We start from the raw sequence: 72,089 nt of genomic DNA on the forward strand, positions 1-72,089 counted from the left end.
TCTCCTTTTCTTTATTTCTTTAAATTCTAATTGTTGTTGTGTACACAATAGAATTAAATCTTTTAAATACAGTAAAGATTGTCCTACAGGATACGCAAGGGATACCCAAAATAAGTATCCAAATTATTTTTTTTTCCAATTTTTTATTTTTTATATTTTAACACGCCAAATAAGTATCTAATTTTTTTTTCAACTTTTTTCTTATTCTATGTTTATGTTTTTTCAAAGGTCCATGCTCTCTCTCTCTCTCTCTCTCTCTATGTCTCTTCATATTCTATGGGGGCGTGTATTGTCATTATTCCCTTGTGATAGACAAATTTCTACTTTGTTAGCTTTGCTATAAGGGTTGCTCACTCATGTATTAAAAAAATCATATTGTTTCGATTTTTTAAAAATCAAAATTAACTCTCAAGATTTCTTGCTCTGCAAATTGTCCTCTGAGCAATGGATATGGCCATTTTTTATTTATTAAATTTTATTAAGATCTGTATAATATCAAGGCCTGCATTTTACATTGCTGATGGTGTGAAATTATTTTCATACGGTTTATGGCTTTCTTGGGAAGTGATTCTTTTTCTTCACCTTATTTTCATTATTGTCATTATTATCATGTAAAATTGCTTTCATGTTAGTACTTTTTTTTTTTTTTTTTTTTTTTCCTTTTTTGAACGCATGTTAGTTGATATTGAACAGACAGAATTGTTCTTTGGGTAGTGGTCTTGTTTGGACAACCACAAGGACAAAGCAGCAGTAGTGGAATTGTCAAGGGTGATTGCAGTCAAAGCTAACCACACTTCTTTCCAAAATTTTACCAAACATGTTTTCACTTTTAGTTTTCAAAATTGTTAAAAACAATAATAGAAAACAAATACACTACCAATCATACCCTCACCAAACATGTTTTCATTTCTAATTTTTACAACTTCTGCAATAAAAAAATGTTACGCCACAACCCTGAATTCAAAACACTCATTACCGACAAAGGTGTATGCAACAAAAATAACTTGGTTCTAAAAAAAAATAAAAAATCATACATGTAATAAAAATTTCAAGAAAAACAAAAAATGTTTTACAAGTAACATATCATATTACTACAATTCAATTGACATTTTGTACGTGTCTAGAACAATATTGCAAAAATAAATAATAAATAATATAATTAAATAAGGGTATATGCTAATGCAAATCCTGAACTCAATGCCATCAGTTGTGGCAAAATTAAAACAAATTCCATTGTATAAAGCTATTAGCTCGGGAAATGGTAATCGAAAAATGAATTATGTCGTCTGCTTAAAGCAACTACGCCATTTTTCAACTAAGCACACCACTGTGGCGCTAGATCACATCAGAGTCCATCCAGTGAGACCCTTGGCACCTGAAAAATGAGCAAGGATCCTCTAGAGTGATTTTTTCCTAAAGTTTCCTAAAGTGTTCCATTGTGTGGTTGAGATTTATTGGCAAGTCACATCAATTTTTCTGATGTGACTTGCCAGTGAATCTCAACCACACAATGGAGCACTCTAGGAAACTTTAGGGAAATTTCACTCTAGAGGATCCTTGGTGCCGAAAAATTAGGACAACCCTATGGTTCAATGCATTTAGCATTCCAATTCATCAAACATATTCTATGAAACTTTATAATTATGGTGTGTTAACATATTTCCAAATATGATGTAGGACGAGTAGGGATTACTTTCCTACAAGTAGTGAGCCCGGTCTAAATATATTGGCAGCAGCAACAATAGACTTGTAGAGCTAGATTTGGTGGGATTTTGTGGCTGCAAAAGTATTTAAAAAATAGGAATTTAAGGATTTGTAAAAATGTAGGGTTTCGGGATGAAAACACAAGGGCTTGGGGACAGTTGAGTGGTTGTTCTAAGTACTGTGAACAGTGACGTGAACAGTAACTTTGCTGGACAAAAGAAGAAGAAGAGAGAAAGAAAGAGAAGTGCTTCACCCTCACAAGGGATAGGCCAATCACACAAACACAATCTCAAATTATATTTATAGGTTAAAGACTTTCCTAATTCTATAAGGACTATTTCTCAAATTTAGAAACTAAAAAATATTTAGAAACTACTAATATTCTAGACCAACTATGACCTCCAATTCTACTTCAATCATAATAGAAAATTTTAATGACTTCTAATTCTACCTCATATAAAAATAGGAAACTTAGACTTTTGACCACTAAGATTATTTTAGACATAATAAAACCCATATATAATAACCCATTTAATAACTTGACCCAAAATAAAACCCATGGGTGACCCCTACAATCCATGTCCAACAATTATTGGAATTACCATTATACCCTTAATTACTAAAGCCTACTACAATGACATGAAGACTCAAAATTATTCTAAATCTTTAATTCTTGATGCCCTGAATATGCTTCATGTGAAATTCCAGATTTGCTCTTTTTCTTCGTTCCATGATCTTCATCAAAATAACTACATACTCAAAATTTCAAAGATGTGAGGTGAAGAACCTACATCAAAATAAAAATAAAAAACATGGTTTATCAAAATAGTAGTCCTCCACATTTAGTTTGTATACAACTAAATAAAGCACCTTTCACACACATACAACTCAAAATGTACAAAAAGGGCCCATAAAATTGATATTTCCATGAGTTCATCCTTGGGGTTGGACATGAGGATGCTCCAAAGCCTTATCAACACTCGATCAATCATCTTACAATTCTAATGCCAATCAGATCAAATTAATTACCAAAGTGGCTGAATGTAGCTAATCTTATGTCCATTCTTCAGGAAATCCAACAGTTCATCGTACCAAGGAAATTCAAAAGTATAAAGCAGATACTTGCAATGTATTACTATAACCATTATTCATTTGAATTTCGGCAACTATAAGAAGTTGCTTTTTTTGTCCTCCTTATTTTCTTAGTTCATTTAAGTTTCCGTTAGGCATATGAACAAGCAGAGCAACATGAGATGGGAACAATTTTATTTGAAAAAATATCTTACAAACAGATATCATTCTAAAACTTACACAAAAGCAACAGAGCAAGTTATACTTTTGTCATTCTTACTGTCAACCATAGTAGAGTTTTGACGTTATCATAGACCCTAGTTAATGGCTTACAAATTACTAATCTCAAAAGTAAAGCTAGCTATATCACATAACCTGGATGCAGTAGGGATTCCCTTGATTTTCCTCTAAAGAAATAAAATATTAGTAATCCATTGTTTAATACTCATCAATCAATGGTAGTCGATCATAAAAAAATTGTTGGAAAATATGATTTTTTGGTAATTTTAATTCAAAATTAAAGTGGAACCCAACCACTAGTTGAAGTGAGTCCGAGTGGGTCGTATTCTCTTAAGGGAGAAGATTACAGTATAAAAATGATAAGCCGACACCATTGAGTTTTGAATGAGAATTGTCTCATAAAGTGAGCATCAATAAAAGTTAGGGTTTTTTACTGGCCGGTCCTACCTTTTACACTTATTCCCCTCTTAGTTTTGAGTTTTGCTCTTGTGCTCCAACAGGTCCTGAGCCTCTTTTTTTTGGTACCGTTTTGCCCCTCCCTTATTTTGGCGCATTTCTGTTTGGATTTTCCATCAAAATATTGTGTTTGTGAGTATGGGTTTGTGATTTAGATTTCTATGGAACTTCACGATTTGCTAATGTATTATTGTAGAGCTTCGTGATTTGTGATTTCGCACTTGGTGTATCTTCGCGATTTGTGATTTGCGATTGCGTGCTTGGTGAATCTTCCTATTTGCGATTTCGCGTTTGGTGTATAGTTGCATTTTTTGATTTGCAATGTTGTGGAGTTAGCTCGATTGGTATGTTTGATTTTGATTTCAATTTCGATGTTTTGGTTTTTTTTAGTTTGAGTTGGTGATTTTGATTTTGTTGTGATATTGTTGTTACTCTGTTGTTTCTGCTGCGATTGAATTTGTATTTTGATCATGATATTGAAAGCTTTGAAATATGTATATGTAAAGAATTTTAGATTTTTCTTTTTTTTGGTTACGAAATTGTTTTGATTGAACACAGTTGCTAGTTTGTTATTTTATACGGTGATAATTTTATCACTGCATATTTTGGGGGTGTTGTTGGATTAACTTTTTCAACAGTGATAAATTTATCAGTGAGTATGGGAATAGGAGATAAAAAGGTTGCATAATGTAATGGTAAGATTCAAATCGAGTTACCATGTTTATTAAGTGTAAGCCTTATTCACTATTCTTGGTCTTTGGTGGTGTTAACTGTTAAAGTTATCAGTGTTGGTTTTTGGATGTGTTTGAATTGGTTGATAATTTTATCACTGTATTTGATTTTGTTTTAGGGTGTTTGAGTTGTTTGCTGAAATATAATTGTTGTTTGTTGCAGGAGTTATAGTGATGGAGAATTGTTTGTTTCTTATGTGCAAGTTTAGAGGTGTGACATTGGTTATCAAGTATAATGATGAATTTAATTTCAAGGATTTAGTATATAAATTGTGTGCAAAGTGGAGTGAGTTAATTGGTAGTTCTTTGAATATATCGTATTCAATGCCTGGACATTCTTGTTGTGGTCTACAAAGTGAAGAGGATTTGGAGGTTATGGTTGGACTTGCACTTTCTTGTGACATTCATCGTATCGATGTTTTTGTAAAGTGTTGTTCTTTGGGTGAAGGTTATATGATTTGTGATGGTGAAGCTAGTAGTAGTAGTAGTAGTGGTGTTGTTTGTGAAACTGATTTTTTGCCTTCATTTTATTCAAATCAACGGAAACCTTTGCTCTCCTATGGGTGGGTTAATTGTATGAAAGGAGTGGGACAAAGGTTTGCTAAAGGAGTTGTTGAATTTCGAGATGCGTTGTCAAAGTATTCTATTCATTTCGGTTTTGATTTTGATTTTGTTAAGAATGATAAGGATCGTGTCACTGTTCATTGTAAGAGAAGGGCTAATTTGGGATGTTTATGGAGCGTGCATGCTAGAGTGGAAATTATAATAAAGCTTTTGTTATTAAACAATTTGATGATGTTCATACTTGTGGATCTTCTTTTCGTACAGTTAGACATGCTAGGATGACTTCAAGTATGATTGGTGGGCTAATTTCAAGTGATATTCGTAATAAGGCGTTGACATCGGTTAGTCAGGTGAGTTGTGATTTTAAGAACTATTATGGAACAGAAGTTTCTTATCGGTGTGCTAGGATGGGTGTTGAAAAAGCAAGGGATCTTGTTTTTGGTGACTATTCATCATCATTTGACGATCTTCGTTGGTATGTTGATGCCGCTAATGATTGTAATCTGGGAAGTGTTTTTTATATAGAATTTGATGTTGATAGTAAAGGAAGACTTTTCAAATGCTTATTTTTCGCTTTTGAGGCATGTATTCATGGTTTCAAGTATTGTCGGCCTGTGTTGATTATTGATGAAACTTTCTTGAAAGGAAGACACAAATGTTGTTTATTGTTATTCACCCAAAAAAAGGTTGTTTATTGGCTGCTGCGGCAAAAGACGGTAACCAAGTTATATTCTATGTCTGTTTGTTATTATTATTAAAACAATGATAATTCTCTTATTTTTGTTACCAGAGAGTGTTGATTATTGAGTATGGTCAATCTATTAGTGATAAATTTATGCTGTATACTTTTGTTAAATTTTTATATTTGTACAGTGATAAATTTATTATTCATTGATTCTATATGTTGTATGCTGCTATTGAATTTTTGTAGTTATATAGTGATAAATTTATCTATGGCTGGTGCTATATGTTATATATTTTGTGTTTTGATTTTCTTTTTGTAATTTTTTTATTTGTTATTGATAACGTGTATATATATTTAGTTTGTAGGTTTATATCCATTATGTTTTGCCATTGTTGATAGTGAAAGTTATGACAGTTGGCATTGGTTTTTATCAAAGTTATTTGTTATTTTGACTCCAGGAAGGGATATTGCGTTTGTTACTGATCGGCATGGAGGTTTGCTGAAAGCTTTAGCTGAGGTTTTTCTGTTTTCTTCTCATTCTTTTTGTCTAATGCATTTGAAAACAAACTTGAAGACTTATTTGTCAGTGAAGAGTCGTGAATCTAAAGAGTATTTGCTTACTCTTTTTAGTAGATGTGCATATGCTCCTATTATTGAGTTGTTTAATGAGCTATTTGAAGAATTTAAGGGTTGTTGTGGTCGTAGTGTTGAGAAGTTTCTTGAGGATTTGCCTAATGAGTGTTGGTGTAACGCTTATTTTCAAGGCAAGAGGTATGGTGAAATGTGCACAAATGCTGCGGAATCTTTTAACTCATGGATTAGAGATTAACGCCATTTGTTTTCAACTAGTCTTGTTGATGCTATACGGGTGAAACTAATGGAGCAATTTTCAAAAAGGAGAGAAGTTGGGAATAAGTGGAATCGTATTGTTTGTCCTTTTGAAGAGAAAAAGTTAGAAGAAGCTTTTAATGATACAAAAGCATGGATAGTTATGAAATGTAGCGATGACATTTATGAAATCCAATTGGATCATTCAGTTATGGTTGATATTGGGAAACGTTGTTGTTCTTGTCGATTGTGAGAAATTGATTCTTTTCCTTGCAAATATGGTTTTTGTGCTATAAAGAGGAGTGGGAAGGTTCTGAATTGTTTTCTTGATGATTACTACCGTGTTAGTAGTTATTGTGATTCTTATTCACATTCTATCTATCCAGTTCCTAGTATGTGAAAGCCAAATGTAGTTGTTGATGATGACATTATTTTACCTCCTCTTTGTAAGAGACCAGCTGGACGTCCAAGAACGGAGAGAATACCTTCTAAGGGCGAAATCAAGAGAATTAGGTGCAGTAGGTGTGGAAAGATGGGAATTCATAATCAGAAGACATGTAAAGAAGCTTTGCTTTAGTTGTATTAATTTTAATTGAATTACTTTGTTGAGAGTTGAGAGGTGTTACTTGCATTGAATGATTGAGTATTTTTTAAAAGATGTATCATTTTGGTACTTGCATTGAATGATTGAGGAATTTGTTGAACAGAAATTATATTTTTCGCTGATATTTTTACAAGATTAAGTTTCACAGATTTGTATTATTTGATTTGGGTTAAATGTAGTTGTTGTTTTTGGTGTTTTATAAAGTGATAAATTTATCACTGGTTGTTTTGGACAAGTTGGGGAATTATTTTTTTGTAAGAATGATAAATTTACCATGAATGTGGTTCTTGAATTTTGTTATTTTCAAGAATGATAAATTATCACTGATTGTGTGGGAAGAGTTGATGGTTTATTACATTTATGTCAGTGGTTGATAAATTTATCACTGTCATATCCAAGCAAATGTTCTTTTCTACAGTGATAAATTTATCACTGGCTTAAACTCAACAAAAATCAATTGATGTCACTAGTTATACATGTGTTTTAGTTTTTCTGTGCCTTAATTAATTCAAACAAGAATACAACCTTGCTTGTTAGATAATGCATCCCTCAGAAACACAAATAATTTGTGCACTAAATTTACAATGACATATGCTAGACCTCTTTCCAGTTTCTTTCTCTTCACATTGTACCTTATTTACTGTTGGGTTGATTGCTTATAAAAGAAGAAGAAAGAAAATGAATATATATATATATATATATGAACGCATATATCCTTTTTTGGTCTTTTGTTGTTTCAGAGTGATTTTATCTAGTAAATGTCATTTATGAGATTCCAAATGACAGTAGATTTGAGATTCAAAGTTTGAATACGATTTTTCCCATAGGTCTTCAGCATTCAAAGGAGTAGATCTTTGTATATTTACTTACTTATAGGAAACAATTTTTGTCTGGAGTTATTTAGTTTTCTCAAGAAAAATTTCCACAATATAAAGCTGTAGATCAAATCTCTAGAATACATAATTGCATATCTGCTGTGTTAACTGCTTTAAAAGGCAAAAAAAATTAGATCAACTACCATGTTTATTTGGTTTAGCAACAAGTTCTCAATCTGCATACTATTTTGTGGTCACTCAGAAGCAAGCTTTGGATGTTTGAGTTGTTTAACTGAAGTATCAAATGGTTTTGATTATTCAGAAATCACCAAGGATGACATGTTCTTACATTCATTCTCAAACTTGGGAATATCTACAAATTGTAACAGTATTTTAATTTCCAATTTGAACAATGTAATAGTGTTTGTGTTTTAATTTTCAATTAGATAAACTTTTTATTATTTTTTATAGTGTTTTGTTTACTTGAATTGGGGAAAAAGAATGAGAAAAGAGAGAGAAAGAGAGTTGCTGGTTTTTTTGTTTGAACAGTGGTAAATTTATCATTGTTCACAGTGATAAATTTGTTGAAATAGTGATAAATTTATCAGTGTAAACAAAACACTATAAAAAATAAATTTATTAGTATAGTGACTCCAAACCTGTTATTAACCTTTAAATTCAACACAAATAATCAGATTAGAATCAATATTTTAAATGAAATTTGGATAACAAGACTGATATCAGAAGCCAGATCTGGTAATAATATGGCTAAAAAAGACTGAATGTTTCATTGAAGCAAATTTGACATTGTAACAACCAAGCACTGTCCATAACTTTGACATTGTAACAACCAAACATTGTGATATTCAATGGAGCAAAGTAGAAACCAAAATCAGCAAAATACAGGTAACACTGTAACAACCAAACAAGCAAAATGTATGAAGTATTGACATTCTAACAACCAAATGAATTAGTATTTTTTTTTTTGTTTTTTTCCCTTTCGAATCTGTTGATTATTGTGGAGGCAAGTCATCAATGTTTTCATCAACTATTTGTTGTTGAGCAGCTTGTTGGTCAATTAAGAAGATAGTTAACATATCGACTCTCAATTGATTGCATTCTTCCTTGAAAAAAGTAGATATTATGTTGTTTTTGGAAACATATTGCCGATACAGTAAACAATGATTCCACAATCAAGCTTGCAAAAAAATTTTGAAAACAAAATATTATAATTTGGTTTGCTTTTTTTTTTTTTTTTTTTATAACAGTGCTTTGTTATTAATAAACTTATGACGTGTCTTCTTGTTGTGGGCTGTTGATGACGCTCTCTGTCTCCTGTTGAAATTTATCAGGGTTAATGAGAGTTGGCTTCTCATCCTTTATGTACTTGTCAATAATCTCTCTCTGCAACATATACATTTGTATAATTGTTCTATTATCAGTTGAAACAATTAATGAGAAACCATGGATTTAAAGAATGATAAATATATTACTATATAAATTTTTGATGTATAATTGAGCATGGATGAGGATTGATGTATTGGATTAATGGTAAGTTTTCCTGCAAAAACATTTTGAAAACAAAATATTATAATTTAATTTGCTTTTTTTTTTTATAACAGTGTTTTGTTATTGATAAACTTATGACGTGTCTTCTTGTTGTGGGCTATTGATGACGCTCTCTGTCTCCTGTTGAAATTTATCAGGGTTGATGAGAGTTGGCTTCTCATCCTTTATGTACTTGTCAATAATATCTCTCTGCAACATATGCATTTGTATAATTGTTCTATTAGAAAGTCAGTTGAAACAATTAATGAGAAACCATGAATTTAAATAATGATAAATATATTACTGTATAAATTTTTGATGTATAATTGAGCATGGATGAGGATTGATGTATTGGATTAATGGTAATTTTGATAGTAAAAACATTTTTACCACGTCATTTACAGCATTGAAGTGTGGATCTTTAGGCATTGCTCCCCTTGGTCTCATGAAATTATAGAATTTCCATGAAACTTCTTCAATGTCAATGACAAGTATTGTCCAATGAAAATTTTTGTAGATTGGGAAGAGAATGTATCTTGCTTTCATGGCTTCAGGCATCAATTTGTTTAGCATTCTCTTTCTTGCTTCCTCATCTTTTATTGTCAACAAGTGCTAACAAATATAAATAAAAAAAATAATGTTAATTTAACTTTAAACTTTTTCAAATTAAATAGGTGGCGAGTATGAAACTTTTTGTCACTGCAATCAAAATTTTATCAATCCATATCAAAATTATCACTGCATTGCAAAATTCATCTATACTACATATAAAGGGAACACATCTATTGGTGTTGTGAGGCCTTTTTTTCTCCTCCATGCAAAATGGATCTTTATATCCCCTAATATATCTATACTATTCTTCTTTTTCATTCTGTAAATATTCATAGATGATCTGTAATAGGCTATATATCCATACTTATTATTTCAAGTACACTCATGTAAGTGTGCACATCTACTAATATATATATATATATATATATATATCACGATTCTCTCCATTCCATAGTTGTAATGAAAGATGTCCATTACTTAATAAATTACATCAAACAAGAGCTCTATGAGGCTGCACCACTAACAAAATGAAAGTGAACTATATCCTGCAACATAATAGCATATAATCCAGCTATTTCAATTTCAACACATCTCAATATTTGTTGAAGTTCTCAATATCATATGCAGTAGATTCGAAAACCCAAAAAAGTGCCCAGAATTTGTAATCAAAGACTAGGATTTACTCATACTGTGGCGCCATAATAACAAGGTCAAAATATACAACAGTGATTACAAAATCTAAGTCAGAAATTCTGGTTTGGTTTGCTTGACTTTTTGTTTCACATGTCAAGATTTGAATTAGGAAACAGGGCCAATTGAAGAGGGAATGTAGTGTCATATGTTTGAAACTAGTTACTTAGTTAAGCAAACAAAGGTTATACACTGACAAAAATACAAAATAAGTGTTGTTCCTCAGTTAAGCAAACTGGTTACTTACATGGCAACTTGAAATGAATATGAATGATGTTGTTTCTTATTTTATCACTCAATTAGAAAAATTAAGCAAATCTGTCATTCTTATAGCAAATTTTATCACTGATTTGGGCAAAGTAAGCAAATCTGGCATTGTATAGCAAATTTTATCACTGGATTAGCAAAAGTAAGCAAATCTATCATTATATAGCAAATGAACATGAAGACGTGATTATTATGAAGTGAAATATCACTCATAAATTAATATTGTATGGTACGGATTGAAAATAGCTTCAAATCAAATTTTATCACTCAATTATAATTATGAGAGAAGGGAAACAAATCCATCATTATAACAAATTTTATCACTCAATTAGAAAAACTAAGCAAATCTGTTATTCTTATAGCAAATTTTATCACTGAATTGGGCAAAGTAAGCAAATCTGTCATTATATATCAAAATTTATCACTGAATTAGCAAAAGTAAGCAAATCCATCATTGTATAGCAAATGAACATGAAGAGGTGATTATTATGAAGTTGAATATCACTCATAAATTAATATTGTATGATACACATTGAAAATAGCTTCAAGTCGAATTTTATTATTCAATTATAGTTATGAAAGAAGAAGGGAAGCAAATCCATAGTTATGAAATAAGAAGGGAAGCAAATCCATCATCATAACAAATTTTATCATTCAATTAGAAAAATTAAGCAAATTTATCATTCTTATAGCAATTTTTCTCACTGAATTGGGCAAAGTAAGCAAATCTGTCATTGTATATCAAATTTTATCACTGAATTAGCAAAAGTAAGCAAATCCATCATCGTATAGCAAATGAACATGAATATGTGATTATTATGAAGTTGAATATCAATCATAAATTAATACTGTATGATACACATTGAAAATAGCTTTAAGTCGAATTTTATAAATCAATTATAGTAATGAAAGAAGAAGGGAAGCAAATCCATCATTATAACAAATTTTATCACTCAATTAAGCAAATTAAGGAAATCTGTCATTCTTATAGCAAATTTTCTCACTCAATTGGGCAAAATAAGCAAATCTATCATTGTATATCAAATTTTATCACTAACTTAGCAAAAGTAAGCAAATCCATCATTGTATAGCAAATAAACATGAAGATGTGATTATTATGAAGTTGAATATCACTCATAAATTAATATTGTATGATACACATTGAAAATAGCTTCGAGTCGAATTTTATCACTTAATTATAGTTATAAAAGAAGAACGGAAGATGAATACGACTCACGTTTAATTGGCATATTTGTGGAAGATGAACTAAACAGGGAGAGTAGATGTGTGAATTAGAATATAGATCGAAATAGTGGAAGATTTGCTAAGGATCTGTTCGAAATCAGTATGAAAACAGAGGAGATTTCTTTGGAAACGATGGGAGATACACGAAAAATCTCTTCGTTTGTTTCGATTTCCAAATCGCAAATCACCTTAGAATGGTTTTCAAATTGCCTCAGAATAGTTTCCAAATCATAACAATTGAGAAGAAGCTTGTGTGTCATACACGCAGGGGAGAGCTCGTGATATCTTCTTTGCTTCATGCGTGTGGTGTGACATTGAGGGGTAAAATTGAAAACTGAAATAGGACAGGACTTGATGGGTATTAATCTATTTCCATGGGACTGGCTGGTAAGTCCCCCTAAAAGTTAGGTTTAGATTTGGACTTAATCTTTGTTTGGATTGGGCCTAGGCTTGTGCATGTGCTGAGTTTGGTCTTGGACTTCGACTTAGTTTTGAGCTTGAGCTAAGCTATGCTATGTTGGGCTTAACTTGTGTGACTGTTTGAGATTGGACTTGGATTAGGTTTTGACCCATACCCGTATCCATTTTGCAACACATCTTATTTAATTCTCAAACTTGTATATTATATACACATTATGATTTATATAATGCTCTTGGAGTTTTGAACATTTGTAACTCTATCCCTAATGGCTAGAGTTGATGGTGTTAGTTAATGGCATTTGGGCACAAGCTCGCAAAATCGCCACTTTGGGCCCTAAAAAATTGAATAAAAAAAAGACTTCAAAATTTTGTTAATTATTATATTAGTTTACAAAAAAATCTCATTAGGATTTAAAAGTCTTCAACAAAATTCAATTATGTTTTAAAACTAGTAAAAATTGGTGATAAATTCAACTAAGAAAGGTACAAGACATTAGGTCCAATAAATATTTTTTATTTATAAGAAGTCCACATTTTATAAAATAGTTTAGTGAGAAGTCCTGACGAATATTTTGTTTTCAATTTACCCTTTGACTTTTTTTTATCTGTTTGACTTTTCCTTGACTATCTGCCATAGTTATATCTATCTGCTTAAATTATTTTTTATCTGTTCAGATTTTTTATCTATCTGTTCAAATTTATATATATCTGCTCAATTTTTTTTTCCTAAATTCTATTTATCTGTTCATATTTATATCTATTTGTTCTATTTTTTTCCTATCTATCTATCTTTTTAGTTTTTTTTCTATCGGCCCAATTTTTTCCCTAAATTCTATCTATATGTATCTACTGCAATTCCTATCTGCTGAAGTTACTTATCTGTTCAATTTTTTTTCCAGATCTATCTAAACTTTATCAATTTTTTTCCAAATCTATCTCACACACACAATCATAGATATACATACATATACTTTCTTCCCACTATCTGTACAAATAAAATTCGAATTCAACATAAACAACAACAAAAAATCTCAACATAAACAACAACAACAAATCTCTATGTTTTGAAAATATATCTATTTTAAATTCAACATCAACATCTCTCTCCTCAAGATCAAAAACAACAAAAAAATGTAAGTAATAAATAAAAACTTCTACAATAAGCACATAAACTAGCCAACACCTTAATATGATAGCAATAAAATAGAATGATATATAAAATAGAAAAATACTATGTTCTAAGGACAACAGCCACTTTGAATCACACTAGTGTCATGTATTGATAGCCCTGCGTGTTTGGTTACTGAGAAAAACACAAACATAACAAGAAAACCAAATATAATCTTATCATCACTATTGCTTTGATGTTCAAATGATCAATTTCTCAACTTTTCTCTCATTCTCTTGGGAGCCAAACAAAAAATAACATCAATGTAACTGTAACGCCCCAAAAATTGGACAAAATATATCTATTTATGCTACAAAACCCACCTGCTAAACAAATACATATAGATAGCTAACTATTTCATACATCCATTTACATTAAATCCCAAATGTCAAATAAATAGCTAACTATTTCATACATCCATTCACATCTCAATGCCCCAGTTCCAATCTCAAGCATACATTTTACAAGTATGAAATGGAAGCCAAACAGATGATAAGTGCCCTACAAGCTTACAAATTTATCCAAGAACATTCTTGGTTACACAAAATGGAGTTTTAACTCAACGCAAATATAGGCTTACATTCAACAATTAACTCAACGCAAATATAGGCTTACATTCAACAAATAACAATAAAACAAAAATAAAGCATCAACTCTGAGTCCTCCCAAGTCAATGCCTTGGTAGGCGTAGCACCTGTACCTGAAATGGTTTCCCTTATAACCATAGCCCAGTAGAGATATACTACACAATATATGAACCATGACAAATACATTTTCAAATATTTCTCACCCTACTCAGATTTACCAAGTATTCATCTTTTCACAAACAAATACATTTCCAAATATTTCTCAAAACACAAATACATTACCAATGAAATGAATATAATACAATGTCCAATGCAACAAATGAGGAAATGTGGTTCAATTTGCCTAAGTCTCACGTATTTCTACAACAATCATGGCTATCCTCCGCCGATAGCCCAAAATAAATATTTTTAAATAGATATTTAAACAATTAAATTCTAAAAATTTCAATAAATACAATCTATTCCACATCCAATCAGATATGAACAACTACACTAGTTTTCATATCACAATCACATCTTGTAACCTCTCAAGGTCCATTTCTAACCGTGTCGGTTTTATTCCAACAGATACATTAAGCAAAATAATATCGTTAATGCCTAAGAAACCATCATTTTCTTTCCAAACTTATTCTCCAAGCATTATTCAACTATGACATCCTACTTTGATCAAAAGCCCCAAAAGTTAAACATAATTTCTTTGTTTTCTTTAAAAATGGTCTTTTGGTCTCAAACTGGTAAAAATTTCAAAACCGATTGAATCAAAGTCCGTTTTTGTTCAAATTTAAAACATAGCTCTTTCATAACCTTACAAACATATTCCAAGTTTACACTTTCGCAATTCGGGCATCAATTCTTTATTTTTCTCAAAATTTCTCTTTTACGCAAATAAATCACAAATTTTTCAAAAATTCTAATTAAATTTTATACAACTCTAAGCTCCATATAATCAAGTAAAAGTACATAAAGAAATGTAGGAAAAATCCCTACCTCGATCCAAGAAGTTTTCAAATTTTTCGACAATAGAAATTAAATTTTTTTGGAGCCAAACGACGTCTTTTCCTCCCTTTACGTTTTGATCCAAAACACTAGGGGTCAAAAATGACTTACACTAGATCAAACCCAAGAAAAACCAACTTGGAACCTCTTTTATGTAGTTTCCTCAGGCAAGAACTCCAAAAATTCCCAGAAGTTGGACAAAATATCTATTTGGTTACTATTTAAAGATAATTCTTTTTTTTTTTTTAACTAAACAAATATCTAACCATATATATATACACCTATATATATATATATATATATCAATTAAAAATACATTTCAACATCTTTAATAACAAAAGTAAATATAATATTTTATCGCCATAATATATTTTGTTTAATGGTACACACCATAAATGTTCACAACTCTTTTATTATAATCAAATAATAATAATAAAACTACAACACTATTACAAGGTTACTAACGGGTCACAATTCAATCAATTGGGTCCAAAATAAATGGATTTTAATAATTTAAAATAAATCCCCAACTGATTATTATTAAAATAAATCCCCAACTGATTTATCTCAAATCATAATCTGAACACTCAAAACTCAATTTTAAATTCTGCTATAAATTAAAATACAATTTATAATGACATGGACTTCACTTTTTGAAATTGCATTTTCAACATACAATTTCAAGGTGAAATTGCATGTGTGAAAATGCTATTTCAATTTGAGAATCGCATTTTCAAAATGCAATTTCAAAAAGCATGTTAGTTTCCCAAATAGTTTGAAAAGTTGGTCAATTCTCCAAGTAACTATTTTTTTTTAGAATATTTAAAAAAAAAAAAAAACTGACAATTGTTTGGTTTCAATTTTCTAGATTCACTTTTCAGAAAATTGAAATTTTTTGTTTTTCGTGTTCTTTTTTTTTCGCTGAATTTTTAAAATTTTAGATACACCTAACATAAACATACTTAAAAAGTATAATATTTGAGAAAAAAATCTTTAAAATATTCACTAAATATCAAATATATATATATGTATGAAATACAAAAAAAAAATATGAAAATTAGTACATTTTCAAATTCTTGTGTATTTATTGATTTTTTAAAATATTTTTTACAAATATTTTATTTTTTATACATATCTAAGTAAAGTCCATCTGAAAACGTTTTTTAAAAAAAAATCTTAAAATTTAAAAAATATTCATTAAAAATAAAAAAATATGAAAAAAAAAAAAAAAAAAAAAAATCAATTTCTAGAAATTGAAACCAAACAAGGTGTTTTCCCTGTGACAACATAACTAAGAGGGAGAGCTACTAGATTGGAAAAGGCATTTTTACATCATTGAAAGGGTTGCTCATGGCTCTCACTTTACCTTCACAGATACTAAAGAAAGATAATAATACATAGAGATTTAAAAACTAGTAATATATTATTCGATCAAAACATGAATCCTCGAGTATCCTTCTTTGGTATGGCATGGATTTTCAAAGAAAATGACACATAAGTAAATTACAAACAAGATTGGTGGAACATAATAAGTAAATATTTACTTAATCCTAGATGTGGATGATATGAAGTTGCAATGCTTTACAAAGCATTTATGATCTTGTTATACTCAAAATATCTCACAATCATGCATATGGGGTTTCATGTCTGCTGTGCATGACATAGAGGATACATTCTCGGTAAAATCCGATATCTATCAATTCTGGAGTCTTAATTCTAGAAATTATAGGTGGTAGAAGAAATTCTAGCTACTATCATCTTGATCCTCCACTCAACCCTATAGGATATGTAAGTTTGTCTCCTAAATCCCTTTGTGTCGTCATTTTTTAACCAAACCATTTGGATGAAAAAAATGCAAAAATTACAAATGTCATGTAACTTAAAATAGAAATGGTATTGTTTAAAGCATGGGAGCTGTGTAAAAATGAGACTACTTTTGAATCGAAAGATCGAACACTAGGCGATTCATCTCTTGTACAATCATTGCAAAATGCATCAACTAGGCCTCTACCATGTCATGCGTTATTTGGTTTAGCAAATGCTTTATACTAACTTTATGCATTTTTTCTTCTGGTTCCTGCTAACAAGTGCCTTTATAACTGAAGACATTTTCACTAATTTCAAAACACCTTTTAGATCCCAAAAAAAGAAAAAAAAACAGTTTCATTAATTTCAAAACTATTTTTATTTAACTTTAAAAAATTTAAAAACTTCCTCACCATTTTCAAATCACTTTTTACACGAATCACAATCTTAAACAATACAACAAGGGCACTTATTAGCTTTTGCTCTCACTTTTTTAGGACAATGTTTTTGCTAAAAAAATTAGTATCCTTAGCAATATTGGGATTTTCTAATCTTTGTTAATATTGGACATATGCCTATAGGTATATTCAAATCTTCATGACAAACAAAATCAACAAAAATTAGGAAAAAAACAACCACTTTTGACATCTCCCTAAAAAAAAAAACATATCGTTCCAGTCATAGATAGTGTGGAATGCCTAATAAGAGTAATCATAGCACATTTTAAAGACTAAATGAAAGCAAAATGATTAATAAAAGGACTACAAAAATATGAATGGGAAATGATATTCATACATAGTTTTCATACAAAATTTTAAACAAAAGTGATATGACAATGACATTCTTGCAATCAGTAACAATAGTGATACCAGCATTTTGACTTCCAATGAACAGATATAAACGGCACACATCATTTTGTATTAAGTTTTTATATACTAAACATGTTTCTATAACAATATCCAAAATGGATTAGGAAATGAGGGGAACACTTATACAGCTTCATGTCTCATTCATAAGACTTTTGAAATAAACAACCCCTCAACTCATGTAGTCTGATGGAATTTCCAACAGCATGAACTTAGAATACGACTTGGCTCAAAGCCGAAATTATGCAAAGAGAAGCTTATAGGATTGATTTTTGCACTTTCCAACAAGGGCCGAAGTCCACTAGAGCTATAGGGCTCAAAACCAAGCTCAAGTAGAGAAATATGATGCCCGGGGGGGGGGGGGGGGGAACCACCAAATTCGAAATTTTGTTCCCTAAAAACACCTTCCAAAAGAGAGATTACAACCTCATAATGATAAGGAAGTGCAACTTGAACAATATACCACAATATGAAGATGTGTATTACATGCAACCACCACATTCATAAGTTGCTTACAAACCACCACTAGCCACCTCCATAACAAGTAGCATCCATGCAACCACCTCCAAATGAGGCTGCCTTACAACTAAGAAAATTAACAAAAATATACCCCAAATGAGAAAGCTATTACAATACACAAGAAGTTGAAACCCAAAACTAAACTTATATGTACCACTTAACTACCATAAAAGAAAAAAATTCTAATTTTCTAAACTCAATTTTTTGTCATTCAAGTTTCCAAGAGTCAAAATACATGATAGCAATATAGAATGTAAAAGTTGGCAGTGTGACTTACCCAAACAATTTAATCTAGGCTTGCTGACGATTAATTACCAAATCAGTCATGAGCCTATTCATATATTCAGGCCTGCAAAACAAAGCACTGATGACTTAAATTCATAACATTAACCAATAATATATTTTAAATAATAATAAACTGAAAAAAAAAAAAAAAAAAAAAAAGCTTTTTTATTACCTTTCAGTTTTCAATGACGATGGTTGAGCCATCCAAGCCTCAAAAATACTATTCCGTAGCATCGAGCATGCGCCATGAAAGATTTTATCCGCAATTAAGCTTATTTCTTCCTTTGGTTTCCTCTCCTATGAGATATGATTTTATTACTATAACAATTAAATCAACAAGTACATGAACAGGGGTAAGATATGTAATATTATATCCGTACATGACACAGGAGTTTCTCATTGTAATGTTCAATCAAATGCCTACAAAACAGCGTAATCTCTGAAAAAATATCACCCTCAATAAATTTATTTCCCCCACTCCCACTACTTTTCTCTTTTTCTTTCCCCTTAATCTTTGACAGTTGACTTCCTCCACATCCCATCTCCTGATTTTTTTCTTTCACTTTCGCTTTCCCTTTCCCCATAAACTTTGACTGTTGACTTCCTCCAATTCCCCTATCCTCTTTGCTGTGATGCTTTTGGTCATGTCTCATCTTATTGAGTACTCGTCTTTCTCGCCCCTCTTGGGGAATAAGACACTCCCAATTAGCAATGTTCAGTTCTCCAAGTTTTGCAGATAAAAAAATACTTGCATAACCAGTATCAAAAAGCTTCAGGACGAGCGCAATCTCATGGAGATCTCTGAAGAACCTTAATTTTAGGTCCGGACTCCAAAACGCAGGATCATCTAACAGCCAATCCAAATTCATTGTCCTACAAATGTAATAGAAATACTATGAGTTACGTATAAACCAAAATTTATCAATCATAGAATAATGTTATTAAAATTTATATATATATACAACACATCTTACACAGAATTCTCATCATAAAGTCTCTCAATAAAGTGACACAGATCATTAGGTAAGCCTTGCTCTAAAAAAATACATTGCCGCTTGTTCTTGGGACAATCCCAAGCATTGCATACTTTGTAAGGCTTCGACACAGCCTCAACGATCAACTGCCTCAAATCAATTATGTCCCTTCTTGATCCATTATTAAATTCTACAAAAGTAATAATAATAATGATAATAATTCCAATAATTTGGAGAAGAATTCAACAACAAATAAATAAATAAATAAATAATTGAATTTCAAAGACAAGATATACCTTCTACTGTTGCTGCTTTAACAAACCAAATTAATTTTGTCTGTGTGTTATTGATAACTGAGATACCATCAATCAATTTGCCACTATAAATTCTCTTCCTATATATATGGCGGAGACAAACCATAACATTCCTATAAATAAATAAATAAATAAATCAAAAACTATAACCATTGATCAACTTAAAACATTATCAAAAGTAGATGTAAGTAGCTACCTAAATATTTGTATAAACTCATCCCGAATATGATCCCACCAACGAGATTTGCCTTTACCATTTTTCGACCAATATTCATACTTATTGTCAATCCACGAATGCACATCTGCTTGAACCCTTTCAATTACGATGTTAACACGATATAAAGAATAAAATTTTACACTGTGGTCAGTCTCACATTCATTTTGTGCAAGGCAATAAGCATCGGCTTCATCTGTGCTTCCACAGGGATAGATACTTATCAAAGGTTTCCCTTCATTAGATAAAGATGTTTCTGAGGACATCCACCCAAACCAAGAGTTCTTCCATTTTCCCTCAACTACATACCGAATGCCAGAATCAAGCACCAATTGAGGGGGACTTGGTCCTAGTCGGCAAACAGTTTTCACTGATGGTTGGTGCAGCACATGCGGCACTTGATCCAAGCTTGGCGACTCCAATATTGATCTATCTGTTCGCTTCTCCAGAGAGGATTCTACATGCAATGATTGGGAGACACTTGGTGCTTGTAAGCGACAATTTCCTTGAACCAAGCTTGGTGAGGAGCACAATACTGTTAAGTATGATGGCCTCTCTTGAGAGGACCCTGCACGCAACGATTGGGAGGCACTTGGTGCTTGTGGGAGACAATTTCCTTCCTGAGAGGACCCTGCACACAACGGTTGGGAGGCTCTAGGTCCTTGATCCAAGCTTGGTGACGAGAGAGATACTGTGATGGCCTCTTTGGCGAGGACCCTACATGCAACGGTTGGGAAGCACTTGGTGCTTGTGGGAGACAATTTCCTTGCTGAGAAGACCCTGGACACAATGATTGGGAGGCTCTTGGTGCCTGTGGGATACAATGTCCATAATCCAAGCTTGGTGAAGACAGTAATACTCTTTTGCATGATGATCTCTCTTGAGAGGACACTACACACAACGATTGGGAAGCACTTGGTGCTTGTGGGAGACCATTTCCTCCTGAGACGACCCTGCACGCAACGATTGGGAGGCTCTTGGTGCTGGAAATTTTTCCCTTCGAGGCATCGCTAACAAGACAAGAAAAAAAAATATTAGGAGCAAACAAGGATAACCAATCCCCAAACTTGTTCCAGGGAAAAAGCAGGGAAGGACCCAGGATTGTCACATAGGGGGGCGAACATATATATGCTAACAAAAAATTTAAATAAAAAGTACGGATTACAGTATCAATTTTCTACTGACATATAAAAAGCGAAAATAAGATGACAGCATATACATATAAGCATAATTTTTTTTATCCACATTTGATTTACAAAAGATAGCAATTATAAAAACAATTGATTTACTAAAGTGAGGTACCTTTGAGGTGATACTCTTTCATGTTATTAAAAGTATCTATGATAGAATCAACTTCGAAATCTTACATAATGTCTTCCTCAATAAACATGATAAAATCATTAGTTGATACCTTGTTTTATTATCTGGTAATAGGACTTATAATCAAATGTAGTTATAAGAAACTAATTTCTTTTATTATATTTTGTCTTACGTATTTTTTTTAAAAAATTTATACGTTGATCCAATGTTTTATAGATAAAGAAGAGCAACGACTTAAATTTAAAAAAAAATAAAAAAATCTAAAGAGGATATGACCAAAAAAAAAGTATAACAAAATATAACTAGAAGGAGCAACCCACTATAATTTAGAAATTAGAGATATTATAATTAATACTACTACAAATAAAGGGGTTTTCTGAAATAGTAAGGGTGGCCACCCCTCTAAGTCCATCCTTGGGGAAAAGGGTTTCGCAGAGAGAGCAAAGTTGTTAAAATCGGGATCCTATGTGGGATTGTTAGAAGGGACTAGTTGATCAGATCGTAGAATCGGATCAAGGATCATAAGATTTTACTTTCAATGTAAAATAAAATGAAAAATTACCGATAATGATAATATATGTTACGTAATTTTAAAAATGTTAAAAGAAAAATGATAAATTTAATATAATGCATCTCTTATGTTAACATCAATTAGAAGAGACATTTGAAAAAAGTGTTTATAGTCAAATTTTTTATATAGATATACACATACATATATATATAATAAATAAATAACAACAAAAAATTTGTTAGGATCGGGATCGTAGCAGAATCAAGATCGTATGCAATTCTACACGATTTTATGAATAGAATCGTAGTAACTTTAAGATCATACAAAATTTAAAATCTAGTATCAATCCGCCACCCGCCATACGGTTTCTAAATCATAAAAATCCGGATCAACATAAACAAAATGAAATGTTAAACATTTAATATTTTTTTGGAGATTAGGAATTATGACTAATTTTTCTTCTATCATTGATTTGGGCTTGAATGCCCAATGTATTGACATCTGTAATAAGAGTAGAGATCTTCTATAGCTGCACCATATTAAATCAATGGTAAGAATTTAAACAAAACCAATTAAAGCAACAATAAAAAGCCCTCAAAACACAAGCCTTGAGCCAATCAGACGCCTTATCACAGTCGTCAGGCCTGGAACACTACAAGTAGGGGTGTGCACGGGTCAATGCTGTTTAAGAGAAAATTAGAAACTGTATGGCGGGTGGCGGATTGATAAAAATGTCGTTAGAATTTGCCATTTTTCTTATCAAAAACTATCGGTTCGGTTGGCAAATAATGGCGGATTTGCCTTGACAGTTTGGACGGATTGGTGGTTTATAAAAAATATAATTAAAATTACAAAAGTCGAATCAAAGAGTAAAAAGATCTAATTTATAAAAATTATCATGCTGCTTTTTGAACCAATGGGAAAATATTGAGCATTGTAATTCAAAGGGTAAAAAACAAAAAATGATTTGTGAGGTCATCTGGAATACAAACTTTTAAGCACAAAATTTCACAAATGAAATAAGTGGTAAACAAGGAATTCAAAGAAATCATAGATAATGAATTAGCCATGGTCTATGACTACTAAAGATTTACAGCCTTGCATTATTATAACCTATTTATGAAATAGTATCACTGATGTCATATATATATATATATATATATATGTATACAGGAGTTATAGAACAGAGAGAGCATCAGTGATGTCATATATAAATACATATATATATATATATATATATGTATATAGAACATAGAGAGCAAGAGAGAGCAGCGACAGTACCGACGAGTCAACGACGACGAGAAGAGGCTAACAGCAGTGGGCCGATCGGCAAGGGAAGGAGAAATCAGTGGCGGCGGTGAGGATAGGCAACCAGCGGTGAGCCGATCAGCAGCACAACAATGGCGATGTGTGTGTGTGTATGAATCGATGCAATTTTCTTCACAGCAACAGCGATGTGTATGTGAATGAGATGAAATCGAAATGTGTGGGTATTAGGTTTAATGGAGGAATTATTGTGTGTGTGAGAATGTATAACAAGTGATTTTTTTTTTTTTTTTTTTTTTTGAAACATAGGCGGGTCTGGTCGGTTAGACCTGCGGGTTGGGTAATTTCACCCGCCACCCCCGCCGACCCGCCAGCACTGGGCCTCCCACCCGCCCGAGTTGAAATTTTGCGCGTCTCGGTGCGGTTCGGAGCAATTCGGGAAAACTACGAGGCACAAACCTTGGGCCTGGATGGGACTTGGGCCTAGTGCCTTTAGTAACACTGCTTACATCATTTGCACAATAAATAATTATATTTGGTGTTGGCAATAAAAATGCAGATAATAATAAGTATAGATTTTATTAACAAAGTAGAGCAAAAGGATCACAATTAAAGGATTAACCCTAAAACCAGCCCGTTTAACCCATCTAGCTTGTCCAAATAAGAAATCGATGTGAACAGGATTTGAGCCGATTAAAATAGGCCAACAAAATGCCATAATGATTTTGGCATACACACAACAGAGAGAAAAGAAACTGCACAGTGAGTGAGGCAAAGCTCTACAAGAACTTACTTGTTCGCCAAGGTCAGGTCGGGCAGGATCCATATATAAACCAGTGGTACACACTGTTAGCACATTCATCTTGTCCAACTGGTGATCCTGCTCGTATTACAGTATATTGCACAATATAAGTCAGACAAATAATTAAAAAATAAAATAAAATAAAATAAGAAATTGAAGCGAATTTGTCAAAGTTTATCTCCAATTTTTACCTAAAAACGATATCAAATTTAAAAATACCTTCTACTTGAACCAAATTGAGTTCTAGTTAAATCTTCAACCAAATCAACAATTCCTCGAGTATTTATTCAAAATTTTCAAGGCCTCTCAAATTTACCACCCCGTCTTTAGTGAAAAATTACCTCAAATTTAATATAATTCGGTAAGGGCTAGAGATAGCCAAAGCGTAGAACAAAATAAAAAATAAACCTTACACAATTTCCTTCCTGAGAGGACCCTGCACACAACGATTGGGAGGCTCTTGGTGCTTGTGGGAGACAATTTCCTTGATCAGATGATCAAACTACGATAAACCTTACACGATTTAGATCGGATGATCAGATGATCTAACTACGATAAACCTTACACGATTTAGATCGGATGATCAGATGATCTAAAAAATAAACCTTACGCGATTTAGGTCAGATGATCTAACTACGATAAAAGCTTTCCCTTTAACCAAATTAATCCATCTGGCCGTCAGATCCAAGGATCCACCGTCGGCAAAAGCTTTCCTCGGCAAAACCGTCAGATCTCAGGATCCACCGTCAAATACTTGCTTTGACAAAGCAGCTCCTTCTATCCTGTAAATGTAAGGGACAAGCGACAACAAACGAAACGTTGAATACCAAAATCAATATCAAAAGTGAATTAAGCAACAACAACAATAATCAAATGGGTTAAAATCTAACCTTTACATACTGAGAGGGTCGATCTCTATCACCAAAAAACTGAATCACAAAGCCTCCACCCAATAAAACTAAAACGCGAACATACCCACCCATGTCAAGCCTCTTCCTCCCAAGTATTGAAATCAACGCCCTCCTCTATGTCTGAATCTGAAAACACATACAAACACTTCAGGCACAGCAATTTTTCACAACATATCTTGCGAACAGCTACCGTATATATTGCGTATACAGTTACAACAATCAGTCACAACACAAGCACTTGTTGTGCAGCTGGGTTACTCTTAAGTTTTCTTTGTTTCTCATCTTTCATCTTTCCTTCGACGGTGAGTGTTTTTTTTTTGGGATGGATTCTCTCCTTGCAATTGCAGTTTAGATGGAGTCTCTTGGAGTCTCTTAAAAAAAATAAGTCCCAATACAACACCTTACAAAAGAAGTCACAATACAACACCTTATATATAATAATAATATTGGTAGTCACAACACAACACCTTATATATAATATAATAAAACAATACAACACCTTATAAAATAAGTCACAGTACAACGCATTATATATTATATATAATAATATTGGTAGTCACAACACAACACCTTATATATTGGCAGTCACAACACAGCACCTTTTATATATTCACAACACAACACCTTTTATATAATATTCGTAGCCTTGGGTAGCCTCATTGACCTCCTTGATCTCCTTGAACTCCTTAGCCTTTGGTATCCTCCTTAACCTTTCTACCGATAACCTTTCACCTGACATATTGGTTCACCCTCTCTCACCTTAGACCATCTCTAACGCTTCATCAAATTTGGCATCAGATTTAAATTTTGGTGAACAAGTGACTTTTTGATACTCCAACAGTTTCACCAAATTAATATCAAATTAAAAATTCACCAAAAGTTTTACCAAAATGAGAACAGGCTCTAGATTTTACCATTTCACTGTGCGTTACCATTGGGGGAGACCAACCAGGCGACCAGCCGGTTGACCAACCGGTGGACCGGTTCCCTTACAAATATTTTGGTTCAAACAGGTCAAAAAGTTCGAAGAGATAAAAAAAAAATACACTAACCGGTCGACCAACCGGTCAACCCACCAACTGCTTCAATCTGCTTTACCCAATCGATCACAGGAGTCAGCCTCGTCGCCGACATCTTCAACGAATCGAAGCTTGATCAGCTGGGTCTTCAATGCTAAAAAATGTTCAATTTTCAAAACTAGTTCTGATACAAAGGTGGTACTCCACTGCTAGTTCTTCACTCATGCATGCCTATTGTGCAGAAAATCAACCAGACCAAACAACTCCAAATTCACTATTACCATGGCTGGTTCTTCACTCATGCATACCTGTTGTGCAAAAAATCAACCAGACCAAACAACTCCAATTTCAGAAAATGAAGGAAAAAATTCCAGGTCAACCCACCGGACATTCCTAGCATTTTGATGCAAACTAAGTGCAACCGTTGGAGTACCTCATATCAGATTGAGAAAATCGTCCCTTTTTACCTTAGATTTGATGAAAAAATAAGTTCACCGTTGGAGATGCTTTTACCTTTCACATATTGGTTTACATATTTTGATTTCAATTTTCTAAATTTAATTTTAAAAAAATTATATTTTTTATTTTTAGTAAATATTTTTCCAATTTTAATAATTTTTTGCTTTTTTAAATATACCTTACTTAAATGTATCTAAAAAATAAAAAATTTGTAAAAAAAATATTTTAAAAAATTAATAAATATACAAAAATATGAAAAATATACTGAATTTTTATATTTTTTGTACTTTTTATATTTAGTGAATTTTTTAAGATTTTTTCACCAAAATTATATTTTTTAAGTGTATTTATGTTAGATGTGTTTAAAAATTAAAAAAAGTTACTTAAAATATCAAAAAAAATAAAAAATAAAAACGAAAAATAAGAAAGTAGATTAGCGTTTGGTAGAGTTTTAGAAATATAATTTGATAATAGAGTTGTATTTTAAATTTGTGAGTTTTGAAATTATGATTTAAGTGAAAAAAATTTGTTTGATTATAAATTTTTTTAAAAAAATTTAATTTAATTTAAAAAGAATGATGTAACATATGATATGTGATTCAAATCACTCATGTCAAGCCTCTTCCTCCCAAGTATTGAAATAAACGCCTTCAACTATGTGGGTGTTTGGGAAGTGAATTTTTATGTAAGTTATTTTAGTTGTAGGATATTGTTGGAGAAAAAAATTTTAGTGGTTGGGAAGATAGTTAGATTTTTTGTGGTTTAATGTGATATTTGTGAGAAAAAAAAGTGAAATGATTATGGAGTTTGATGTGATATTTTGTTTGAATTTTTTTTTTTTTTTTTTGGTTTTGTAAAATATTTATCTTATAGTAAAAAAAAATATTAAAAAAAAAAAAACTTAAAAACCATGTTCCCAAACACCCACCTTGGGTAACCTGCTTGACCTCCTTGAACTCCTCTGAACTCCTTGGCCTTTGATATCCTCTTAACCTTTATATATTTCTCACCTTACCGTTCACATATTGGGGTCCGAATAATATATATTGGTAGTGGATATAACCTTTGTTTTTTGAGCGGAGGATACAACCTTCCCTTAAAGAAAACAAAGCGGAGGATATAGCCTTCCCTTAAAAAAAAAAAACCAAACAAAATCAATTACTATATTTGGTTTCATTTTTTTAAAAACAGTTTTTTTAAAAAAATTATTTTCTTATTTTTCGTATTTTTTATTTTTATTGAATTTTTTTAATATTTTATACAAATTTTTTATTTTTTAGATATACCCAACATAAATATACTTAAAAAGTAAAAAAATTATAAAAAAAAATCTTTTAAAAATTCACTAAATACCAAAAATACAAAAAAAATACAAGAATTTAATATATTTTTTGTATTTTATGTATTTCTTAATTTTTTAAAATATTTTTTCACATTTTTTTATATTTTTTAGATATATCTAAGTAACGTACATCTAAAAAAGTAAAAAAAATTGTTTAAAATTTTAAAAATATTCACTAAAAATAAAAAACCATGAAAACCAAAAACTAAATTTTAAAAAAACTTAATTCAGAAAACTCAAACCAAACACACTGAATGTATTTGGTTTTAATTTTTTGAATTTTATTTTATTTTTTTATTTTTAGTAAATATTTTTAAAATTTTAATAATTTTTTACTTTTTTAAGATGCACCTTATTTAGATGTATCTAAAAAATAAAATATTTGTTAAAAAAATATTTTAAAAAATTAATAAATATACAAAAATATAAAAAATATATTTAATTTTTATATTTTTTGTATTTTTATATTTAGTGAATTTTTAAAAAAAATTATAAAAATTATAATTTTTTAAATATATTTATGTTAGATGTGTTTAAATTATTTAAAAAATTTTAAAAATTCAAAAAAAATAAAAAAATACGAAAAATAACAAAAAAGTAATCCTCCGTTCAAGAAAATTTACTGTGAAGGTGTGGAACAACTACCAATACAAGATGCTATACGCGTGGGACGACTACCAATATATATATATATTTTTTTTAAGAGAAGGGTATATGCTCCGTTCAAAAAAGGTTTTCTGTGAAGGGTGAGATGCTATCAGTGTGGGACCACTGCCAACATATTTTTTTTAGAAAAATGTTTGGGAGCATTAATTAGTGCTTCTACTAATTAAATGGCAGTGAGTCCTGTCATTAATAATGTGATGTTTTGATTTTGGAATTGTATTTTTTTTTTTTTTTTTACTTTTTTAATGTATTAGTGCTATTAGTGGTGATATTTTTAGTGGGATGAATCATTGTTGTTTTTTTTAAGAGAAGGTTATATCCTCCATTCAAAAAAATTTACTATGAACGACTACCAATACCCCCAATATGTGAAGAGTTCGCATCGTCAGTTGTACTTTTTTTACAACGCCGCCTTGTTGTCTTTCAAAATAACATCGTTTTGAATTTTTTTTTTTTTTTTTCTCTCTTCTTCTTCTTCTTTTTTATTTTACTTTCCTCTTCTCATTTTTGAACCCTAACCTCTGAGACAGAGAGGCAGATCTAAACAAGAGAGAAAGGCAAGACGGAGGCGACAAACGGAGAGGCAACAACGGCAAATCGAGGCAAGATGAGAAGAAGTGGCGGTAGAGTCTAATTCGCAGGAGGAGATGGAGCTAATTAACAGCTTTGCCAAAAGCACATCAGAGCCATGGTTCACACTTCGAACATGTATTTTACATTAACGTTTCATTGAGGTGTTTCAACAAACATCTAACATTCACAAACTACTCAATCAAAAATCACCACAAACCCACAAATTGATAAATCAATTTTATTTATTTTTTTAAAAAAAGAAAAAGAAAACGAAGAGAATAAACATCTAAAATATAAATTTTTATTTTGCCAGTCATCTTCAACTTTTAGATTGATTTCTTCGATTTTTTTATGAAAGCTCCCCAACGACATTTGAATCAATGAACGCTGTGAGAGAGGGCTAGAATCTAAACAATGTTTCGCTGTGAGAGAGCTCCGTTTGCTGTCATGGAGATAACGTCCGAAAACGAGTTGGATGAGATAATCAAGCTTCAACATTCAGTTTTATCTTCTTCCTTTTTTTTTCTTTTTTTTTTTTTTGTTTTCTTTCTATGGGTATAATGATTTGAGAAATATAGAGAAAAAAAGAGGAAGACATACAAGGAAGAGAGAGAGAGAGAGTTAATCATCGGTGAGAGACAGTAACATACCAGTGTTGATGTATCAGCAACACAGTGCCCATCATTAATGATAAGAAAGAAAGAAAGAAAGAAAGAAAGAGAAAAAGAGTGAAAAAAAAAGAAAAATCCAAAACGACGTCATTTTGGATGGCAGCAGGGAAGTGCCACCGAGGATCTAGACTCATATGTGAAAGGTGAGATGCTATAGATGTGGGACCACTACCAATATATATTGGAGCAAAGATCTTTCTTTGAATTCTCTTCTTGGCTTCTTATTCGGTGGGCTCTTAGACTCACCTTTGGGCTCAATTTTGATAATTCGAATCGTTTATATTTTAGAATTTGTCAATGTACGAGGAGCAAATATTCCGGCGTGCCCGTATTCCTTTCTTCCGAGTTCCGTCGATATCCGATCACCTGCAAGCAAATAACGGTGAGCTACCCGGCGGTGTGTGGCCGGAAACACCCTCCGACGGTCAAATTAGCACACACCTTAGAGGGAATAGAGAGAAGGGAGAGAGTGTTTGAGTGTAAGGATTTTCTTACAGAGATGTTCGTGTGTCGCGTATGGGGGGCGCAGACATGCTTATATACCTTCTGAGCCCCATATCCACTCCCTGTCATCTTCTGACACGTGGCTCTGCTATCCCATCTGTCAGCATAAACCATGTCGTTCATCACCTGCTCTCAACTGCCTGTCAGCATAGCTGGAGCTCGGCAGCCGAGCTGCCCTACCTCGATCATACCATGCTTCATACCTTAAGCGCCTAACCGGATAACCAAATGAAGGACCGGGCTAGGCGGCATCTCGGCAAAGCTTAGCCCGGGCTCCTCCTTTGGTCGGCCTTCTCGCCGGTCAGTCAACTTCCTCGGCTGACCGCGCCTTTCCGAGCGCCGGCCTCTCGGTCTGTCTGGTCTCGACAATCCTCGGACCGAGCATCCTGGTCTGACCGGTCACTTCCTGGCCGAGCAGCTTCTGCAAGGTCCGGGGCAGCACACAGTCCAAACTCTGCCCGGCCCAAGTTCTGGTAGCCCATATCCGGGTGAACAGTCGATCATCTCGGCCCAATGCTCTGCTGGGCCCTCAACTTGTTCGGTCTATACCTCGGCCCAACACCGGAGCATAAATCACCCTCTCAATTGCCCCTTAATTCCGTCCGCGGAAGCGTGACTGGGATTACTCACCTCGACCGAGATAACGTTTCTCCGGTCGTCAAGATGCCAAGCCTCGACCGAGCTAGTTGACGTAATTGTCCGCAGATTTGACCGGTTATATTCCTCGGCTGACCTATTCTCGTTGAAAGTAGCTCGGTTGGCTCTTCGTCTTTTCAACCCGTCGCTTCAGTCCTGCCAAAGCCATAAATGGGGACACGTGGCGGTCTGCCATTGGTCATCGGGCAGCCAACCCGCCGTTTTTGCCAGAATTTGAATTTGGGCGGTTTTCTTTGCTTATACATACATGCCCTGCTCGAACTCCAAATCCTCCTACTGCCATTTCGACATTCGATCCCAGAGCTCTTGCATCCTCATCCAGACTCGCTGCCATTCTTCGTGCTCGAAGGATTAGGTCCTACTCTTCACTGGTAAGTCAATCCATCCTCATTTTGTTGTTATGTTCCTTCATATTACACACATTAGGGTACAAAAACATAGATATTAGGGCATAGGTCGTAGAATCTGTATTAAAACCTTTCTTTGTTCTTGGTGTTCTTCATATTTCTAAAGAACACTGATGAACTGGGGTGAACCGGGCTCTGGGCCTTCTTTTGATCCAAAAAACCAACCAAACCGGGCAAACAACATGTTTGTTTCAACCCCAGCGAAAACCGAGTTAACAAAAGGACTTGGTCGTTCAACCGGGCTAACATCTGGTCCGCTTGGGCGACCGGGCTCCTTAGATAGAGTAGACAATCGAGGTGGTTTGGCGCCCTTAATGACCGAGCTAAAATTCAGCACCTTTCGCGCGACCGCGCTAACACTTAACACTTGCCATCCTTTTCCTGCAGAGTCCAAGGGGACCACTGTCATTCCTGAGGCTCTCAGGACCGGGCAACATCCAATACCCAGAGCCAAACCCCTCAGCCGGGATATACTAAGCCGGCCAAAAATGGGGAAGTTCCGCTTCCTAGTGGATACTCCGGCTGCGCTGGCTACGTTCAGGGAGGACTACGGCATCCCGGCCGATGTCCACCTGCAGCTCGCAGAAGAGGAGACCACACATTGGGGTAGGGAGGAGTGCCCCTTCACCGTGCTATCCATCGTGGAAGGGGGTCTTCGTTTCCCGCTCAACCCTCTTATAGCCGAGTTCCTCCGCCGCACCGGGCTGGCACCCACACAGGTGTCCACCAACACTTATAGAATAATCAACGGCGTGCACGAATTGAACCAACGGCTAGACACCAACTTAGGCCTAGCCGAGATATTGAGGCAATACACAATGGGCCACACCGGTGACGGCCTAGCTTACTATTTGAAAATAAGACCGGGCAAGGAAAAAATAGTAACCGGTACCCCGGATAAAGATATGCACGACGATGATTTCTTCTGGGTGTCCGGTAATTACGAAACAGCCGAGGTGCCGGGCTGGTTCATAAGCAAAGACTTCGGTTCTTCATGTAAGCCACTCAAACTTGCTCGGTGAACTTTATTCTTTATTTTAACTAACCGGTTTCCCTGTTTCTTTTGCAGCTATCCAAGCCTTGCAAGTCAACTACCAATTCCCCAACGTCGAGGCAATTCGGGCCGTGCTTAGGTACCGTCACCGAGACTACAACGAATTGCTCGGCTACACACCGACTTACAGATATTCTGCTCCGCGCCGGAGTAGAGTAACTGACTTCCTCAGAGCTCCTTCGCCACCTCCAGACCCATCCCTACCAGACGTCCCATTAATCTGGTTAACCGACGAGCAAGAGATGGCCAAAAGATCTCGGATCAAAAACCTTCTAACCGCGACCTCAGCCGAGATACCGAGCGTTATAACCCGGTCGCCAGCCGCCGGCCAATCCAGCAGCGCTGTGGTCGCCCTTGCGTCCCCGGCTCCAGCTGCCGGGCAATCTGCCAGAGAAGCGCGCCGAGCTGGAAAGAGACCAAGGGCAGATCCCTCCGTCGAGCTCGTCGCCGAGCTGACAACCGAACATCCAGCTGAAACTCCTGCTCCCGTGCCCGCTTGGCGTCCTCAGCTGAAGCACCGAGGACAGGACATCCCGGCGACGGCTTCAATCAAGGCTGACAAAGAATATTTGCTCGCCTTCGATATCTCCAAAGCATTTCTCCTACCGGGCGACGTGGTCGGCAGCGACCACGTCCCTGACACCCGGCTGGTAAAATCTTCCGTGAAGTCCATGGCTAGGGTAAGTCGACGTTCTTTTTAACATTTCACTAGTGTTTGCTCGGTCCTTCTTGCTCGGTCCCCATTCTGATATACTTTGCTTCTTTGTGCAGGCCATTCAGAAACAACATTTGGTCTTGGAGCGCATCCACCGGCTTAGGCAGAAAGCCAATGACACTGCCAGCCAGGTTGAAAGCCTTCAAGCCGAGCTCGGCCGGGCTAAAGCTTCTCTCGAGATAGCCAACAATGATAATAACAGGCTGCTCGGTCAACTGAATGCAGCCGAGAAAAAACATAGCGAGCTCCAGGCCGAGGTTGACACTCTGAAGAAGGAGAAGAGGAAGGCTTGCCGGGCTGCCAACAACGCGGGTTTCAACGAGGCCGAGAAGAATTACCAGAAGCAAGTCTTTGCAACACAAGACATCTACTTCAAGGCCGGTTGGAAGTCCGCCTACGAACACCTCGGCCAAGGCTCCGACACCGACGTATTTGCCAACCCTCCCCCAGCTTCTCTACCGGTCTGCCTTGTGCCTTACGCAAATGACGTATTCAGCGCTCTGCAAGCGGAGGCCGAGGAGGGACTTGAAGATGGAGAGGACGACACAGATTCGGAGGCAGAGGAGGCCGAGGTGCCAGAACAGCCCGGCAGTGCTGAGCCCGGTGTCCAAGAAGTCAGCCCTACCGTCAACCTTGATGCCGGCGAAGACGAGTTCGCCAATCTCTTCCCCCTAGTTTAGTGTTCTTTTTCCTTGTTTATGTATTTTTGCTTCCAACTTTTTTAATGTAACCGGGCTCTGTCCCCTCCGTTTGTAATGAATTTCTTATCAATGAAAAATTCGAATTTTTGCAAGTGTCTGTGCGGTTGTAATTAGTTCTGTCTTCAGCAAAACATCTCAGTGTAACTCATCGAACCGGAATGCATAACACGGTCTAAGCACTTCAGCAGAACAAGACAACTTCATGAACCGAAGTAGCCACTTCGGCTGTAACTAAGTCGAACAAATCAACACTTCCAACCGGAGTACATCATCTCGGTTGGGAATCCAAAGTTGGACAAAACGCCAACTCGTCCAACCGGAGCACATCATCTCGGTTGGGAATACAAAGTTGGACAAAACGCCAACTCTTCCAACCGGAGTACATCATCTCGGTTGGGAATCCAAAGTTGGGCAAGACACCAACTCTTCCAACCGGAGTACATCATCTCGGTTGGGAATCCTAAGTTGGGCAAGACACCAACTCTTCCAACCGGAGTACACCATCTCGGTTGGGAGTCCTAAGTTGGACAAAACACCAACTCTTCCAACCGGAGTACACCATCTCGGTTGGGAGTCCTAAGTTGGACAAAACACCAACTCTTCCAACCGGAGTATATCATCTCGATTGGGAATCCTAAGTTGGACAAAACACCAACTCTTCCAACTGGAGTACATCATCTCGGTTGGGAATCCTAAGTTGGGCAAAACACCAACTCTTCCAACCGGAATACATAACACGGTTTTAAACATTGAAAGAACAATCAAAGTGCTAGTGCTAGGCGAAATTACTTCTATAAATTGACAAAAAGAATTACATTCTGCTTTGCAAGCCAAAAAATTTCTTTACAAAAAGAGGAAAGTAAAAGCTTAAAAATAATACAGTTTCAAGTTGGCCGCATTCCATGGCCGGGGTATGGCTCTTCCCTCTAGATCCTCCAAGTGGTACGCCCCCTTGCCAGCCAGACCAATGATCTTGTAGGGTCCTTCCCAATTTGCCCCTAGTTTGCCTTCTCCTGGCACCAGGGTGTTGCCCATAATCTTCCTCAAAACCCAATCCCCAACTTTGAATGGTCTGGGGTGCACTGTCTTGTTATACTTCTTGGAGAGCTCTTGTTGGTAGGTGGCCACATGGATGAGGGCTTTCTCCCGGCGCTCTTCCGCTAGGTCCAACTCCAAGGCAATAGCCTCGGCATTTAGCTCGGGCGCAAAACTCTCAGTTCTGAGGGTAGGCATTTCAACTTCCAAGGGTATGACCGCCTCCATGCCGTAAGCCAAAGCAAATGGAGTTTCCCCGTTCGAACGTCGCGGGGTTGTTCGGTATGCCCAAAGGACGCTAGGTAATTCCTCAGCCCACTTTCCCTTGGCCTTTTCCAGCCGTTTCTTCAACCCATCCAGTATAGTCTTGTTCGACGCTTCGGCTTGACCATTGGACTGCGGGTAGGCCGGGGTGGAGTTGTAGAATTCTATTTTCAGATCTTCACAAAATCCTCTGAATAGGCGACCGTCAAACTGGGTGCCGTTGTCAGAGATCAAAATCTTGGGGACGCCAAACCGCGTGACAACGTTCTGCCAGACAAATCGCTTCACGTCTTTCTCTTTGATGGTTGCCAAGGGCTCAGCTTCAACCCACTTTGTGAAGTAATCAGTGGCCGCGATGAAGAATTTCCGGTTGCCCGGTGCTGTTGGCAGTGGTCCCACTATATCTAGCCCCCACATGGCGAAAGGCCAAGGACTGGTGAGGGAAAGAAGTTCCCTGGCAGGCTGGTGGATCTGATGGGCGAATTTTTGGCATTTTTCGCATTTGCGGACATATTTTTGCGCGTCGGCCTGCATGCACGGCCACCAGTATCCCTGCGAAATAGCTCAGTGGGCCAAGGACCTGCCCCCGATGTGGCTGCCACAAATGCCTTCATGAATTTCAAACAAGAAGGCCTCCACACTATTCGGGTGCACGCACTTGAGATAAGGACCGGTGAAGGACTTCTTATACAACGCGCCAGATGGAGAGAGCCAAAACCGCTCTGACTTCACCCGGATTTTGTGTGCTTCTTTCTTGTCTGTTGGAAGAGTCCGGTCTCTGAGGAACAAGATCAAGGGGTCCATCCATGAAGGACCTAGCTCGGCGCAGAGTACATCCGTCTGCCCGGCGTTTTCAATGCTCGGCCGCGGAAGAAAGTCAATCAACAGGGGGTTTGGAGACGTACTATCGACCATGGAAGCGAGGCCGGCGAGTTCATCAGCCCGGCTGTTTTCTTCCCGGCCAATCCGTTGCACTCTGATTGCCTCAAACTGCTTGATATGGTCCCTGACCAGAGCTTGGTACTTCGTCATCCTATCGTCCTTCGCTTCATAAATCCCTGAAACTTGGTTAACCACAAGCTGGGAATCACTGTATACCAGGAGCTCGGCAGCCTTCATTTGAATCGCGCTCTTGAGCCCGGCGAGAAGCGCCTCGTACTCAGCCTCGTTGTTAGACGCCGGGAAGCCAAGGGTAATAGAATGCTCAATGGTTAGGCCGTCCGGGGATATAAGAACAATACCTAGGCCGGCACTATGGCGGTTAGACGCTCCATCAACAAAAAGCTTCCACATGTCCCCCACAAAAAGCTTCCAGCAGTCAGATGGGTCTTGAGAGTTGCGAAGGGCAATGGGATCACAACTGCTCGGCTGTGCGGTGTCAAGTTTGGTGTTGACCGGTTCAAATTCAGTGCCCCTAGGTGATTCGACACCGGACTCAGCAAGTTTGTCTGAAATACTCAAGTCCGTAGGCGAATCACCAGGTTGCGGTGTGAAGCCGGCCGCAAGGTCTGAGCTGCCTGGAACCATTCTTCCCCCCCTTGAGGATTCGGCACCGGACTCAGCAAGTTGGTTCAGAATGCCCAAGTCCGTAGGCGAATCATCAAGTTCTGAGCTGTGTGGAACCATTCCTTCCCCCCTTGATGATGCGGTACCGGACAGAGTGGATGGGTTGGTGATACACAACTCCGTCATCGCAGCACCGGGAGGTATTACCGTGCAAACTGAGGGAATTTCGATGGTGCGCGCTAACTCCGCGGCGCGACCTTCTGCAGCTGGTAGTTCCTCGGTTGGCATTGTGGGCGTCTCATCATCTGCCCCGGCAATGTCGACCGGGCATACCGGATGAGTGCCAGGTGAGAACTCGGCAACAAAATCGGCCAAGGTTTGGGCTTTGATTGCGGTGCGCGGCTGGAACTTCACATCGAATTGTCCCAACTCGACCGCCCATTTTAATATTCGGCTTGAAAAGTCTGTGCGCTCAAACAAGGCCTTGAGGGGGAACTCGGTCAGTACGACGATGGTATGGGCGTGAAAATAATGTGCCAATCTCCTCGAAGCCATCATCAGTGCCAACGCAAGCTTTTCCAGCGGCAAGTACCTCGCCTCAGCCGGCAGAAGGGTCTTACTTACGTAAAAAATTGGGAGGTGCTTGATTCCTTCAGCCCGGACTAACACCGCACTTACTGCGTGCTGGGAGACGGCAAGGTAAAGGTAGAGTTCCTCACCGGGCTCTGGTGTAACCAACAGCGGCGGAGAAGACAAATAATCTTTGAGCTCGGCCAAAGCTCGGTCACACTCGTCATCCCATGAGAACTTTGACTTCAATGCTTGAAAGAAAGGGCGGCAGCGATCTGATGACCGGCTTATAAATCGATTAAGCGCGGCGGCCATCCCGGCCAGATGCTGCACGTCCTTAGCCGAGCTGGGTTGTTTCAATTCTTGCACGGCTCTGACCTGAGTAGGGTCTGCTTCGATGCCTCGGTTCGTGACTAAGAATCCCAAAAATTTCCCGGATCCCACGCCAAAGGCACACTTCGAGGCGTTCAAGCGCAGCTTGTGCTTCTTCAGAATGGCGAACATCTCGGCTAAGTCGGACAAATGGTGTGCCTCATGTCGGCTCTTTACCACCATATCATCGATGTAAGCCTTCATTGTCCGGCCGAGCAAAGGAGCGAACATCTTGGTCACCATCCTCTGAAAGGTTGCCCCGGCGTTTTTCAAACCAAAGGGCATAACTCGATAGCAGAAGAGTCCCCTTGGAGTCGTGAAAGAGGTGATCTCTTGGTCAGGCCCATGCATGGCAATCTGGTGATAGCCGCGGTACGCATCCAAGAAACTGAGCCGATTGTGTCCAGCCGTCAAATCCACTAGCTGGTCAATGCGCGGCAAAGGGAAGCTGTCTTTCGGACAAGCTCGGTTGACTGTCTTGTAATCGACACAAACTCGCCACTTTCCGTTTTTCTTGGGCACCACCACCGTGTTGGAAATCCACCGAGGGTAGTGCACTTCCTGTATTGCTCGTGCCTCAAGCAAGTTCTTTACCTCCTCTGCTACTACCTCGGCGTGATGCAGCGCCGATCTCCTTGTTCGCTGGATGACTGGCTTTGCTCCAGGGAAGACATTGAGGTGATGACAGATAAAGCTTGGGTCAAGACCAGGCATGTCGTAGGGCGACCATGCAAAGACTTCGATGTTCGCCATCAAAAACTCAATCATCTCGGTTCTCTCCATGGCCGAGAGACTTGAACCGAGCAAGAAGAATCTGTCCGGCTGCTCGGCATCAATCCGCACCTCAACCAATTCTTCAACAGCCTTGTCTTCTGCTTTGGTGCCAACATCATCCAAGACACTCCGGTCCTCCGGTCCCTCGATCATTTGAACGAATCCTTTGGCTGCCCGGCTCCCGTTGACCGCCACGAAGCACTGCTTGGACATGACCTGATCACCCCAAATCTCCTCGATTGCCCCCATAGCCGAGGGGAATCTCATCACCTGGTGGTAGGTCGATGCTACGGCTTGCATGGCGTGAAGCCATCCTCTTCCAAGGATAAGGTTGTACGTTGAAGGCACTTGTAGCACCCAAAACTCCACTTGCTTGACCACGGATCCCGCTTTGACCGGCAGGATAATCTTTCCCAATGGCCACTCCGGCTGCGAGTTAAATCCAACCAGTGGCGAAGTGGCCGGAGCCAAGTCTGTCTCACGGAGTTTGAGCTGTTTGAACGCATCATAATACATGATTTCGACCGAGCTTCCCTGATCGATCAAGATCCGTCTAACATCAAATTCTTTGACGCGTAATGTTACTACAAGAGCATCGTTGTGAGGCGTCTAGATACGCTCTAAATCCGTCGAGGTGAAACTAATCACATCTTTCTCCTCTGTCTTCCCCCTTTTGATGGCAGGCTGTACTGACAAAACTTCCCTCATATGCTCTGCCTTCTTGATCATGCCCCGGAGTTCGCAAACGCGCTCCGGTTCCACGATGCCGTGGATGACATTAATAACTCCTTGTGGTGGTGCATCTCGGTCATCCTGTCCCCTGGGATCGACCGGAGCCTGATTTGGTTTCACGCCGCCATCAATGTAAAGGTCCAGATGACCGGCCGCAACCAATTCTTCCAAATGTTGTCGCAAAGGCAAACAATCCTCAGTCCGGTGGCCCCTCTCCCGGTGAAACGTACAACGATACCGCGGATTGTACCCCTTTTGTCCATCGCCCAACTTAGCAGGAAACCGGACATACTCCTCGTCTCGGATTTCGCTAAGTATGCGATAGATTGGAATCTTGAAGACCGTGGTTATGCCAGTCCTTGCCTTCATTCTCCTGTTTGCGTCCTCAACGTCATCACGGGGGTAGTCATCCCGGTCATTCCGACGTCCTCTACCCCGGTTTTTACGATTTGAACCTCGGTCTGATTCCTCTGCTCGGTCATTTGAGCGGCTGGACTCTTGCCCAACTGCGTGCACTTTGCCTGCTGTCTTCTTGTCTGTTCCGACCGGAGTGGCCTTCACGGTGGAAGCTGACGCATCATCCTCTACTCGGATGTGCTCATTGATGCGCTGCATGAGCTGGCCCATGGAGGTCGGTTGGTGCATGGTAAGCGAGTCCCGCAGTCTATGTCCGACCGAGAGACCACGCTTATATTGCGTGATGGCAAGGTTGACCGGGCAATCCAGGATCTCGTTGAAGGTCTCCCAATACCTTGAATTGTATGCCTTCAGTGTGTCGCACGGTTCCATCTTGACACTCAGCAAGTGATCGACTTCCTTTGGCGTTTTTGTGTTAGTTTTGAAGCGCGTAACAAACGCTTCGGCCAACTGATGCCACCGTTGTATGCTCCCTTCCGGCAACCTCTCAAACCACTTTAAGCCCAGCTCACCTAAACTGGACGGGAAGATTAGGCACATAAGTCCGTCATTGCGCCGATGTCCGGCCATAACCTGTCGGAAGTGGCTCACATGCATGTACGGATCGGTTTTTCCGTCGTAAAGTGTGAACTTAGGCTGATGGAAGCCTGCTGGAAGCGGCGTTGTTTCTATTTCCAGGGAAAAAGGAGTGGCACTCAGTCTGGCCAGGTCTGTATCTTCGAATATTGGCATTGCCTGGCGGGGTGGAGGCATTCCGACCTCCTCGCTGGCATGAACCCCGTAGGAGAGCCGCTGGAAAGCTGGGATTCTCTGAGCTTCGCGCCGGCGAGCCCGCTCCCTTAACACTGCCCGTAGGTCCTCTAACTGAGCAGAATAAGAGTACCTCGACGTCGTCGCCGGACGCGAGGGTTTGTAGGTACTGTCTTGTGCGCTAGACTTTTCTGCATGCACGTCGGAATCACCAACCTGGTAACTCCTGGTGATGGAAATGGACTGAGTACGTCGCTGACTCTGATCGCCTGACCGGCGGGACGGAGTGCGCTCACTGTGGTCTCCCACTCCAGCTACACCTTTCCCTTTGACATGCCGCTTAAGATCCTCCATCTCCGCCGCCATCCGCCTGATAACAGCGTCTTGGTCCTTTAACTTGCTCTCCAGTCGCCTGGCGTGTGAGTCTCTCCGCCGGTGACCGTCTGGACTCCGTGAACGCCCATGACTCCTTCCGCGCTTATCCCGCGCGTCTCCTGACTGTCCTCCAGTGGGCGTCCCCGAGTCAGCCATTGGATGGACGGCAGGAGGTCCCTCTCTCCTTCGGGTATACTCCGGGTGGCTCCATCGATGGCGGACAACGGGAACTCGTCGTTGTTCGCCATGGACGGCGATCAGATGAACCTGGAAGACAAGGTTTTGTCTGAAAAATTCCCACAGACGGCGCCAATTGTACGGGGAGCAAATATTCCGGCGTGCCCGTATTCCTTTCTTCCGAGTTCCGTCGATATCCGATCACCTGCGAGCAAATAACGGTGAGCTACCCGGCGGTGTGTGGCCGGAAACACCCTCCGACGGTCAAATTAGCACACACCTTAGAGGGAATAGAGAGAAGGGAGAGAGTGTTTGAGTGTAAGGATTTTCTTACAGAGATGTTCGTGTGTCGCGTATGGGGGGCGCAGACATGCTTATATACCTTCTGAGCCCCATATCCACTCCCTGTCATCTCCTGACACGTGGTTCTGCTATCCCATCTGTCAGCATAAACCATGCCGTTCATCACCAGCTCTCAACTGCCTGTCAGCATAGCTGGAGCTCGGCAGCCGAGCTGCCCTACCTCGGTCATACCATGCTTCATACCTTAAGCGCCTAACCGGATAACCAAATGAAGGACCGGGCTAGGCGGCATCTCGGCAAAGCTTAGCCCGGGCTCCTCCTTTGGTCGGCCTTCTCGCCGGTCAGTCAACTTCCTCGGCTGACCGCGCCTTTCCAAGCGCCGGCCTCTCGGTCTGTCTGGTCTCGACAATCCTCGGACCGAGCATCCTGGTCTGACCGGTCACTTCCTGGCCGAGCAGCTTCTGCAAGGTCCGGGGCAGCACACAGTCCAAACTCTGCCCGGCCCAAGTTCTGGTAGCCCATCTCCGGGTGAACAGTCGATCATCTCGGCCCAATGCTCTGCTGGGCCCTCAACTTGTTCGGTCTATACCTCGGCCCAACACCGGAGCATAAATCACCCTCTCAGTCAACTATATCATATCTGTAAAAAATCAAATCAATTAGATATCAAAAACTATGTATTCGAATAACTGTTTATTAAATATTTTTAATAAATGATTTTTAGTTCGATGGTCAAAACATGTGGTTTCTGATATCCGATTAACTTAATTTTTTGTAGGTATAATATATTCGACAAATTTTAAAATGTGAACGATTTAGATTATCGAAATTAGACCCAAAAGTAAACTCAATAACCCACCAAATAAGGAGCTAAGGAGAGGATCATTTCTCTATTAGTCATGTGGAGAGATGGTATAAGATTGGTATAAGATCAAGATCTTACGCGGAGAGAAGGTATAAGATCCTTATGGAGAGATGGTGAGGAACAGGTGAGATGGTGTACGGTTATTCTAGGAGTCTTGGTATGGTAAAATTGGTAATGAAAAATTGTTGTGCCTGAACGGTTTGTATGTGTTTTCAGAATCAGACATTGAGGAAGGTGTTGATTTCAATACTTGGGAGGAAGAGGCTTGACATGGGTGGTTTGAATCAAATATTATGTTGCATCATTTTTTTTAAATTTAATTAATTTTTTTTTAAATTTATAATCAAACGAATTTTTCTCACTTAAATTATAAATTTAAAACTCATAAACTTAAAATTCAATTCTATTCTTAAATCATATTTCTAAAACTCTACCAAACGCTACCTTACTATTTACTATGAGAGAACTTACTATTATATATAAACTCATCTATCTATTTATTTATATATTATATGTTATATATTTGTTGGCTATATAATTTGTATAAGCCAATCACAATTTGACACGTGGCATGAAATGGGCAATTTGGAGAGGTAATGTATAGTGCCAACCATAATCAGACATGTGTTAACCCATGCTGGTAATAATGGGTCCGCATAGCACTGAAATGATCGAGGGATATAAGGTGATGTGGCCTAAACGATTATTCACAAGGTTCAAATTCAAAATCAGGAGAGAAGCCTAATTGCAAACATAGCATAGTGGGACTGACTGTGAGGAGCATGTTCAGCAATCATGGAGGGACATTTCGACGGTTATGAGCCCACTTCGACGGTTGTCATTGAAAAATATAGATAGCAGAGAAGGCCACAGAAAAGGAGGATCCAGACTCGGATAAAAAAAACTAGTTTTATCTATTTTATTTTCCTTTCCAGTTTTTGCAATTCTTTACATTTTTGTACTTCAAATTCCTGTATTGCACTTCATTTATAGAAGTAGTTTCAAATAGCTTATTGTTGTAAACCTCTACGAGACGGGGTCAGATCATTGTAAGCTTTTCATTTTACTTAATGAAATTCTACGATTTTCTTCACTTAATTGTTGTTTACTAATTCTTCTAAACAAGCCATAGTAAAAGTTCTCTTCATTGAGGCTGAAAGAACTAAAACACAATCGTCTGATAATTGGTTGTCAATTAATCTTCTGTAAGGATTGATTGATCTTTACTGGCACGCTTAAAATTACAATACTAACCTTCGAAAGTCAAAAAAGCCAACATCATATTATATAAGGAAAAGAGGATTTATAATTTACAAGTTTTGTAAAAACTCCAATACCTCAATCTTAATTTCTTAATTTTTTGATTTAAAAAAAAAAAAAACTCAACACTTATTGACTTCTCCCCAGTTTTTTTGACTTCTCTCATTCACACTCTTTTCAACTTCTCTCATACCTATTTAATTATTTTGGAAATAATAATTATACCCTCTTTTCAACTTCTCCCATACCTATTTAATTATTTTGAAAATAATAATTATCCCTTAATTTATGAATTTCAAATAGAAATATAACAAAAATATTTTATAATCTCTCCATTTTAATTTTTCTCATCGATTTCCAAAATAAATTATTAAAACTTGCCTTCCTTTTCTCTCTCTCAAAAAACCAGAAAGTATTTTTTCATGAGAATTGTGGATATCTATCTATATCTTATATATTATATTATAACATAACTCAAAAAAAAGAAAATCAGATATACAAATAAATAAAATTAATAAATACGAATTTTATTTATTCAGTTAAAATTATTCTTTTGCCTCTCAATATCCAATTTTAAATTTAAAAAATCTTTAAAGTCTATCTAAACAAATCTAATTTGAAAATATCTCACACCATTATATTTTAAATCAATAAAACTCACATGTCTATCACATATCTAACCCACGTCGTGACTTACTTAAATAATAATAATTAAAATAAATAGAAACTATAGATAAATTAAATTAAAAAAAAATAGAAATTCACAACTCCATATTAAGTAAATTGAAAAAAATAAATAAATAGAAACCACACAAAAATAAATAAGATAAGAATTTAGATATAGATTTCAAAAAGACATGATAATATCTAAATTTGAATTATGATTTAATAATTTAATTATCCAAATTTTTGGTGTATATCTATCAAAATTTTAAATCACTTAACGGGACAAATTAATAAATTTTTAAGTCTTATTTAAAGAATAATCTAGTTAGTCATCTCAACTCCTAGATTTCACGGGCACTGGGGGAGGAACTAATGAATTAGGCGGGGCGATGTCTAAGTTGTTGGGGGTAATATCCTACCAATCTATAAATTTATTTATTTATTAATTTTATTTTTTTCCCTGTGTGATTCTCTTTCTCAATTGTTGGTTTGGTTTTAGTTTCGGTTTTAGTGAGATTTATGTATTTGTTTACAGGTTTACATAGTGGAGAAGAATTATTAATAATAATGGTTGCAATCGAAGTATCTATACCCATTCTGTGTCAATGATTTTGATCGGATTTTGTTTTTTTTCAATGAAAACCGTAAAATTGAAGTAAAAAAATGGGTATCGAGTTTTTTATTTTTTATTGTCATTTTATTTTATAGAAAGGTGAAAATTTATTGAAAATTCAAGATTGTACTATAACATTAGATTTTTTGTATGACTAGGTAAATTTAAACTTTTAAATATCATTATATTTTTTATTTTTATTCTCTTTCTATCCTATTATGTCATTACTGCTATTTGTTAGTTTGTTAATCATAATTCAATTAATTGAAAATGAAAAATTAGTATAATTTTTCATATATATTAATTAATTTGTTACCACTATATTTGTATATAATAACATAATATATAGGAATAATTTTCAAATATAATTTCTATTTTTTTATGTGATTAAAATAGTATATAAAGGAGTTAGATGGTTTCTTTTATCCCCAAAAAACCCAATCTATTTTTTTTATATAATTTTTAATTTTTTAAATTAAACATCAGTTGTTTATATTCACAAAATAAAATTGATAAACACATATCCAAAACTACACATTTTTTCTTTTTCTTTTATTTTTTTATTTTTTTAATAGGTATGATATTTACAAATGAAAAATGTTTGACACATTAAAAAACTTTCCATAATCCGATTTATAATGATATGATCATAATGTCAATTTTTATAGAAATATGAGTAGAGAATTAATCAAATTATACATTTCAAGCAACCACATACTCAAACTTTAACTATTTCAATATGTTATTTCACTATAATTTCAATTAAGAGAATTTTCAACCCTTAATATTTTTTTTATTGAATTATAATTTGATAAAAATTTAAAAAGATAAAGCGTCGGAAATTATTATTATTTTTTATCAAAATTGATGAAAAGAAAAAAAAATGGGATAAGAATGAAAGTTCTTTTAAAAATTGATAAAAATTTAATGAAAAAGTTAAAATAATTTATATCAAATCAAATTTTTTATTCAAATTTAAAATCAAATTAGATAAAAAAAAATTAAAAGAAAATTATGAAAGATTTTAAATATTCTAAAACTTTTTTATTCTTAAATACTAGAAATTCGTGTGCGTGTTATATTTATATTGTATTTTTAGTTATGAAATTAAAATAAAAAGAAATGTAATTTAAATCATTGGATTAATAACATAAACATTATATCAATTATTATTAAATATCACTTCACTTCGCATTTAATAATAAAATTGTATATTTGTCTTAATTATAATTTTTAAATTTGTCTATTTTCATAGTAAAAAGAGGTATAACATAACTCATGTAACCTCATTTAATTAGGTTTAACTTTTTTTATTTATTTTTTATTTATTATTACAAATCATCAAAATTGCAGTAAATAGATATATATATATATATATTTAATTTTTTTAAACTAATCATTTAAAAAGTTATAAAACATAAAAATTAATTTATAAATTTCATATATATCACAAGACAAAATATTAAATTACTTTAACATATTTATAATATTTAAAAAAAATTATAAAGTCCATATATAACACAGATTACCACTAATACTTACTATCGAAAATGACACCTCCAAGAGATTACTCGTTTTAGTTAAAAAAAAAAAGAGATTACTCGTTTAAATGATAACAGGTAATGTTTTGTAATTTGTGCTAAACTAATGACACATTATATTGGCTACTTCCACTCTACATTTTTGTATATTATTTTTAATTATTTTTTGACATGGCTACTTTTACTTCTCATTTTGTTTATTTTTTTAAAATATTGGGTTTTTTTTTTTTTTTTTTTTTTTTGATTTTGTAAGACACACTATTTATCGTACTTTTTTAATTCTATTTGCCACTCGATTTGAACTTATTACTTATTATGAAGTAACTTACTACTCATTTTAAACTTACTATTCAAGTTTGATGGATTAGTAAGTCGGGTTTTATTAAATAATAAGTAAAGTCTAATAAAATAGTAAGCTGTCTCATTAAATAATAAGTGAAATTTAATTAAGTAGTGAATAAAATAAAATAAAATAACGTCTTAATAAGGACCAAGTTAAATCTAATAAATTATTGAAACTGCCACATCCACACAAAAATAGATCCCCAACCTCGCCGAATAACGGGGGTGTTTGGTGGGGCTTTTTTTAGCCAATTTATGGCTTCTGGCTTTTAAAAAGTTATTTTGGACTGTTTGGTTAAACTTATTTTAAACAGTTTCTGATTCTAACAACTTATTTTAAGTCAAAAAAGCTGATTGTGAGAAGCTGCTAACCCCTTACTTCTGATTATGCTGTGGACATGTTAATTTACGGTTATACTCTTAAATTTTTTTTATTTTTTATTTTTTTAAAAATAGAAAAAGATCCAAATGGACTATAAAATGTTATTATTATTTTTTATGAGAAATGTAGACAAATAGTGAATAATAAAAAATAAAAATTAATTAAAAAAGCTACTTCACAGCTTATTTAACAAACATTACTCAGCAACTTAAATCTATAATCCAACAGCTATACCAAACAGATTAACAGCTTCTGATTAAAGTCATAATCTATAATCTGTTAAATTATAATTTATAATCTGTTTTAACAGTTACACCAAACAGCACCAACGTGGGATACTTTTTTTGTATAAGTCAAATCAAATGAACTGGTATTTTTTTTCAGTACTATGAAGTCTAATAAACTTTTCATTTTATTTAATAATTTAAAATTCATATTTCTAATTCAGTATTTGTTAGGTATTGTGACTCTACCCACAGTTTGTTTTCATTCTACTTACCAATTAATAGTAACTGAATCTTATTAAGTACTAATCATACTGAATCTTATTAAGTACTAATCATATTTAGGTGAGATTTGGAAAAATGGTTAAAAATTGATTTTTTTTACCTTTTTAAAAAATATATATAAAAAAATATAAAAGATGATGGGCTTGTTTGGTTTGTTTTGAGGAGAGTTATTTTTGAATTTTTTTTTTTAAAATTTTGTTTGGTTTGTGTTTTTTCTCAAAACATTTTCAAAATTAATTTTTCTCCCTTACACATCAATCAATTACTTTTTTTATTTCCTCTCTATTTTTCAATTACTTTTTCTTTCACATACATCTATTCAATTATAACAAAATATCAAATCATTTCAAACTTTCAAACTCCAAAATTACTTTCAAAATATACAACCAAATAAATCAAAAAAAATTCTAGGCTCCGTTTGGTAAGACTTTCTAATTATGATTTGAGAATATCAGTTGTATTTTGAGTTTGTGTGTTTTGAAATTATGATTTAAGTGTAAAAAATTTGTTTGGTTATGATTTTTGAATAGAGTGTTGAATTGAGTGTGGAATTGAGTTTTGAAAGTTTGATTTGACATGTAAAGTAAGAAAATTTGTTTAGCTATGAGTTTTGAAAAGAGTTTTTAAAACTTAATTCAAATTGTTATAACTCATAACAAAACATACTACTTTCACACTATTGAAAATTCTGATCAACACTCATAACCAAATTCTTTTTAAAATTCAATTAAAAAAATATATTATTAACAGAAAATAACATTAATCAATTTTTTAATTGAAAATACTACAAAGGAAATAATTTTTTTTCAAAATAAATATTCAAAAAATTTAAACCATAAATATTTAAATAATCTAAAAATTTTAATAAGTAAAAAATTAAAATAAATATTCAAAAAATTTAAATCGTAAAAATTTAAATAATTTTAAATTTTAAATTTAAAAACAACTCTATACTCAAATTGTAACCAAACATATAAAACAAAACTCAATTAAAAAATTATTTTTAAAACTCATAACCAAACACATAACTCGAAACTCTATACTACTTTCACAACTCTACACTCAAATCGTAACCAAATACATAACAAAAAAATTAAAATATTTAAAAATATTTTTATAAAATAGAGTTTGAATTTATTTTTATAAAATATTTTAAAATTTTAAAAATTAAAATTGTAATATTTAAAAATTAAAATATTTAAATATATTCAAAAAATTAAAAAATTGTAACATATTTAAATATTTAAAATCTTAACAAAATTAAAATATTTTAAAAATATTTAAATATTTTAAATATTTAAAAAATTAACATATTGATTTGAATTGAGTTTTGAAAAGAATTTTGAATTATGTGTTTGGTTATGAATTTTGAAAAGTAATAATTATATTTTGAATTGAGTTTTGAGAAATGGATGTAGAATTATGATTTGAAAGCTTAAAACAAACACCACACTCAAATCAATAGGTAAAACTAAATTTGAGAGACTTACCAAACGGAGCCTTAAACTCTATTTTCAATTTTTTTTTTGAAAATTATTCTCTCAAAAGCAAACCAAATACACCCGATATGACCAAAAATGAATTAAAAGCTAAGTTTTAGCTTTCGTCTACGATCCCCAGCCTCTTCTCGCTCCTCCAATTCCTCCCTGCGAGGACTAGTTTTTCATCACTTTCCCCTATTTCGACTTCGCTTGAAGCGGCAATGATACCGCTCTAATTGTATCCATAGTCCACCAAATTATGAACAACAATCCTGCTCGTCCTATTCCTCCTAACATGGTTTCATCGTCCTATCCATTTCAAATTTTCCATTTTTTTTTTTTGGTGAAGTTTTGATTCAATGCAGAGGGGCTACAAATTGCTCACAATAAACAAGAGATTGTTGAGATTCAATATCTTTACAATTATAATGAGAATTATAATTTATATTGATATGGTTTAGAAATTCACAATTAACAACTCAACTGAATCTACAATTAATAAGTTTAACACTATCAACTCGAACCCCACAATAAAGAAAAATAATCAACTAAATAAATGATCAATTAATTCAATTCTTACCATTAACTTTTTAGAGTACACAATAACAAATGGCCAATATATAATGGACTACTTTTAAAATTTTTAAATACAAAAACACTTTTACATAATTTAAGGAGGAGCATTAATAGTAAATATTACAAACTTAGGGGCGTACGTGACTTCCCTAGTCCAATTTTGGCTCCATCCCTGTCCGTATTGATGGTTTTGCTCTGTGTGTGTGTGTTTTATTTTTCTGAAATTTCTTTCTTTTGTTGCTTTGTATTTTGAGTTTGCGAACTCAGCTTACGCAATGATACAAGTTTTGGAGGAAAAAAAATGCTACATCGGGTCTGTTTGGGAAGGGTTTTTTCAGGTTTTTTTGGTTATTTTAGTCATAAAAGACAAAATAGACTATTTTAGCCACAAAAAATAAAATATCACATCCAACCCATAATCATTACACTATTCTCTCACAAAAAAAGTCAAAAAAGCCAAAAAGCCAAAAAGTCCTTCTCAAACCAAACTTTTTAGTCCAGACTAAAATAGCCAAAAAAGCAAAAAAGCTAAAAAACCAACCCACTTCCCAAACGGAGGCATCATATAATTATAGCTTCTTTTTGTGAATTTTAGATTTGTTAGATACAGTAAAACAAAAGTTCTATTTTGGTTTGAGTTGAATTTGTTTGGTTTTGCTTCCAAAATCTGTTTTTTTTTTTTTTTTTTTTTTAATTATTAGAAAGTAATTTGGTTTCAAAAAACGCTTCTGCACAAAACAACATGAAAATGAAACGGCTTTTGAATTAATTGGTATTTTCACCAGATTAGTTTTTGGTGTTTTTCAGAAAATAGATTCTGAAAACGAAACCAAATAGAAACATTGGTTAGATGTGGTATTCATAGTTTTGCTGATAATTTTTAAAATTTCTTTCTAGTTCTGTATTTTGAGTTTGCAAATTCTCAAGTAATAGTGATAAATGAAACCATTTTATGTTTTTCGGCTGTTAGTTTCGTGTCAGTAGACTCTAGCATTTTTGGCTAAGATCAGTGAAATGAAACGCATACTTGGGCACTGTTTGGGAAGTGCCTAAAGAGACTATTATAGCCTAAAAAATTTTTTTTGCCAAAAAGTCACTTTTGCAAGTTTTTTCAAAAAAAATAATATATATATATATATGACTGCACAGCCGACAGTGTAGGCACTACACTGTCAGCTTTGTCACTTGTTCCATCAATGAACATTTTACGATTTTACCCCTTGATAGTAATTTAAAAAAATATTTTTTTAGGAATAAATTTGTTATTTTAATTTCAAACATCATTTCAACACATTTTTTAATACAACAACTCAAATAAAATCCATCTCATCTTCCAAAACACAAAAACTAAAATAACCTACAAAAATAGTTAAAAAATCAAATAACCTACTAAAATAACCACTTTCCAAACGAGACCTTTGACATTTGAAGAAGATTCTCTCTTTTCAAATGGGGGTGTAACTTATTTTTTCTTTTTCTTTTTTTTTTTTCCATTTTCCCACCGCATAAAAAGTGACCACCTATTGTTAAAAAAAGGAAAATAAAATAAAATAAAAGTCACCACCTGGAGAACCGGTGATTTCCGGTGGATAAAGTGTGTTGAGAGTGGTATTCCCCTTTCATGAAAACTATTTTTCTACTGTGGTTGGACCCTTAAAAAAAGGTGATGGTTAGGTTAGGCCAAAGAAAAGTATGGTTTGTGGGTTCCCTTACACCTATTATTTTTATTTCAATCTTTTTTGTTGTAATAATGTTATGTTTATTATAATTTTTCTTTTATGGGGAATTACATATATAAAAAAATACAAAGTATCTCGAGGATTCACTAACAAACAAAAGGGAACCAACTCACAGAAAGGAAAAGAGTAAGACCTCAGTGGCTGACCCCCACCACCCATTGGTTCAATTTTTTTAATTTTTTTTGGGGGTCTGTCCTAGAAACAACAACAATGATTCATCCCTTTAAAAATATCACTACTAATAGCACTAATGCATTAAAAAAAAAATACAATTTTAAAATTAAAACATCACATCATTAATAATAAGACTCACTGCTACCTAATTAGTGGGACCACTAATTCATTTTTCCTAGAAACAAAGGCGACCACCTCATGTTTGACAGCAGGCCAGGAGCATCACGCCGATTCACTAACAAACAAAAGGGAACCAACACATGTTGGAAATAGTTGTAGCGGGAGCTGTTAGGGTGCAACCCACCAACAAACAAAAGTAATCAACTCATTTTTTAATATTTTAAAAAATGATGGTAGTGTATGTATTAATTTAGTATACTAATTAATGTATCTATATTAGTTATTGTATTATTATCGATCTCATTTATTATATAAATTATAAATATTAATTTTTTTTTTTAAATTATGTCACATTATCAATTGGTACACTAGTTAGTACATTAATTAATATATATAACATTATTCTTTAAAAAAATAGATTCAACAAATTTAAAATATAATTAAAAATTTAAAATTCAAAACTCAAAATATAAATTAAAACTCTTTTCAAAATTTAAAATTCAAAAACTCTGTTCAAAATACTTTTTAAAATTCATAACCAAACAAATTTTATATTTTCAAAATTCAACTCATAATTCCACACTTAAATCATAACTCCACTTTTCAAATCATAATTTCAAAACTGAACCAAACACTACCTCTATTTTCATACACTCATTAATATTTGTGCATATTATTTCTCAATGTACACATTTAATAATTTGATTATTAATTATTATTCTCATACTACCATCCATATATGCCCCTCTTACCTTTCACATATTGCTGTCCGAATAATGGCCTTGTTTAGGAAGTTTACTATTTTAGTATGCTATTTTAATTTTTAGTTATTTTAGTAATTTAAAATTTTTGACTCCATTTTGCAAGACTTTCTAATTATGATTTGAAAATATGAGTTGTATTTTGAGTTTGTGTGTTTTCAAATTATGATTTGAGCATAGAAAATTTATTTGGTTATGATTTTTGAATAGAGTGTTGAATTGAATTTTGAATTGAGTGTAGAATTGACTTTTGAAAGTTTGATTTGACATGTGAAGTAAAAAAATTTGTTTGGTTATGAGTTTTGGAAGTAGTTTTTAAAACTCAATTCAAATTGTTATAACTTATAACAAAACACACTATTTTCATACTATTGAAAATTCTGATTAACACTCATAACTAAACTCTTTTTAAAATTCAATTAAAAAAATTTATTATTAATAGAAAATAACATTAATCAATTTTTTAATTGAAAATACTACAAAGGAAATAATTTTTTTCCAAAATAAATATTCAAAAAATTTAAATCATAAATATTTAAATAATCTAAAAAATTTAATAAGTAAAAAATTAAAATAAATATTCAAAAATTTTAAATACTCAAAAAATTTAAATAATTTAAAATTTTAAAATTTTAAATTTAAAAACAACTCTGCACTCAAATCGTAACCAAACATATAAAACAAAACTCAATAAAGAAATTATTTTTAAAACTCATAACCAAACACATAACTCGAAACTCCATACTGCTTTCACAACTCTATACTCAAATCGTAATAAAATACATAACAAAAAGATTAAAATATTTAAAAATATTTTTAAAAAATAGAATTTGAATTTATTTTTATAAAATATTTTAAAATTTAAAAAATTAAAATCGTAATATTTAAAAATTAAAATATTTAAAAATATTCAAAAAATAAAAAAATAAAAAAAATCGTAACATATTTAAATATTAAAATATTTAAAATCTTAACAAAATTAAAATATTGATTTGAATTGAGTTTTGAAAAGAGTTTTGAATTATGTGTTTCGTTATGAGTTTTGAAAAGTAATGATTATGTTTTGAATTGAATTTTGAGAAATGGGTGTAGAATTATGATTTGAAAGCTCAAAACAAATATCACACTCAAATCAATGGTGAAACTATAATTTGAGAGGCTTACCAAACTGTAACAACTCTCATTTCAACTTAGTCATACTAGCATACATCTATGTATGATCTTGTTTTGATATGTATATTTGCAAATCTTGACTTGTGTTGCTCGAATGTTGCTTGCATGCCTTGTTCTTGCCTGGTGCGTTGCCGAGGTCATCCTAAGCCTAGACACCTTCGAAACCTTTTCCACTTAGATCTATCTTGGAACCCCTTTGGTTGATCTCCATCTTCACCCTGGCATATTTGCCGAGGTGCGCATCCCCTAGGTCGAGATGTGCATCATCTGGGCCGAGATGTTGTTATCTAAGCGCTCTAGGTCCTTGATCCTTGCGTTGGCGATTTTGTTCCTGGAATGGTATGACCTAGGCCGAGGTGTGGCACATCTAGGCCGAGGTGTGGCACAGCTTAGTCAAGTGTTGCCCTTTCAAGCCAATGTCCTTGCCACTTGCTTGCCGGAGTCTTGTTGTTAGCCGATGTCGTGACTCGCCAGAATTCCCTTACTGTTTACCTTGTTGAATACACCTTGTCATGGCCTTGTCTAATCAGTCAATCACCTTTTTTTAGTAGAGCCAATCAGCCGATGCCACGTGTCCCGGCAGAGGGATTAAGTCAGTGACTGTAGGGGAAAACATATCTTTTTGTATCAAATCTTGCCTTTTAGAGAGAGAAACTCTAGGAAGAAGAAGGAGAAGTTTTGAGAGAGAGAGAGAACTTCCAAGCTTGATCGTTGGAGCTCGAACCGTTAGATTCAAGTTTTGAGGTTAGAATCTTAACCTGCTCTTGTTGTTCTTATTGATCATCTAGCTGCATTGCACGATCGAACTTGTTCTGCACGTCATGCATTGATTTAAAGTTGGTTTTAGAAAGAGAAAATGGTTTTCATGTGTTCTTGAAGAAAAGTCTCGTTTGATCCGAAAGTTTGCGCCTAGAACCATGTTTTGTGCTTGTTTTGATAAGATCCTTGAATATGGGTACCCAGGTCCATGTTTTTGAATTCATAGCATGAAATCTCAGCTTTCGTAATAGCAAGTTTTTGATCTTTGCATTCGTCTTCCTCATGTTCATGTTCTTCATGTTCTTCACGCTCTCGTTCGTCATGCTTATCAAGAAGAAACCCAGATTTTTCCCAACTTCGCTTTTGAAATTGGCCGTCGGGGCCACACCTCAGCAAGGAGGTGTGGGACCTCGGCCTAGACCTGGTAGTTGCCCAGCTTGTTTTCTGGAAATAAGAAATGGTGTTCTGATTTGATTTGACTTAAGTTTTCGAAGAATGCCGAGGTCATTTACGTGCATGTTAGACTTGTTTTGGGTGGTGCATTCAATAGATCTTGCCATGTGTTTGTAGGACTGGGATTTGCTTGACCCCGACGTTTGACGAACTAGGTGAGTGGTATTTTTAATAAAGCTATGTTATATGTTTTGATAAAGATCTTGCTCTACTTTGTTTTGAAAGTATTTGTTAAGCATGAATAATTGTCCCTATTTTGTATATTAAGTATTGCCTCGTTTTAATGATCTTGTTTCGAAAGTCCCTTGTGTTGGAGGACTCTAAACTTTCACAGCACATCTTGTTTCGAAAGTCCCTTGTGCTGGAGGACTCTAAACTTTCGCAGCACATCTTGTCTTGAAAGTCCCTTGTGCTAGAGGACTCTAAACTTTTGTAGCACCCTTGTTTGAGATATCTCCCTTGTTTTGCCTTGTTTTGCCACTGACGGTTTACTGCGTGGATATGTTTGTCGGAATGTCATCGTTTGTAATATGTTGATGCTAGTGAGCATCCCACGAAGCTTTGAAGATCTGTTAGATGGACGAGGTCCATCCCTTGTTATATAAAGTTTTGACTTGTATTGTTGGAAAGGACTTCGGCTATTATTCATGCAAAACCCTTTATTATTTATACCATTCATTGAGTATCCAAGCTCACCCTCTCTATATATATGTAGGTGATGAGCAAGAAGGCGATGACGCCTAGTTGTTACTCGTGAGCTTATTTTGGATTTTTGTCATGCCGGCTTGACTTGTAATCATGTCGGCAGCCTTGAAAATCATGCTTCTCGACTTGTAATATTTGTATTTCGCACACGTCAGCTCGAGAAGCCTTTTGATCAAGATGTGTGTTTTGTATGTATGTTACGTCGGCAACGAGGATGTCGGTAATCTGCTAGACTATGTTTCTTGACCGGTAGTTCGGACATTTTGTTTGTGTCGGCTTGTGAAGCCCTTTGTTAAAATGTAAGACGTAATTTGTACTTTACTTCATTTGTAACTGAGTTGTAACCCATTGAAGATGGTTGCTATTTCACTTAACTTATGCACAGCTCTTATGGGCTAATCTGATTGGTATATATATCGCTTCCATACTTGTGAGCCCCATATATTTATACTCTGTTGTGTGTGAATTTTGATAGTTGGCTTTCGGTAAACTCGGATTACTGGCCATCACGGCACCAAACTACTAGGGGCGGTTTGGGATCGTGACACAAACGGAGCCTTTGTATTTGAAAAGATAGTTGGATTTTTTTATAATTGAATGTGGTGTTTATGAAAGAAAAAAATACAATAATTATGAATTTGATGTGACATTTTGTTTTATTAATTATTTTAACCAATTTTATCTTATTGTAAATTTCAATCTAAAAAAAAACCCCAACCACACTTCCCAAGCAGGCCAATATGTTGGTACATTGCAGTCCCTCACACCTTTCACATATTTTGGAATGAACAATGATTTGTAGCTCGAATTTCCCCCCCTAATCCCCCGAATGCCCAAAACGACGTTGTTTTGGGCATTCTTTTTTTTTTTTTTTTCTTCTTCTTCTTCGTCTTGTAGGTCTGAAACAGAGGGAGAGGAGAAGGAGAGGGAGGGGGAGAGGAGAGGGAGGGGGAGAGGAGAGGGAGAGAGAGAGAGAGAGAGAGAGAGGAGGCAGGTCGTTGTCGCAGCCCCCTTCGCCTGCCGTCGCAGCCCTCCACCGTCGCCTCTGCCCATCATCACAGCCCCGCCTCCACCGATCGTCGTCGCAGCCTCTACCTCGTAGCCCCTGCCCCTCCTCTGCCCCCCGCTCCTCCTCCGCCTCCAGCCCAATTTGTTGGCCCCCTCCAGTTCCTCCTCCTCCTCCTCCTTCCTTTTCTTCTTCTTCTTCCTTCTGATTTTCTTCTTCTTCTTCTGAAAAAAAAAAAAAATGAAAACGCCAAAAATGGCATCGTTTTCATTTCGGGGGGAATTCGGGGAAGCTCTTTCGAGCTACGTAGCATTACCGTTGTGGAATAACAACCCTCTCTTACCTTTCGCATATTGTGGAATAACAACCCTCTCTTCAAAAAAACAAAAAATAAAATAAAATAGATAATAATAATAATAATAATAATGAGCTCTAAGTACATCACTAGTGGTCTCTAATTAGTGGTCGTGATCTCAAGCATTATTGTGTTATTATTTTATATCTATATATATAAGAATAGTTTTGGTCAAAGAGATTGTACTTTTTTTTTTTTTCCATTTTGTCCTATTGTTTTGGTAATATTTACTAACATTACTGGTATTCATTTAAATGATGACTTTTTTCGGGATTATGTAGAAAAACTTGGATAGATATGAAACATGGACATTTTATTTTTGAAATTAGCTTTGGTTAAAGAGGCTTATATTTTTTTCCCATTTTGCCCTCTTTTTTTAGTAATATTTATCAATATTGTTGGTACTAATTTAAATGATGGTTTTTTTCGTAATTATGTAGGAAAACTTGGTCAATAATAAAGAGGGATTAGCACCCCATCAATTATTTTGGATCCTCATTTCTTTGGACTAGTAATGATTCAAACCTCTATAAAACATCACCCCCATAACCCCTACTCACTTGTGATTGGTCCAAGTAAGAAAGAGAAAAAAAATAAAAAATACAAACGCATCATTGGTCTACATCACTGTGGGGGAGGTAGGGGTCTCCCCAAAAGGGGGTCCTAAACATTTTTCTTCTTTGGACCCCTACTTATAAATTCTAAAATCCTTAAAATTTCTTTTCTCCCCTAAAATAATGCCAAAATTATCATTGTGAAAACATTTCACCCATTTAATTAAATGCACACCCCCACACTCTTACACCTCAAAAAGCCTCTCTCCCCAAAATCCTAACAAATCTTACGAGGCGATTATTACTTCATCTCCATATACTTGTTCATGACCTGAGAAAATAAATGTAAGATTTTTTGTTGTTGATTTAAAATTTTTCTTTTGTGGGTTCTGCGATTTTTACGAGTTTCGGTTATCTGTTCTTGAACAAATAAGAAATGTTCGGTTACCTGTTCCCGAACAAATGAACAATGTTTGGGCTTGTATTTTGTTAGGAAAAATATGTGATTCCCCACAAGTAAATCAATCAATGGGAATAAAAACTAATGCGAAAAAATTAAATTAAAAGCAACACAAGAATTTTACGTGGTTCCCTTAATGTGAGGTACGTCCACAGGATCGAAATCCGATTCCATTATTAACTAAATAAGTTTCAAACGATTACAAACGGACACGAATGGTCTCACAAAAACACCCTTAGGTGAATTCCAAATAATCACAAATAAATAAGAGGAAAGACCTCACCAAATAGATGAACAAAAATCTTCAGAACCAGAGTTGTAGAAGGTCCAAAATAACGAACCAAATCAACACCGAAAACGAAGCAAAAAGCCACCCAAATTAATTCCACTGTTCACACACCCAAATAATTGATTTCGCCAAAGTGGAGTATGTAGCAGTCGTTCTCTTCACCTCGGGATGAGCAAAAAACAAACCCTAAAAATATTGTGAATCTAGGGTTTATTATCAAACCTTAGTTGTTTCCAAATTGGATTGGGTCTCCACAAATTAAATATAATATATAAAAATATATTATAATTAATACTAAACCAAATTAAACTCTTTTTCCAAAACCAATTGGGTCCCACACTCCAATAAGGAGGTATACCCAATATATTTCTGAATTTTAGTTATATATTTGGGAGTTCAGTCCTGAAAAAATGTCGAACAACCTTTTATTATTTTTGTCATTTTTTCAATAAATTTACTCTTACAAGGTCAGTCTCCTAAGTTAAAAACACCATTAAAGTTATGAATCGCTACTGAGTTGTGCTCCTCTCGTCTTATAGAATTGTGATTTCGAAAAAACTTCCACTCATTATCATTAATGAAGAAGTGTAGGTAATCAAATGGTTGCCACCGTTACCGCCAGAATATTGCCGCCAAAGGGTTTTTAATGTTTTGAGGGTAGGTAGGTAGGTTTTGAAGGTGGGATTTGAAAAAGATAGATGGATGGATGGTGATGGAGGTGGTTACTCTCATAAACCCTAACTCATCATGTAGTGGGTGTGTGAGCTTAATTGTGAGATGAGGTGTCCCAAAATTATTGATATCATTTTTAGTAATTTCATTTAAAGTTATTATTGTAATAAAAAAAGCCTAAAAAATGGAGGGTCCAAAATAATTGATGGAGTGCTAATAGTAGCACTCATAATAAAATGTGAATATTTACTTTTTAAATAAATTAAAAATACACCCATGAGATTTGTTTAAAATACGAATTGCCCTATATAATATTAGAAATTACAACTATAACAAAAATAAATAAATAAATAACTACTTTCTTATGTAGTAATAAAATTATCAAAATTATTCATTGAAAGATATTTCTTATATAATTAAAAACTATTAATTGACTTAATGATATATTTATTAATATTATAAAACATAATACATAGGCTATCAACTTAAACAATTTAATTAATTTACATTTTTCATACATTTTTTTGGTATTTTAACATTTGACCTGTGCCTATAATTAAAAGTTGGAATTTTGCAGAATTGTTTTCTTGGAAAATGCTATAATATGTACACCTATATGTGCACCTTATCACTTAAAATAAATAAATAAATAAATAAAAATTCACAAAATTTTGCAACAACAGCCATAATATGTATAATCTTGCTATAAATTGTTATAATAAAAAATATCTTAACTAAGTCATAAATTTTTGCACTATCAATCACCAAAATTTAAACAGTTTTTACACTAATTTATTGTGAAGTTGCTATTTTGTAATTGATGTTACAAATTTTAGGGATAAAATTACCCAATTTATGATGCGACTTGCAAAGTTATATCATAACATTTTTCCATTTTCTTTAACGGTGATTGTTTGTATGGGTGGTATGTTCTCAACTTTTGACTATTATCTTTTTTTTTTATCAAAACTTTTGACTATTGAATCTTGAGTTTTTGTAAAACTAGATATTAGCCATCCAAAACAAAGAAAAACTCATATCGTGGCACATGGTTATTACCCCTAAAATGACAAAAAGAAAAAACAAAGTTTCACATTTATAACAAATTCAATTTGTAATTTTATATTTTGGTCAATGTAGATTTTAGGTTCAATTGACTAGAAAGATGAAAACCTTAAAATTTTACATCATTATAATTGTTACCTAAAAGACAATCTAAGAAGAGGGATAAATTAGGTTTTTATAAATAAAAATAATAATACCTTAGTAAAAATTATAACTAACATAATAGATAAATATAGTTAATGTAATAAAAATAATTAAAATAAGTGTTCTAACAACTATGTCAGTTAATGATTTTAGCACAGTCAAAATGTGAACTATAACTATGGCAATTTAAATAAAATAAAGAGATAAGGGAGAGAGAAGCAAACAAATTTATAGTGGTTCGGATTCAACTCGGCCTATGTCCACTCCTCAAGCTTCACTTGAGATTTTTCACTATACTCTAGCTGCACAGGGTGCTAGCAATCTTTTCACAGATGGAGCAATCCTCTACAGATTTTACACAGACTTTCTAAATCAAGAACACTGAGTGTACTACACTCTTACAAGGTTGAAAAGAATGTGTTTTTGCTTTCATAGAAAGTTACAAGAATTATCTCTCAAAGATAGATATAAAAATGAAGCTCTGATTTTTCTGTACAGGAAAGATGGACTTAAAGCTATACGTCTCGATGTATAATCTCTGAAAGAGGATGTAAACAAAAATTGAATAACAATTTTCAGAGACTTTTTCAAAGAATAGATGTGAGTGATTATATATCAAAGAATATTTTCTGGTTTTTTTGTAACTTGTTTACATTAGAGGCTATAGACACCCCATTTTTGACCGACCTTGAGACTCAGACGTCACCAGTTGAGCGCTTGGTGATATTGCATAAAGTGCTCGTTCAGAAGTTTCAGAGTCTCGGCTGCGAGCCCTACTTCCGGACTTCCGGACCCTTTCATGCTTTGCCTCAGTTTGCGAACTAGGCTCTGTTTTCTCTTCGCGAAGGGAGGGAGAGGTCTCGTAGATCATCTCTCAGTGGCCGTAGGCTACGTTTTGTGGTCGTAGGCCATTTTGCCCGTTTGAGTCCGGTTTCCGGTTTTTCGGAGCCGTTGGCCGTGTGCCTCGGTTCGGGACCGCTTAACCACCTCCGTTTACTTCGGTTTTTGGCATACTTCTTATTTGCTCCCTTTTGAGGGACACTGTGGTCCGAGAGACCGACTTCGTGGTCGAACACCACCCCCGGTGCTTAACAGCCCGTTTTCAGGACCCCGAACTGCGTGTTCTGGCCTCCGAACATTCGTTTTGCATCGGTTTTCGTTCATTTTTGGCAGGTACCTCTGTTTCATCACCAGGAAGGCTGTAGAAGGGTGGGAGGCCAGGAATTGTTTCAGCAACCAGTTATATTCCTCCGGCGCCCTCCGACGCCCGTTTTTCTCACTTCAAAACCAATGTTAAACACCCTTAGACCATTTTCTTGCACCCAAAACCACATATTTGTGATGTACACACCTAGGAGGCCACCAATATTTGGTGGCCAGCCACTAATGTTGCTTGACCCTTTTGAACCCCTCCTAAAAGTGGGTTGTTCTCTCTCCTGGGTCACTTTTTCCAGTGTTTGACCACATGGTTGTGTTGTGCACACATGGGAGGCCACCAATATCATATGGTCGGCCACTAATTCTCATTGACCTTTTTGACCCTTGGCCGGCCGGCCATGGGAGGTAGCCGGCCGGCCACCTGCAGCTTGGATAACTGGTCGGCCATGATCCTCAGGGTTGGTACATTACAAATATGTATTCATTTTCCCCGGATTTGGTATCCGGGAGGGGATTGCCATTTTGGAGGGAAACTTGGTTGGTTTTCCCTCCATTTTTCCCCCCTTTTCCCCCCATTTTTGCCTTTATAACAGCAGCTCCAGCTGCTGGTTTGGGGTTGACAAAAAATCCCCCTCAAGCCCTTTGCATCATCTCCCTCCATCTCTCTCTTTCAAGCTCAAGCATCCAAGTTCCTTGCACCATTCCTTCATCACTACCTAGCATCACCACCACTACTCCATTTCCAGCAGCTTGGGGAGCTTTCCAGCAGCTAGAAGGCATCACTTCTCAAGCCAAGAAGCAACCAAGGGTTGGTCTTCAAGGGTAAATGTCAATTCCCTCTTTTTGAGCTTAATTTTGCAACATTTTTCTAGCTATTTTGCTTGCTGTTTTGAGTTCCGACCAAAACTGAAAGTACCCTTATTTGAGCTCTATTTCATGATTCATTAAGGGAATTTTGTCATTTGAGGTCCCCATCTTGCACTTCCTTCTTTATCTCTCCTTTAGGCCCTAATCTTGCATGTTATTTTTGGCCTATGTGTAATCTGTTTTGGGGCATGTCATAAACTGTAAGTGAGCTTGTTTTGAGCCCTTCTTCAACATTGAAGAAGGGCTCATCACTGTTTAGATACCCCATGTGCTACTTACTTTGAAATCCATGTTTTTGCCTCATTTTGCATGTTTTTTTAGCCTATTTTTCTTCTGTTTTTGGACCTTGGTCCAAACTGAAAGTGGCCATATTTTGACCCCCTTGTCATGTTTCATTAAGGGCCTTTGGCTGTTTGATGAATGTTTTGTATACTTTGTGTTTTGACCTCTTTTGGGCCCTACTTTGCATGGCATTTTGAGCATACTTGTATATTGTTTTGGGGGTTTCCATAAACTGTAAGTAGTAATATTTTTGGTCCCTCTTCAGTGTTGTAGAAGAGTATTTTTCTGTTTGGGCTTTGCATCTACCACTTGCTTCATTGCCTCCCTTGCGGAGCCATTTTTGTATGATAATTTAGTCCCACTTGTGCTTACTGTTTGGCCATGCTTTTAACTGTAAAAATGCTTATTTTGAGGCTGCCTTGCTTCTGTATTTTCATTCCATGTACCAATTATGCATGCTTTGTATAGCTGTAAGCCATTTCATGTACCTAGTCTTGCATTTTGGGAGAAATTTCATGCATCGGGTGTCATTTCGCCTTGTTTCGGGGCTGTTTTGCCCCACATTTTGCTACTGATTTTTGCATGTTTGCATATCATATTCCATTTCTTTGCCATGTCTCATTAGAGTGGCATTTCGGTGCCTGAGGGTCGGTCCTCGGTGCACGCACTTCGAGTTGTCTCATTTTCATCTTATGGCCTCTTATGTGAGTGTGGCTGAGGTCCACTTGTGTTGGTGTAAGTCCATATTGCATTGTGTATGCCATTTCATTCCATAGTATTGTGTATGCTAGGCCGTATATTAGCGCATTGTGTATGCCATGTTTCCTCGTGCATCGTGTATGCCATTTCATAGCCTTTCGCATGTTAGGTTGTATCTTAGTTGCATTTCATGCATATCATGCATATTGCATCGTGTTCGGGATAGGAGTTAGCCCGGGCACGGGAAACGAGGTACGTTCCGTACTCCGAGTGACGGAACGTGTCTCAATTCCCCAGTCACCGACACTCCGGATTATCCATGATGGAGTTAGGTTTTGTTGTATTTTCATATACATTCATTTCATATTGAGTTGTGCAATTCGACTCCTTAGCCATCATGCATCGATATGCGTGATTGGTGGTACGAGGATCGAGACATGCATATATTTGTGAAAATACATTGCCATGCCCATTTCCTGCTCTCTGTTGCAGCAAAATGAAGAATCAGTAACTTTTCGGAGCTTGGCACGCATTTCAAGAATAGGTGCAAATAGAGGCTAATTGGGACATCGTCATGGATTTCCGCACAAAGGCAACCCGAACATGCATCATTCACCACCCGGAGCGGAATCAAGGCAGTCCCTAGCTTACATGCCAGTTTATAGCTTTCTTAGTTAATTTGTAAATTAATTAGGAATTTGTTTATATTCGGACTGTATTATTCGGACTGTATTATTTGGACTGTACTATTTATTCGGACCCTTTGCGCGAGGGCACAATTGTAATAAGTGTGCGCGTGTGTGTTGTATGTCTTCCCACCCCACGTCTTTCTTCCCTTTTATTTACCTGCTTATGATGGTTAGATTAGGGCATGTTTCAATTAGCATACAGTATGACAGCATGTTTGCATCATTCATCTGTTTTGCATGCACCAGGCTCGACGCATCATACTAACTGCATTGTATTTTCAATTCAAAGTCGAATACTTGTTAGCTGTTGTATCTCATATGCCATGTTTAGAATAGCCGAGCCTGCTATAGTTGCATTTTGCATGTGTTGCATTAGGCATTTCTGTATAATTAGGATCATGCATGGATTTCTAATTAGTTTCTGTTTTGGCTTGGAGTACTCGGTAAGTTTTATGCTTTAGCATCCTTGCATGTGTGTGAGTGACTGCCATGAATAGCATGCTTACCATGAGGCTATTTGCTTATGTGATATAACTGCCTGAATGCCTGTGGGTGAAGGGTGGGTTATTTGGATTGGAACAAATAATCAACTGTGAGTTTTAAGCCCACTAGATAGTGGCAAAACCATCTTTTCTTAAGCCCACCTGAGGGTGGCAAAATCTGCATTTTAAGTCTACTTGCGAGTAGCAAACCATCTTTAAAAAACAAACAGGAAATGTTTTGTTCCAATTCAGGCGATCCAGTCTATACTTGTATGCTGTGCGCATCACATAGTAAATCTAGGCTAATAACCGGAATAAGAACACATAATGTTTTCAAAAATAAATATCATGGTTAGTAGAGGCCGATCTTTGATCGGGCGAGCGGGGGTGCTCACGAAGTGACCTTCCCCAATCGTACCCAACTTCCCGAGCCGAGGCAACTTTGGTGATGACAGACACGTGGCCTTAGGCAACGAGTCAGGGTTTCCTAAATTTCCCAAAATAAAATATTTAGGTGGCGACTCTGTATCTGGCAAAGCAGTCCATGTTTGGCACTTCTTTCAAAAATCTGTTTTCTCAAAACGATTCGCCGGATTTGGACTCTTTGGTTCAGACTTAGAACCGTGACAATTTGAGAGTCCTGAGTTGTAGTGACCCCAAATGAACAGAACGGGACTCACCCTCTCGGGGCGTTCGGGGACGTCTACAGTTTCTGGCGACTCTACTGGGGATTTAGAGGACTTGACTCGAACTCATGATATCTGTTTTTGACTACACTTGTGTGTATCTTTGCATTGCATTTGCATTGGTGCGCCTGGGACACCGTGTTTGCCATCTGCTATTCCTAAACGGTTTGCCGGAGGCTTGTCTTGTCAAGGCATGACCATAAGGCTGACCGGTTGTGGGCTCTGCCAGTATGGGAACACAAACCCCGGTTTACCGGGGCACCCTTTTTGACCATTCGACCTAGTGTATATTCGGATCCATAGTGACCATTCCAAACTAGGACAGGTTATTTACCCGTTTATAGGTTGTTTGAAACCGCTGCGTGCGTAGTGAAACCCTAGTTCCTGACAAAATAGGACAGGGAAACCCTACCCCAACATAGGGGTGTTTTGGCTCCCACTTATCTGTTATGTACTTTTAGAGTGTGTCTCTATAGGAATGCATGTATCAGTCTACAAGTTTGGGCATCAGGCCTGCAGGCATCAGTATCTGGGAATCAGTTTTACCTGAGGGTATCAGTTCACCGGCAGAATTTTGGGCAGAATTCAGTAGAGAGCACACTCATTCACATAGGCTCATATCTGTTCAGGTGAAATCAGGCTGAGATGCTGCATGTTTCCCCTTTTGCTAGGTAGTCTTGGAACCATAGCTTCAGAAGGCTTCGATATCCCCCGGGTACATTGGACTAGTGCTGATAGACTTTGTTAGGTCAGAAATTCAATTCAAGGGCAACCAGTGTTCTTTCGCTAAGGCAAGGTAAAGAAAAGCCAGTCAGGGCTCATCGGTTCATCTAATCCGTCAGTCGCCAGTCACATCACCTTTGTTCAGACTCAGCAGACCGTGATGGCACAAGGTTCGGAAGAATTTGCGGCCGTGATAGCAGCGCTAAATCAGGGAACTGCCATGCAGGCTGAGACCAATATTGAAACGCAGCGCCCATCTGGGGCATCTACCTCACATCCAGCTTTGGGACCCCAGCCGAACTTTGACCCAATTCCGCCAGTTGAAGATTTGCAGTGTCTGAATCCTCGAGAAGGGTTGGCTCAAGCTCAGGTGCTCAGACCCCTGGTGCAGCCTAATGAGAGAACTCAACCCTTTCATGTTGATGAGTTCAATCTGACCGCAGTGAAAATTGCGAACCTTGAGAAGCAGTTCAAAAGGGCACAAGGCCTTAACTCTATTCCCGACATTGAGGATGGGTACACCGAGTCTGCCATCCGGCTCCCAGACAGATTCAAAATGCCATATATCGACCGTTTCGATGGGTCTGGAGATCCAATGGTACATATCCGACTTTTCTTGGATGTCCTAAAGCCGATGGGTCTGACTAAGCCACAGAAACTCTCTCTGTATGGGAGAACCCTGTCGGGTGTAGCAGCCACTTGGTACGCTAAGTTGGAGAATACAGTGAAGCAAAACTGGGAAGAATTGGCTGAGGCCTTTGTCGATCAGTATTCTTACAATACCCAAGTCGAAATGACCATCCAAGAGCTTGAAGCAACCCGCCAGAACCCAACAGAGCCTTTTGTGGAATTCGTTGCGAGGTGGAGAGCAAAGGCAGCACAAATGACAGATTATCGCCCTTCTGAGAGGGATCAAGTGCAGATGATGGTGCGAAACCTCGAGCATGATATGTTACAAAAGTTGATAGTCGCTCCACTATTCACTTTCAAAAGTCTACATGAATTGGGGGTTCAGGTCGAGAATGCGTTCAACAGTGGGATCATTCCCAGAACAAGGGAACCGACAAAGAGGGTGATTTCAAGAAGTACCAATGCCAGAAGTAGCACTATTCCCGAACCCATTGAAATCAATACAGTCGTCATAACTAACCCTTTTGCCAAACCAAGCCTACGACCAGCCAGCCCAGCCCAAGCTCAGGGCAGAACTTTCACTCCCCTCTATATGAGCCTGACTAGCGCACTAAAACTCCTGATGGAAAAAGGGCATCTCAAACCCCTCGATCCTCAACCTCTTCCCGACCCACTCCCAGCCAGACATAACCCCGCCAAGTACTGTATGTACCATCAGCAGCGCGGTCATGGCACCAACCGTTGCTACCGCCTTCGTCATGAGGTCCAAAATCTCATCGACAACCGGACGATAGCTCCACCTTCAGACCCCAATGACCAAACATCTCCTGCCTACCTCAATCTCATCCATATACTGCCATCCACCTATGACCCCAGCATATACATCACCCCGGCCCATCTACCCAAACTTGAGGTGTTTATCCCAGAAAGTATGGACTTATGCATGATGGGTGCACCTAAACCTCAATCATCTCAAGCCCGTGAGCCCACTACTTCTGAGCTGAAGAGAATGATCGAAGATCTTCAAAGGACTGTGACAGATCTGGCCTCCGGGACATTGGCTCCATCATCAACTACACCACATACCGGGAACTTCATGTCAAAAGGCTCCCCGATGTTGGAACGGGCTGCATTTGAGGAAGGCCAATCCCGTGGCAAAGTGGAGGCGAGTGGAAGGAACAAAATAGGGGCGGACATGGATCCCAATGAACATCTTCTGTTGGCTGTTGAGGCTTTGAAAGCCGAGGGACTGAACAAAGAGCAAGTCCTCGCAGTTGTTGCAAAAGCTGTAGATGACACTTTCGCTACTCAGGTTGGGGGCAGTCCGAATCAAAGGGAACATCGGGAGAAGGGCTGTCATACCAGAGACGATCCTGTTATCTCTAATCCTCCACTCGGAAGAGATCGGCAAATCAGGCCAGCACCTACCAATCCCTTTGCTGGTGCACCCAGTAAAAATCCACAAGCCTTGAAGTACCAACCCCGAGGTCGGAGGGTCTTCCATGCCCTCTATATGCCTTTGTCCAAAGCTCTCCAAATCCTTGTTGGACAAGGCCATCTCAAACCCCTTGAGCCTCGGCCTCTCCCGAACCCTCTTCCGGCTACACATGATACTACCCAGTACTGTGCGTACCATCAACAAACTGGCCATACTACCGACGACTGCTTCCGTCTTCGCCATGAAGTACAGGATCTATTTGACAATGGGGTCATCCTCCCGCCGAGCTTAGTAAAGTCTATCGGCACTAGATCGATGAATTTGGGGGGATACTATTATGTGATCGGGAGATGAACCACCTGCAGGCAGCGCTTGATTAACTCCAGACGTGGGAATAGCATGCACTGTTCTGAGCAATATGCAAATACCAGTTTTTGTGCTTTCTGACTTGGGTATTGGGTCAGTCTTGTTGTGTCGTACAGAGTCAGTCTTTTTTTACTGAGTCAGTTGGGTCTGTCTTGTCGTACCGAGTCAGTCCTGTTTTGTTAGAGTCAGGTGATTCCGGGGGTGTTACCTCGGGCATCATTGTTTTGTTTTGTGTTTGTCTTTTTGCTTTCTTTTGAGTCTGTTTCTGTCTTGGAGCCAGTAATGCCAATAGATTTGAATGAAACAGCAGTGATTTTCACACTCATGTGTTTGCTTCTGCCTTACGCCAGCCGTGCCAAAAAGTTTGAATGAAACGGTAGTACTTTTCGCCTACTCTTCTGTACCCCAAAATCATTGCATCGACCTAAGTTTTTCAAAACTTTTTTTAAACACTGCGGTGAAAATGAAGAGGAAGGATTTCCTCGGGATTTGCAAAACTTTGATCATTTGAGAGAAAGAGAGGCGTGCCAAGCCCTTAATGAATGAAATCATGCTTGTTAGCGTGAGTACTGAGAAGGACCCTGGCTTGATCCAGACTGGTTTCACACTATCTTCAGCGCGAGCGATTTGTCGCTTTCTTAAAAACTTTCAAAAACAAAATGTTTTGCGCGGTCCTGCGAAGACCTGTGTGGAATCGCTCCCGAGATTATGCAGCCTAGGATCGCTCTCAGCCTCGAGACTCAACCCCTTCGCTTCCGAACCTTGAACTTGAATTCAGAAGGTTCAACGGTCAACTACGATGTGAGGCCTGTGTGACCAGATTTGAAGCAGCCCTCGAACAAGAGGCCAGGAAAGTCAGATCAAAAGATCAGAAGATCAGAAGAAGCTTGCAAAGCTAGAATATAAGTACCCCTCGAACTAGGGACAAAGATATCAGACATGCTCGAAGAGCTGAAGATGAGTCCTCTTGCAAATCAACAGCCACTCTCTTGGATACGGATGGCTTCGAAACCCTATAACCATTTGGCATGGACCAAGCTACACTTTTACCCTTGAGAGGCTCGCTGGGCCGAAAACCCGGAAGGGCGACCCAGGCAAAAGTTAGAGCAATAAAAAGAAGAAAAAGAACAAAAAAGAAGAAAAAGAAAAGAAAAAAAAAAAAGAAAGAAAAAATGCAAAAAAAGAAAAGAAAAGAAAGGAATATCAAAAAGAAGAAGAAAAGAATTAAAAAGAGAAAGAAAGAAGAACAAAGCTCGCAAGGTCGAAAACCCGCAACGGGCGCCTTGGCAAAAGTTAGAGCCTAAAAAGGAGAGGTTAATACCCGAGTGTACCTTAACCCCGAACTACGTGAGGCTTGATTCCCATCTTTGGGATACGTAGGCAACTTCATTCTGAAGTCCAGCCGTAAAACAATTCAAATTCGATTGTGTCCATGCGATGGTTCTGGTCATCCTTGTCTTCTCTGTATGTGAGGATTTGGTTGTGTTCGTCACTCTGAGGACTGACTACAATGCGCCGCGGTGCTATCCAAACAAGGGGCAACTCTCCGTTGCCACTTAGTGTGCTGCGGCGCCATTCAAACAAGGGGCAACTTTCCGTTGCCATTCAATGCGCCGCGGTGCCATTCAAACAAGGGGCAACTTTCCGTTGCCATGCAGTGTCCTTCAGACAAGGGGCAATTTTCCATTGCTATGGATCCGAGGTTGTGCATCTCAAGAGTAGGTTCCGTGCTCGTTGAGCAGTGGTTGTTTGCAAAAATAGTTTTTGAGAATTTTTACTGAGGTTGACTAATCTTCTCGAAAAGTACTCTATTTTTCAAAACTGGACCATTTCTTGGACCGAAAAAAGGAAAACCCTTAGTGCTCATAGCCTAACTTGCATGATTTTAAATCAGAAAATCGAACAAGCGCGTTAATCTAACTCTCATGTTGGTCAAAATTGTTTTAGTAGAAAGCCAAAACAAAAAATGGTCAAATTGATGAACTAGGGGCACAGTTGAGTCAGGCTTCCTGTCTTTTCCTCGTTGTCAATGCATTTGCCAGAAAGGGCACTCTACTTGCCAGAAAAGGCATCGTATTCGCCAAAAGAGGGCACAACTGAAGTTAGCAGAAAAGGGCTGAAAGCTCTCAACATCCCCCAAGCAGCGAGGTATCAAGCCAAGTATAAAGCACGAACTGGAATGATCTGATCACGTCCAAACTCCCCGGTGGAGCATCATCAACCAATGTCAATTACAGATCTGCTGCACATCCAGCCGCATCACAACCCCTCTGTGGGAGAAACTCACTGTTGTGAACAAGAAGAAGAATCTATCGGAATGCTAGGGGCAAGAGCCCGCAACTTTCTGTTTGTCCATCAACCACCCAGGGGAGGGATAAAAAAATGAGAGATTGAAGAATAGAGAGATGTGCGCTGAGAGAAAAAGTGAGAAAATGGGTTTTTCAGAAAAACAGAGCCTGAGGGCTGAGTGATGTGAGAATCACAAATAAGAAAAGGGTGGGAAATAATACCCGGAGAAACTGGCTCCTCGTGCACCAAGGGGTCTCTCGTCTTTGTAACACATCTGAGTGTTGTGTCTTTTGTCTTGTCTCGATTCTTGCTTTGAGTTAGTCCGAGTGTGTCTCGATGTGTTTAGGTTGTTTACCTTTTGTTTTCCATTATTGAGTCTTTTTTCGCTGTGCTCAGTTGTAGGCTCAATACTCGGTCGAGAACTCATTTCTCAATTTAAAAAAAAAATCATCTTGTGCTCAGAGAGTGCTGTGCCATTCTCCACATTTGTGCAAAACAGGATTTGTTCTTTCATAAAACTGCAGGGTCCACCCCCGATAAGTGTGAACAGTAGAACAAGGACCTATCTGAAGCTATGTAGGTTCCAGACTGGCAAAGCAAAAGAAAAAAGGAAAATTTGGAGCATCTTAGGGTGTTCCAGCTTTGGCAAGATCCGAGACTGCATTTCAGGTGCACCTTCCCAGACCTCGCCATTTCTCTGGAGTATGAGTGTATCTCGGCCCCAAGTGTAAGCCTGCTTCAAGTCAGAATGGCAATTAAAGCAGCAGCAGATGTTATCTCTTGCCAACATAAACAGGGTGTGCCCTTTTTAAGCTAAGTGTGTTACAAAGTCCTCCGAAAGGTAAATCGGAGGCACCAGAGTACATGTTTGATGCCCTTCCATTGCATAGAATGTGCACTTTCATATACACTTCTGTGACATGCGTGCCGCGCATCGTTATGATTCATGCATAGAATATGCTTGCTTTCGATTCTGCATAGAATTTGCTTTCAATATTGCATAGAATATGCTCCTGTTTCTTGCATAGAAAATGCTCGTATCTTTTGCATAAAAAATGCACTCTTCCATGCTTGCATAGAAAATGCACCTCATTTGCATAGAACATGCATTCACTCGCACTATTTTGTGCATTCCATTTCAATCGCGCTGTTTAGCGTATTGCACTGTCTTGTGCATTTCAAATCACTCGCGCTGTTTAGCGTATCGCACTGTTTTGTGCATTTCAAATCACTCGCGCTCTTTAGCGTATCGCACTGCCTTGTGCATTTCAAATCACTCGCGCTGTTTAGCGTATCGCACTGGCTTGTGCATTTCAAATCACTCGCGATGTTTAGTGTATCGCACTGTCTTGTGCATTTCAAATCACTCGCGTTGTTTGGCGTAACGCACTGTTTTGTGTAGTTTATCATTCGCGCTATTTTGCGTACCTCAATCGCACTGTTTTATGCAGTTTACATTCGCGCTATTTTGCGCACCTCAATCGCACTGTTTTGTGCAGTTTATCATTCGCGCTATTTTGCGCACCTCAATCGCACTGTTTTGTGCAGTTATCATTCGCGCTATTTTGCGCACCTCAATTGCACTGTTTTGTGCAGTTTATCATTCGCGCTATTTTGCGCAACTTCGTCGCACTGTCTTGTGCATTTCAAATCAATCGCGCTGCTTAGCGTATCGTACTGTTTTGTGCATTGTACCATTCGCGCTATCTTGCGCACCTTATCTGTATCGCACTGTTTTGTGCATTCACTCTGCATCGTACTGTCTTGTGCACTCCCTGGTCCAGGAGACCTTGAATCCTCTGGTCTAAGGAGACCTTAAATCCTGCATCATCATTCGCGCTGTTTCTGCGCATCGTACTTGCATTTTGCTTGCATTTCTTCGCACTGTCTTGTGCACTCCCTGGTCTAGGAGGCCTTAAATCCTCTAAAGGTGCAATTCCTTTGGTGTTTGTCGTGCCTGAACGACTTCCGGTGGTCTGGTATAGCCACCTGCCTGTGTTCGCGGTGAGTTCCTAGGAGACCAACTGAGACGGTGGAAACTAGAGTTCGAATGGCTTATGCCTAGAACGCAAAGGTTCGGGATTTCCAAGACTAAAGTCTGGTTTAAATACCCA

The 72,089-nt window shown here is 36.5% G+C and overlaps 2 protein-coding genes across 15 annotated transcripts; one reads left to right on the forward strand and one right to left on the reverse strand.

Moving 5' to 3' along the window:
- The first annotated feature begins 4,376 nt into the window (after positions 1-4,376).
- On the forward strand, positions 4,377-6,532 carry LOC145813128 (uncharacterized). Its single transcript, XM_082908400.1, has 5 exons — positions 4,377-4,695; positions 4,786-4,908; positions 5,031-5,264; positions 5,817-6,222; positions 6,301-6,532. The coding sequence occupies exons 1-5, from the start codon at positions 4,377-4,379 to the stop codon at positions 6,530-6,532; spliced, it is 1,314 nt and encodes a 437-aa protein (XP_082764526.1).
- Positions 6,533-13,974: 7,442 nt separating this feature from the next.
- On the reverse strand, positions 13,975-25,380 carry LOC114312293 (uncharacterized). 14 transcript variants are annotated; one of them, XM_082907718.1, is made up of 10 exons: positions 24,939-25,376; positions 24,462-24,830; positions 24,040-24,126; positions 20,132-21,159; positions 19,918-20,048; positions 19,622-19,811; positions 19,028-19,520; positions 18,820-18,944; positions 18,640-18,711; positions 13,975-14,288 (listed from the first exon to the last, which is right to left on the reverse strand). In XM_082907718.1, the coding sequence occupies exons 3-9, from the start codon at positions 24,106-24,108 to the stop codon at positions 18,654-18,656; spliced, it is 2,094 nt and encodes a 697-aa protein (XP_082763844.1). In that variant the 5' UTR covers positions 24,109-24,126; positions 24,462-24,830; positions 24,939-25,376; the 3' UTR covers positions 13,975-14,288; positions 18,640-18,653. The 14 variants fall into 14 exon arrangements, with proteins under 14 accessions (XP_082763844.1, XP_082763849.1, XP_082763846.1 ...); XM_082907723.1 differs by lacking the exon at positions 13,975-14,288 and adding an exon at positions 18,304-18,429 and having other exon boundaries at positions 24,939-25,377; XM_082907720.1 differs by lacking the exon at positions 13,975-14,288 and having other exon boundaries at positions 18,304-18,711; positions 24,939-25,085; positions 25,150-25,376.
- Positions 25,381-72,089: the final 46,709 nt, after the last annotated feature.

This window comes from Camellia sinensis, chromosome 15, assembly GCF_055761805.1.
Source record: "Camellia sinensis isolate YWXY chromosome 15, ASM5576180v1, whole genome shotgun sequence".
In the NCBI taxonomy this organism is placed as follows: Eukaryota; Viridiplantae; Streptophyta; class Magnoliopsida; order Ericales; family Theaceae; genus Camellia; species Camellia sinensis.

What these genes read in the sequence shown, in the direction of transcription:
- LOC145813128 (XM_082908400.1), top strand. Translation starts at nt 4,377, where the DNA reads ATGGAGAATTGTTTGTTTCTTATGTGCAAGTTTAGAGGTGTGACATTG. An exon ending in TAGTAGTAGTAGTAGTAGTG is followed by an intron (nt 4,696 to 4,785) that starts GTGTTGTTTGTG and finishes ATTGTATGAAAG; the next exon opens with GAGTGGGACAAAGGTTTGCT. An exon ending in GGATCGTGTCACTGTTCATT is followed by an intron (nt 4,909 to 5,030) that starts GTAAGAGAAGGG and finishes CTTTTCGTACAG; the next exon opens with TTAGACATGCTAGGATGACT.
- LOC114312293 (XM_082907718.1), bottom strand. Translation starts at nt 24,108, where the DNA reads ATGAATGTGCTAACAGTGTGTACCACTGGTTTATATATGGATCCTGCC. An exon ending in GAGTTTATACAAATATTTAG is followed by an intron (nt 20,049 to 20,131) that starts GTAGCTACTTAC and finishes ATTTATTTATAG; the next exon opens with GAATGTTATGGTTTGTCTCC. An exon ending in TAAAGCAGCAACAGTAGAAG is followed by an intron (nt 19,812 to 19,917) that starts GTATATCTTGTC and finishes TTACTTTTGTAG; the next exon opens with AATTTAATAATGGATCAAGA.